Here is a 70,680-nt window from a genome sequence, read left to right on the forward strand (position 1 = left end):
ATATCTTTTAAGGTTGTGTCGTGTGTATGGATTTCATATGGTATTTATCACTCAATTTATAGGAAAAATAAAATAAAAAGAGCGTGCATGGCCAACATTGTCAAATATTCCCTAACTTTTTCTGCTGACAGAAAATTACATGTTAATAATATAAACATTATATTATCTATAATTCACCCATGGATCAAACCTACTAAACTACCCCATTAAAAATAGATATAAATCAACGCTGATTCAAGTATTCAACATACCAAAATATTATTAGAAAAAAGTACCATAAGACTGAACAAAATTTGGTTCGATAGTTCACTACTTAAATTAAGATGAGTGTTATTTGAACAACCATTTAATTGACAACTTTTAGGACAACCATAATTTACAAAGAAAAAGTAGAAAAAGTTGGTATTTGCACAAAAACCAAAGCAATAGAGAGATAAAGTAAAAAGTAATGTAAGTATGAGAGAAAAAGTTGTCACAAAAGTTGTCATAAAATGGATGTTCAAATATCATTTCTCTTAAATTAATTGTTTCAGCTACACTCACTGATCTTAAACATAAGGAATAAGGAAAAAAAGTCATTCATTTTGCTGTCAAGTGATGAATTTGGAGTTTAATAGACATAATTGGAAGAAAGGTAAATTTCTTGAATATAGGAAATAGCTAACATTTCTAAATCAATTATTGATGATTATTTGATTATTGATTAATTCAAACATTTAAATGAACCAAACAAAATTCTTCAAACAAGTGCAATTGTTGAATAGCATTATGTACTTTAACACTCGCACACAATCATTCGACGACATCAGAAATCTTCAAAAATTGAATCCCGAGTATTACACGGGCTACAGATTAGTAAAAGAGAGATCGTCAAAAACAGATTAGTTAATCGCTTATGCGCTCTGTTAAGCAAAGAAATGAGAGAAAATTCACTCAAAAACAAACAAAAATTGGCATATGCATAAGTCAACCATGGAACCTCAATAATGGTTTCCTCTTATCCGCACAAAAATTTCTCTGGATTTATTTTCAGCATTTCTCTTGAAAATTTGAAGTATGCATGTATCTGATCCAGAAAACACTGTCATATTGTTCATTTAGCATGGAACATGCTGCTCACATTTTCATAACTCGGCACATTTATAACTGTCACAAGAAAAACGATCTCACGTTAACCATCGGTTAAGATTAGGTATTAGTAAAAGTAATGAAATCCTTATGAAAGGGTAAAACAATAATCAATTACCATCTCCATATGATGCCATAGTCAAAGGTGAGGAAATAATCCTTTGAGATATTTTAGTGATATCATCCAAAGTGATTTCATCTACAGCCTTCAGGAACTCTTCCACAGGCTTCCTGAAAATGGATCACCAATTCTTCCATTAACAAATAATCACATTTCCATTCAAGACTTCAAAGGAATAATTTTTGAAACAACTAATCAATCACTTTTAAGCTGTGAACAGATGGTTTTACCTTTCTCCGTAAGTCAAAATCTGCCTTCCTATATCTTCTGAGGCAATCATCTGAAAAATGTGATTATTAGTAGTTTATACAAGGGCCATAATGAAACAAGTTAAATAAGACTACACGGTAATATTTTATGAGTTAAAGGTGAGAGCTTACTCTAGATTCCAAATTCATAAGAACTGCAGTTTTTGTGGATTTCTTGGCACGGTCAAGCTGTACCTCTGGAACTGTAATTGAAAGTGTTAGTTTAATTTAATCTGGCTGAAATAAAAAATTAATATACTACAGAAACACAAGAAGGGAGCAAAACAAAACCTTTTTCAGGCGTTGCAATTGCAATAAGTTCTTTGGCTGCTAATTCCACAGCTTTTGGTGCAAAATCAGAGCTCTATATCCACAAATTAGTAAATGTGTCAACCGTATTATCCATGTAACTGAGAAAGCCCAGAAACTGCAAAGAAATTTCCTTACAGTGCTTGCATAAATGCCGAATAGTCCTGTATTGTTGAAGATACTGTTGAATGCAGAAAAGGATTGAATCTGCTGATATTCATTCAACACGCGAAGAACTGGATTCAATTGTTCATTCAAAACAAGTCAAAGTATTAGAGAAGATATATTGAAGATTGTTTTTTATTAGAGCAAATAAAGCATCATAAATAGATGAAGCGATCCCAACTCAATTGGCACTACTATTAACAACAATCATTTGCCAACACACACACATATATATGTGTGTGTGTGTCTGAAAAAAAGCAAGAGTACAAAAACATTGGGAGCAAGACCCAACCCATAAGGGCAAAAATTACCAACAAATTCAATAACTAGGAACTAGCTCTATTATGGTAAAAGTCATTGCAAATAAACCCAGGAATGAGAAGAAAAAAGGAAATACAAATATAAAACACAATGTCAAAGATCATGGACCAAACTAAACTGTACAAAGAAGACATAGGCAAAACTTACATAGCCTTGAGTGCATCCCTTTACCGGGGCCCCCAGCTGAGAATGAACCACCTCCACCCATAAGCATCTACATGACTCAATTATTACTTGCATTCAATTACTACTTGAAATCAGAAAATCAGACACAAGATGAATACCTGTAGAACAGTCAAAACTATAGCATCTTTCTCCTTTTGCCAGCCACCAGGAACTTCAAAAGCAATAGCAACATGTGTAGCCTGCCTTGCAATATATTTTAGCAGGTAAATAACAGCATTTTTTTGTAACGGAATAAATTAAAAAAGAATGAGATACAAGATAATATAAATGGTGTTATGTAAAAATTGAAACATACCCCTTCTTCACCGTGGCGACGGAAATCACCTCCAACATAGGTAGATTTTGGTTCTTCGGAACGGGGAACACTTGGTAGGTCAGCGAGAAGAGGCTCAGCAACAGATAGAAACTCTTCATGATCTACACCAGATGCAGCAAGTACCATTCTAGGAGCTGTGTAATTTTCCTGATTTTTCACACCTAGAAAAATTAGATTCTCAAATAGATTGTGAGGAAAAAGCACAAAGAAGAAATGTAAGTTTGATTAAATGATACCAGTAATATTCATGCAGTATCAGAAAGGATAACAGATCTTACAGCAACAAATTCCTCTAAACTGGGGCCATCTAGTCTGTTCAGTGCTTCTTCAGGAGCCAAAAGAGGATAAGCCAATGCACCAGAATATCCAGTAGAGTGAATTGCTTCCAAAAGCAAACCCAGTGGATTGTTTTTCAGTTCTCCTAGCTCTGCTTTCACCTTTCGAAGCTGCAAATACAGATGGTTCAACAGGTTCAGAAGGAATGTCATAACAACTATCAACAAAAAATACTATCCTTTCAAATGGGATAGTATGCTTTTATCACAAGCTCAATAGCAACGTATGGGACTTGAACTTCACGCTGGAAAATATAGGATGCTATCACGAGGTTTAAACTTCGCATGAACTTGGGCTATAGAACCACAACAGGTAGTCTTTGCAGTTCAGTTAGCAGTTTCCCTAAGGTTCATCATATCAATTGTTATCAATGTTTTCCAACGGAGTGAGTATCAGGGTTGCTGAGCTAGGGCCTAGTTGGTAGGTTAGTAATTGATTAATAGGGGAGTTGAGGCCAAAGATTGGCAGTACATGATTTGATATTTGGTTTATATGGCCTTGAGCTCTTACACCAGAATGGCTAGCTTTTCTGTTATTGTGGTGCCTAGGTTTGTACCAGCTTCTCAGTACACGAAACGGAAACTTTAAATAGACATAATGCTCAAAGCTTAAAGTCACCAAGATGTAACTTAGCATGAGTTGGTGCCGCTGGAACTTAGAACTTAACAAGATGTAACTAAAGAAAATAAGGAATAGCTTTGTCTCCCATTCATTTACTTATTTACTTATACATAAGAAAGGAACATCCTATATAAAAAAAACTTCTAGTGTTTCATTTCCTAATGTTTTTACTGGCAACAAAGCCTTATATAAGTTGATGGAGCCTATATTATTATTTGCTGCAGAAAATGATGCATGAGCTTTAGAACATAAATGTTAAATGCCAGACCACGAGAAAAGAGAATAACATATTATAAATACCTCTTCATTGACCTCCCAGTCCAAGAAGGCCGGGTTCCTTACACAGTCAACCAGTAATTCAATCATTTGTGGAACATAGGTCTTTAAAGCATCAAATGTGTAACCCATTTGTTCTCGAGAGGCCGAGGCTCCTATATTACCACCAATTGCTTCTATTTCCCTTACAATACGAAAGTGACTACGGTTAACCGTGCTCTTGAAAGCCATTCTCTCTAGCAAGTGTGAAGCCCCGCTTGTCAATGGCGTCTCATAGATAGAACCACAATCGAGATATAACCCAATTGAGGCTGCAGGGTTCTAATAAAAAACCAGAATAAAAGACAAATCAATAATATGCTACCCAAACAAGTCAAAACTCATTCAATCTTAACAGTAGCATTTTCCACTGAACATATATCAACACAAAGAATGCTAGAAACACACACATACCGACGAAGTCTCTGATGCTATTTTGAGTCCATTGGAAAGAGTTGTGATCTTAGTCTTGCTTGGTTCAATATAATCTGGTAGGGTATCAGGAAGAACAAAAGAACTAATTGGTGTATCAAGAGGGGGAAGTGAACTAGAGCGCTCCCCGGTAAGCCAGCTAAACAAACCACCAGAGGAAACCTTTGCAGCAATAGCACTCGAAGTTGCAAATCTAGTTGCTCCCAAGTTGCCAAGAACACCACCCTAAATAACACACATTCATTCATTACACAACATGATACAAACATCCCATGAAACATTGACACAAACACGGAAGTAAAAATATTTGAACGTAACCACATTAGTTAGTGTTGGACACGGAGATGTGACAGACACCAAACACATGACATGCTTTTTTTCAATCTGAAGTACAGGTACAACATATCAAGCAGTAGCATTCACCACACCATGAATCAAACATTGCACAACATCATAAAAGCATCCCATGAAGCATTGACACATACACCGGATATGACACTGATAATGATTTTGAGTGAATTGATTATGTAAAATTGATTCTGACTAAAACTGAGTTAAATGTAGATTTGTGTTTGGATACATTCACGGAAAAGCGAGTTGAACTATACATTTGTGTGTAAAAATCAATTCTAGAAACAAAAGCTACAAATCCTAGCTTCAAGTAGAATAAATTCCGGATGCAAAATCAATTCTATCCGAAAGCAACCAAAATGCCAGAATTAATTCTACACCTACAGAATCAATTTTAGCCCCCTCTATAAGTAAAACTATACATACATTAAGTGAAATATTTGAATGCAACCACATGCATCTATGTCGTGACGGACACCAAAACACACCTTTAATCTGAAGTAGCAACATTCACCACAACATGAATATAACAAAAAAGCTTAAAAGGAATAAATAGAAAAACAATCCATAACATTAACAAAAAAAAAAATCAATAAAATTTCAAAGTCCTAAACCACCCACCAAACTATTTCCCAGCAAATCACTAAAAAAACAAAATTTTCCTGGCAAAATCATATTTTGTCATCTGGGTCAGTTCCAAAAAATAAAAAGAATAAAATTTACGGTTCTAAACATGATTAATAATAATAATAACAGGTCCAATACAATATACTAAGTCCAAACCTACCCATCAAACTAATCCCCAACAAAACCAATAAAAGTACAATTTTTTCACATAAGAATCAAATGAATAAAAATGGTTGGGATTTGAAAAAGGACCTTGAGATGGCGTTTGAGTGAAGAAGCTGTAGCTCTATACATGACGAATGGAGAAGAAGAAGAAGAAGAAAATGAAACCCTAAATCAGAATCAAAGATTTGTGTGTGTACTGTCTGCCGAGAAACCTATGGTGATTCTATGAAGCAGGGTTAACATAAGAAAGAGAGAAGCACTTTTCTTTTAGAAATGGTCAATTTATTTCTTTTTTATTTTATTGAAAAAACAAACCAGAAACTTGGGCCGGTTTAACCCGAACAAGGCCCACATTTAAGTTGGCTGAAAATAATCAAAATATTCATTTATTAAACTAGATTTTTTTGGATGAAAAAAAAGAAAGATGAGATGAGTGTAACATTTTCTTTTTATTTGTCTTCATCCGATTGTTAGGGTAAGAGATCTTGATAATGCGGACTCAATCGTAAGTAAAGTAAAGTTTGATAAATAATTAGTTAATCATTTTTAAATCAAATTTTCTCGAATAATTTGTCTATAATTGAAAATCATTTACCTTTTAACCAACCACTTGATTTTCTTTTTGTTACAAGGCGAAAGAACAAGGAAAAAAAATCAACAGAATGTTACAAGGTGAAAGAACAAAGAAAAAAAATCAACATACATCAAACTACAGTCTCAAATCAATAAGAAGGTTTCAACAGTGTCGATTGCAAGAGTTCCTCCAAGCACCGATGGTGGAGAACTGTGCACCAAAAGATCTCGATCGGAAGAAGCAACGAGCTTAACCATGAAGTCTTCACAATAGTTGCCTTTGTGAAGGATATAAAAGATCATAAACTGATTGTTATCATGCAACACATCCTTATTGTTGTGGATAACACAACATGAGTTTGAGTCTGGACCAACAATTTGATTTGAGTGCAAAATCTCTAACATAAATATGACAAATGTTTATTTAAAAAATATAATGCGTGTGTCATAGTCTTTGACTTCAATTAAACATCTTAAAATATCACACGGCTTAGACCCTTTAAATTAACTATAAGACTAATCTTTAAATCGACATCAATACATTTAATATGTTTCACATGAGATTAGTCTACCTCTCAAATAGACAACTCCTGGAGTCGAACTCAATGTTTTTAGTCATGTTACCAATTTCCAAGACCATGTTGGTTTCACCATTTCAAAATTTAATAAATGAACCAACTAAATTTATTTAATTTCTCACGATTCTTCCATTTACATGGATCCTTTACAGCATCGTAGATATGCAGATTATAAGAGAGATTCTGGAAAAAGAGAAATTGGATAATATATCTTCAATAAAACCATACAAGTTATGTCAAGAAAAAGGAAAATCATACCAGTATGTATCTAACGATATGTAACCTATACACAAGTTACTTCACACCAAAAAGAAGAAACACTACGTGCATATTAATTATAATGAATCATATTTTACATAACACATTTACAAATTTATATAGGTATCTCCACAACACAAACACCCTAGTGTGACAATTTACTTGCTTCTTCTCATCACATTAGGAAATATAGTGTTGATAACGTCCTTCAGATTCCTGCAACCAACAACTTTGATATTTTCTAGACCTTCAGTTCCCAAAACTTTTTCAGCTGCCTTTGGTATTATACACATTCTGTAACCCAATTTTGCTACTGTGTGTACCCTTTTTTCCATTCTAGTAACCTGTATCATCACATAAATAGAAATATGATATGATCATGACATAAAGGACACCAGGCATGAAATCTAACAAGAAAATGAGTTATCTGAAATATAAAGCTTTCATATCTGGGTACATTAAGCACTTCAATATTGTATTTGGAGTTGGTACATAGTTATACTACTGGATACTCTAAATTGGCCTTAAATAATGAATATCACAATTGAAACATTAAAATTAAGAAGAACATGCTTACCATTCGAAGCTCGCCACCAAGACCAATTTCACCAATGAATGCAATGTCATTTGGAATCGGGAGCTCCAAACAACTGGAAAAAGGGAAAAGACAACAGGGTTAGTAATAAATTTAAGCATATCCACCTTTAAAAAAATTTGAGTCTATAAATTCATGCAGTAACCAACTTTAAAGTTGTTATAATTAGGGTAAAAATTCAGAGAAAACAATAGGAATTATTTTCTTGTATTTGACATTGTGAAAATCTTAATCAAAGAGATCAAGGTACGCTTGTTTATATACATGCCAATTTTGCACCAACAGTGGTGTTTATCCTACACCCAATGATAACCAACTTGAGGCAGTTACAAATCAGTTTAAGCTGGTGTGGCAGTTTCTCTAACTAACTTGTGTGTATTGCAAGACACACTACTCGTGCTGCAGATGTTACACCCCTTCTAAGTTCTAACTAACTCTTATGCCGGCAAAGGACAGCTCAGCAGTAATAAAGCTAGTATACTCACACTTATCATGCATAAATTTTGTCCTCATTGACCTATCAGTCATTTAGCTTACTTTGATATATATAGGTCAGATGAAGGGCCTTTCAACCGACTAACAGACAGATTTCAAAAAGATCATCAGATCAAGCCTAAAATAGTATTCAACAATTAACGTACCAAACTTAGGTCTTGAGTTTTTATAACAGGCTAAGCCTATTTCGTGAAAGCTTAATGAGACCCAGCCTACTTCCAATCCCCTTCCCAATCCTCAGAAGACATTCATCGAATCAGGTCATCAATATTTTACATTATTTGAAAAGAAATTTTAACACAAACCTGCTGCAAATGGCAGCTGCTATTGCAAGATCTCCTGCAGTCTCGGTCACTGTCAATCCACTAACAACATTTAAAAACACAGCCTGTTCAACAAAGGCACAAGAAAGTAGAATATAATCAGTACAAATATCAACATGAAAAAAATACTTGCTGGTTTAATTATAAGCACCAAACATTTGATGGACTTCATAACTATTTTAACAATAATTTGATAAGATAAAAAAGTTTTTTAAAGTGAGAAGTTAGTTAGTTCACATGAAGTTTTTCCGGTAATTTTCAAAAGGCATTTATCAATGAGAGGAGCCAGATGTGAATATTGTTAGTTCGTTGCCATTAGAATTCACTGAAATTATCCACATTACTGCATTTCTAAATTCTCAAAAGGATAGATGGGGGGAGGGCACACAAATCATGCCTTCTCCCCACAGAATAGGGTGAAATAGGCACTTGGATCATTGAATTTTCATGTTATTCTTTTGTGCTATTTGAGATAGTTGAACGGAATAAGAGAAAAGAGAGAAATGTTATTTGAACAACCAAAACTTGACAACGTATTTGACAACCATATAAAAATACACCATTTATAACTATTGATTTGACTTGAGGAAAGAGAAAAAACTAATAAAAAACAAAATCATATCTACACAATATATAAATACGTTGTTGGACAACTAAATGATTGTCCAAATAATTTTTCTCAATAAAAGATGTGCAAACTTGTTGATATTGTTGTTATTTGACATTAATTTTCCTTAGTTATATTTCCAACTTTATCTATCTATTCGGGGTATTTAATTCTCTAAATATTTCAATATTGATAGAATCTACGTATAACGGTAAAATGAAACACGAAATTCATTCACAAACTCTGAGTAGAAAGACAAAAATAACAAACCAAAAAGGATAAATCAAATTTATAAAACATCTTACATGTTCTTGGAGACGAAGTCCTGCTTGCTTGATAAGAACCTATAGTTCAAGGGACAGAAAGATGATCAATGAACAACTTCACATAATAATTTTAGCTGATATGAAATATGGTATGAAAGCAGGGATAAGAATGTTAATGAAATATTTGACAATAACTCACAGATATGATCATATCCGCTCTATTTGCTTGGATACCATTAAATTGCCTTGATCCTGTTGAACCAGAGAGACAAAGCGCCTACGAGGTACAGTTCAAAATTAGCCTAAATAATTCTTCTGAAGGATGACATAGTAGAAAAAGTCAGACAGCTGCTGATAATATTGCATTAGTGTGCTAAAAAATCATCTCTTAAATGTTTTCTTTTAATTTATATTTTTTCATCAAAAAAACAGTGTAGTTCGGCGAATCGTGATGCTTACTGGTTGATCTAAAGTACAGACACTAAATAGTGTATTATTGGCAATCACTAAGCCCAGTGCGCTCTAAGAAATCATTATTTTCTTAGAATGCCTTGCAACTTGCAAACTATCATGATCAATATAGTATCGATAACAAGGGTGATAGTAGTGATGTCTCTCGTAAAAGAACATTCCAGTATAGTAGGAAACCCATACTAGGCTTGACATTTTCAAATACTGAAATAAAACAAAAGTAGAGAAGAAAAGTTACCTGAATTTCAATAAGAAATGTTCGGGATCCATCCATTATTACAGCTACAGCGAGTCCAGCTAAAACATCTGAATCTAGGTCTTGCTCACTAAGAAACATTTCACTGGCATTCGAAACAGCCTGAAGTCCTGAATGTGACATCTCAAAAACTCCAAGCTGACCACATAAATCAAAGAAAACGCAAATCGAACATTAAATTTCCCTAGATCACAATAGTAGATCCACGGTATAGTTATTGTGGCATACCTCATCAGTGGATCCAAATCGATTTTTCACAGCTCGAAGCATACGATGGGAAGTGTACTTCTCGCCCTGAGCATTAATGTTAGCAGTTAGCACAGAGAAAATGTAGTGAACTCAAAAAGTCAATTATAAGTGAAAAATAAATATGCAACGTGTTACAAACAAAACTTCCAGATTTTAATTTAAAAGACATTGTAAAACTAATTTTGAAAATGGAATGGGAAGAACAATGTGCTGCAATCAATCTAAGTATTTTAATGTAAAAAATGAAATTATAGTCAACTATCTCTTTAATGCGTGTTTTGATCAATGAGAAGAAAGAACCATTTTTTAATCTAATGTCATTATTGTTCCACTTCATCCCATCTTCTTTACGTACAATATTGTGACTTTTTGTTATTCTGCAAACACGGTTATCAATACTCGTGTATGATAACACTAAGCTGCAAAAGCACAATCAAAAACCAATGTTTATTATGAAAATGAATTGTGGGTAATGCTAGTAGTACTATTAAGCTACCAGGAAAGCAGGTAGAATTTGCAAATGTCAGAATGAGATCATCAATTCTCTTTCAAAAATTATATGCTGTGAAATGCTAATGCTATAATGCATTCAAGATATAGAATCAATATTTATTTAGAAATGTAACTGGTCTAAGAGCACTTATATTATATATAAAGGGGTAAATGAACCCAAAACAACATGCTAAGTTGCAGACAGTAGAAAATGTAACGAAAAGCACAAGTCAGCTTTACCAACTAGAAAGAAAGATGTAAGAAGGTACGAACTTCCATATACAAAACAACATCAACGATATGCTCCAAGACACGAGGTCCTGCTATGTCTCCAGATTTTGTCACATGTCCAATCTGTGATAAAGAAAAAATAAATTGCAGTCAAGAATGTGAAGGCCATTTTAAAGAAATACACATAGATAATCCATAAATTAAATGCATAAAAGTAATTATTTATTAATTAATACATGCCAGCTTTGCTGTATTATCTAACTTCGTACAGACAATAGAAAAGTGTTCCAACATTTTTAATAACAGTAAATTTAAACAATATAAATAGGTATATCCACACAATTGACAAACATAAATATGCTCACCAATAGAACCGGGATGTTTGTTGTCTTTGCAAATCGAAGTAAAGCCGAAGTACATTCCTTCACCTGTTTCACACTGATTACATGTCATAAACCATGGAACCAACAATTATTTTCACCATAAAAAAGGTATAGCATAAGAATTTTTGACAGATTTGGTAGAGGAAGCAACTAAACTATCTTATTCATGACTTCAACTATGACCAATGACTTGTGACATGAGATAGTAAACTAAATTAACAAATTAAATAATTTAAAGCAACAGAAGACTGCTACATTGTGAATGCTTTTAAGTTAAAAGTTTTAACTTAGATTAAAAAATTCATCTGGCTATGATCACTATTAGGATAATGCGAATCAATATGGAAATTAAACATGAAAGATTTCCTCTCCCACCTGCATAATCCCTCCAGGACTCCCCATTATTCCTTTCAAATAAACAGTTTGTACAGAATCAACAACTAGTGCCCGAGGGGAGATATACTGAACTTTCTTCAATATGTCCTGACACCATAAAAGAAAAATTTAGACTTCAGTAAGATTTTCTACTCAATCTAGTTAAGAATTTAACTCAAACGAACTTCTTGATAGTAATAATAAATATAAATCAATAAAATTCATGTGAAGAAGTAATAATGTAGGAAAATGCCAGAACCTCGATATCATTACTTGAATATAAATAAATATCTGATCCGATTGTTAGGCGGTCTGCTCTGTTACCAATTTGCTCAACACTCTGTCACATGAAAGAGATAAAACAAATTGACATAAATGCACATAAAATAACAGGCCCACATAATTATTGTTGATACATATTTTAAATTAACTATTACACATGAGACAAATTGTCATTCATACTGATATTCCTTGATAAATATTATATAAAAAATACAAAATTAAAATAAATCATCCACCCCAACGGGTACCCGTGCGGATGCACGGGTATCTTACTAGTATTAATAACATTAGAAGACTCAATAAAAGCAAACCTCTTCACCAGAGACATACACAACTGGAGATGCTCCAACATCTTCGTCGCCTTCGGCAAGCATGGCAGCAACCTTCCAACGCAAATGTTTACAAATAAAGCAAGTATTAATAGGGATGACCATGTCCACAAGAGAAAGTTAATCATCTAACTTTTATACACAGTTTTACCATACAAAATAAGTAAATAATTCATACCTGCAACAACAGAGTACTCTTCCCAACACCAGGATCCCCGCCAACTAAAGTCAATGAACCTTCAAACCCAAAATTATAAATAAAGTTACCATTAACACTCAATACGCTTTGTAGTGCGTGTATTAGTGAACTGCAATTAAGAAAGACGTGATAATGTGTACATGGAAGCATTTATTTATATGAGCATTAAAACGAGTTTAAATTTTGATATATCGTCAGTGTAAAAAGTTTTACATGGTCAACAAATCACAACCAAATCATGTGTGGGACTTAAAAAGTAGTCATGATTGAAGTCAATGTCTTTCAGGATATGACAATTACGATTGATCGACAATGTATAAATTTTTATACTGACAGTGTATATGAATTAAATCTTTAAAATATTAGGATCATGGGAAAAAAAGCACAAGAAATAATGTACCCATCACTAAAAGCACCAGAAATAATATACAAATCAAACACGTTCGAGCAAAAAAATTTGTATAAACAATAGAAGAACCACATTTGATGGAAATAGATAAGAGTGGTATGTGGTTCTTCTATTGTTTATAATCAAGAGACTGTTGTTAGACTTAGGCCCCTACACTGCATCATGAATCTGATCATTTTGGGTTGCAAAATCAATCATACACAGAGAAACAAAAAGCAAAAAAACCAACCTCAATGAATTTGGTTTCTGGCATATTAATATAGATAAGAAAATGGATTAAACCTGGTACAAGACCACCACCAAGCACTCTAGAAACTTCATTTCCAAAAGGACCAGACCTGAAATCAAAGCCATATACACAGTATAAAAATAAAGGCACGTATCTACTTAGACTAGAAGTTCGGAAGATGCTATAAAACACCAATACAGAGAATAATACATCCTTCAAATATTAATCCAGATGGTAATATTCTATTTAACATGCTAATGAAGAAGATATGTTCACCGGAAAAATTCTAATTTTGTCAGTAGGCTCAGCATGAAAAACCAATACATATACACATGATGAAAAAATCAACTAAGAATGGGATGAACTCAAGAAATAAAGAATGGAACATTAGAATGATTACACATGTTCTGAAATAGATAAAAGTAGATATTTGTTTCAAAGATGTAACCAAGGTTGTGAAACTTGAGAATCTACGTAGACTAGTGGAATCGCGGTAAACCCAACTCGTAAAATCATTTTTAAAACATCTACCATAGTATCTTTTGTTTGTCTTAACCCTCTGGGGTTCTCAAGGGAAGGGGACCCTGGTAATCCGGAATTCGATGGAAGGTAAGTAAAATCTGCCCAAGGATTTGCCAGTCAAGATTTAAACTTAGGTTTGCCCGAACAATTCGTCTATTACTGGAGCTCATTAACCACTTGAGCTCAATCACTTGATTATGTGTACCATATTATCTAAATACAATTTAACACTAGATGAATAGTAAATATTAAACATTCTAACTTTGTATTACAGCAAATCCAAATAAAAAATGTCAAAACCGAAAATCTGACTCTAAAGAAGACTCTGACAAAACAAGATTGATCACGTAATTCCATCAATTGTTCCTACATCTCTGAAAGCACACTGGCTGCTATAGTTTTCTATTAGAGAAACGATATTTGAACAACCATTTTTTGACAACTTTTGCAACAACTTTATCTCTCTCACTCACATTGTCCTTCTACTTTCTCTCTCCAATGTTTTGATTTTTGTACCACCGCCTAAATTTCTTTGTATTATTTGGTTGTCTAATAGGGTGTCACAAGAAAAAGTTGTTCAAATATCAATGCCCTTTCTATTATTGAGTTACATAGTTGTATAAAACTATGATTACATACAACATTACAGATTACAAGATTATGCCTGAACCGTCCAGAAAAGGGCTTCTCCCCCCTCCACACCTCCCAACCCTCTTTGTCATAACCTAACAAACGAACGAGTAAGGCTCAAAGGGAAGACACTTTGGTGACTGGCTACCGCTGTAGCACCGACAAATGTGATTACATTCAATTATGTCCCTTTTCAAACTATTACCAATATCGACGTGTCTGTGTCATGTCTGGTGTTCATGTATGTGATTCATAGCAGGCTACTTATCAGCAAATATGAGTCATGTTCAACAAAAAATTCAATATTCTATAAGCAATCATGTAAATAAACTACCAAACTAAACCAGGAGAAGAGATATAGTATAAACAAATACAAAAAACCAAACTTACAAACGAATTCTCCAATGCAAATGATCAACTCCCCTATTAACCTCAGACAATCTCAAAGGACGCAACTCGCCACTCTTCTCGGGAAGCCAAGACCCCAACCCATCTTCCAAAACTGAAAACCCACTAACCTTTTCACTACTTTTCACTTCATGAAACTCTTTCATAGTACCAGAAACACTACACGATCTACAAACACCCCACCATTGTCCAGTACTATACCCACAATCGCTACAAACCCAGTAAACTTTTTCCTTACCCTTTTTCTTCTTTCTTCCAAATACAACCTCGTTTTCATTACCCTCAATTGGGTTTACTCTGCTAGTGGCGTTTTGTTTGAGAAAGTTTTCAGCTTTGTTGTTGTTGGTAGAAGATGAAGCGTTTTGGTGTAGTGGGTTGGTGTGAAAAGTTGCGTTTGTTGTTGTTGATGGGTGATGGAGTGACAATGATTGTGCTGAAGGGAAACGAGAGACAGAAAACGAAAACATTTGTGTTAAGTTATATGTTTTTTTGTTTGTATGAATGATGACTATGAAGAAAAAGCACAGGAGTAAGAGGTTATAGTTTATGAAACATTGAATAAAAAATAGTAAAACACTAAATTGATCTCGATATTTGTAACTCGTTTTCAAAGTTCATGGTTATATTCATATCTCAAAATAGTTTATTTCTTGTCGACTGTTTTTAAATTGACCCCTTCGTTAGTACTCATGATCTAACACAATTTATTGTGCTAACGTGACAGTTAATTAACCTATGAAGCACAGACACTCCTTGGATTAGGCGTGTTCCGGTGTCGGATATGCGTCGTGTCCGACATCAACAAGACACTGATACTTGTAATTACACTGAATTTTATGATTTTTTCAAATTATTATCTGTGTCGGCGTGTCAGTGTCTGTGTCGTGTCCGATGTCCGTATCCGTATCGTGCTTCATAAAAGTTAAATCAATTGTTTTGATCATTAAGTCAAAACAGTCCATAACTTTATCTACTTAGTCAATTTAGTTCTTATAGTTTTCAAATTCTATCAAAATCGTACGAATGAACATCAACTTAGAGTTCGGACAACATTGATTCGCCTAAAAAGTAAAAAAAAACTTCATTTTATTCTTGATCAAATTCCGCCCTCCATCATTTTTTTTTAAAAGGAACACATTTATGTTTGGGAGATTTAGGGATTTTGGGTTCTTCTTCAGAGAAATTTAGGATTTAGGAAATAATAAGGATAAGAAAATAAAATTAAGAATTTAAGATTAGTGAGAAAAAGAAAGAATTTTGGAGAAAAAGATTGGATAACAATGGAGAGAATGTAGAAAAGTAAGATGGGGAAGAAGAGGGGAAAATTTGACCGATGACTAGTAAAGATCAATCATAAGCATCCGATGTCATTGTCCACGTGGCAGTTAACATGTCACATCAACATAACATATAATGGATACCGACGAAGGGATAAATGTTTGACAAATGCAAAGACTATTTTGAGATATTAATATAGTATAAGAATAGTTTGAGAGTGGTTCACAAAAACAAAGACTAATTTGGCGGTTTCCTCGATACAAAATGTTTCAAACATGTTTTTGTGGGGAAAATAGGGAGAAAAGGGAGAGCAATTTTGATCGAGTTGGGAGAGATTTATTTTTGGTGGATGATTAAAAAAGGGACATTGTATAAATATAGGGGTTTTAAGGGATCGAACCTCTGACTCCCCACTTATTCACCTTAAAAAAGTGTATTCCTAACAACAAGACTACTTGACAAAAAAAAAAAAACCAGTAAAATACTTGCGAAACCGGTTCGCGATCGAGTTTTTTTTATTGGTATGTTAATCTTCCAATTTTTAAGAAAAAGATAGTAATTTGAAGTTTGATCGATAATTAAGTAAAGTTTGAAAAAAAATTATTTCATCCGGTCGACATATTCATTTTTGGCTGAGAAATAATAAAAACAAAACTTCTAAAAAAGAGGTGATTGATGATACTTTAGAAGAGAAACATTCAAAATTATATGAACTTTCAAGAATAAGTCATCAAATTAGTCCCTCACTTTGTAAGATATTCTCAAAAAGGTCTTTGCGGATTATGACTATTTTAAAAGGTCTACGACTCTATTAAATTGTTAAATTGGTCGCCAAAATTAACCATTCTCTATCAATTAAGTCCATATATTTTAACAACTTACTATTATTTTGTTCTCTATTTTAACCACTTACTATGAGTTTAGTCCTATCATGTTCTCAGAAGGACTAATATGATGGAACAGGGAAAGATACTTGACGGAGTTGTGCTAGTTATGCCATTGGATACATGACGAATGTTAGCAACATTCACTTTTAATACTCTCTTTAAAACTCACTCTTTTATTAGATGAAATCAATGTCCTATCACTTTGTGTGAGTTTAATTTTCAAAGTGTAGTCACACAATGATTTAAACCAATAAAAAAATGAATATTAGAAAGAGTGTTCAAAATAGAGTGTTGTTGACACTATTCTTAGATACATATTAGGACTAAACGTTTAAAGAAGTCATAATGATTTTAGTCTAATTTTATATATTTTATGATTGAGAAAGATGCGAGGAGATTCTCTCAAGTGTAAAGTGTGTGCAGTGAAATCAACACCACACAATTATTTTTGCAATAAGTAGTTTTATTAAAAATAAAGACAATGAAAGGTGTGGATCTTCACAGGATAGGCTCCAGTGAATTTTTCACAGGAGAGGATCTGTACCCGAGAAAGATGAAGGAGAATTAATAAAAAGATGAGACAGAAAGTAATTTGCATTGATTCTCAATCCCATTGACAGACACACCTTGAACTTTAAAAAATTATACAAACCACCTTTGGTTTTTGAATTTTGAACCCCTGAAAAATTTGATTTTGTACCATTATCCCAAGAGGCTTTCTCACCCTTTCAAATTCACATCACACTATCTCTCTATCGTCTCCCATCTTCCCTTCCACCTCCTTGTAAAACTCCACGGGTAGCCTTCCAGGAAACCATCCAAGAAAACAACACGTAATGAATATCTATTTTTTATTTTGAATTTGTTATATGATTCAAATTGTATTAAATTGGTTGATTGATCCTGCAATTAGGACTATGAGTAGTACATTGTGTTGTTATATAATTGTTAGTATTTTTTAGGCTTAATATATGATTTGGTTCCTTAACTTATTTTTGAATTTTATTTTGGTCCCTTAACTTTAAATTGTCTCAATTTGGTCCCATAACTTTACCTCCGCTTACCTAAGTGATCCCTTCTGTTAAAAAAACTAACAGAAGGGACCACTTAGGTAAACGGAGGTAAAGTTATGGGACCAAATTGAGACGGTTTAAAGTTAAGGGACCAAAATAAAATTCAAAAATAAGTTGAGGGACCAAAGCATGTATTAAGCCTATTTTTTATATGTCAACAATTGGGGATTTTGTCTTTAGAATTGTTAGGAATAATCAACTATAGTTAGTTGATGGTAAACTAGAGTTTAATAAGAATTGAAGACTTTTGATATGTAAGTGAAGATCTAATTATTAAGAATAATGATATAGTTAGTTAGAGTACTAGTTTAGTTACTATATAAGTCACAGGGTTGACTCATTTTGGATATCTCTTATCATTGTAATATTCACTTTTATCATCAATAGAAATATTCTCTTAGTTTTCTCTCATTCCTTCGTGGATATCATGTTTCCTAATATGGTATCAGAGCTAACCTGGTATCCACCTTGAAGGATATTTTTCCGCTGCATTTTCTTGAGAAAATACAATTTTCTCTTTTTCACTTTGTTTCTCGCTATAATCTTCATTTTCCTAGCTTTCTCATACTTTCTCACTGATTCCAATTCGGTTTCATCTTCGTGATTTCTTTCTTCGTTCAATTCCGTTTCTCTCATCACGTAATTCACGAATTTGTTGCATCGATTGTTCATGTTGTTCATTCCTTCTAGATTTTGTAATTTCCTTTTCTGATCGTATTTGTACCTCTTCTTCTTTATTCGAATCTCCAATATATGAGATTCTTGTTAGTCTACTGTTGCGATTCTTGCTTTGGTTCTGTTTGATTCTTGCGTTTTGGTTTTGGATCATGTTCGATCTTGATCATGTCATTTTTCCCCAATTGTTAGGGTTTCATGTTTCTTGTTCGAATCCTGTTCACAATTCGAATTACTTTTGTTTTCGACAATTCCAATTTGAGTTACTTAAGCAACCAGAAGGTTTTGAAGAATCGTCGATTTCGGCTCGGAGTCGTCGTTTTTCGCATTGATTCTCTGTCATATTGAGAACTTTGTTTTCATAAACAAGTTGTGTTGTAACTGCAGTATGTTACTATTGTGCTCACAAGGTGTTTGTGGAAAGTTTTCATTGAAGCAATTTGGTGTTGGGCTCCGTTCGACGACGGTGATGATTGAGGACTTTGCTTCTGCATCATTGTGTTCACATATTGATGTTCATGTCCTGGATCGTTGAAGTTGCATGACATTGCTGGTTTCTACGTGTATTTTCTTATGAACCTCTTCATCACTACTGCTTCTTTGTGTTATTGCTTTGGTATCGAAGAATGGGATTTTGTCTACTACCGTGACAATTGAAGACTATTCTTTGGATTTGTTTTAGCTTCATTATTGGAGGCATTGGTTTTGGCCTATGGTTTGAATGCAACAACATGGGTTGCATTTGGTTCTTTTTGTCTCGGCTCGGCATTGGAGGGCATCTCTTTTTATATCTCTTGGAACCTTGGTCTTGTTGCTTCATGGTACCTTTGGTGTGAAGTTTATTCAACATATGACCTCCTTCCATTGTAGATTTTGGCCCTTCCTTGCACTTCTTTTTCTTTTGGATATCATCATTGATTTTTGGATATCCTTGTTCTCTTTTTCTTGTGCTTCTGCCAAGTGGTTTGCTTGGTGGTTAAGCGTTGTGCCTTAATTGGCTTTGTTGATGATTGCTTCTGCCTTTGTTAGGTGGTTAAGCTTGTTGCCTTATGGCTTGTTGTTTTTAGCTTCTGTCTATGATGGTTAAGCATGATGCTTCTGTCATAGATGGTTAAGCAGTTATGGTCGAGCGAGCTTCTGTCTATGATGGTTAAGCATGATGCTTCTGTCATAGATGGTTAAGCATTTTGCCCTTTGTTGGCCTTATTGATGTTAGCTTCTGTTAAGTGGTTAAGCCTTGAGTTATGGCTTCTGCTTAATGGTTAAGCATTTCTCTGTATGTTTTTCTGAGCTTCTGGTGGGTAAGATGGAGTGATTTGGTTGTGTTCTACAACTGCTTTGGATATGTCAACGCTACATTGTTTCTTTTGGGTTGTGATCTTCTGCACAAGTGTTCTTTTTGAAGACAGTGGCATGGAATTGGTTTATTGCACAAGCATTTCCTTCAAGACAGTGTAGCATTTGTAATTTTCTTTGTTTGCTGTTAGCTTTGTAATTCAAATTCAAGCTAAGAGTTCTCTTACCTTGAGTTTGAGGGAGGCTATTAAGAATAATGATATAGTTAGTTAGAGTACTAGTTTAGTTACTATATAAGTCACAAGGTTGACTCATTTTGGATATCTCTTATCATTGTAATATTCACTTTTATCATCAATAGAAATATTCTCTTAGTTTTCTCTCATTCCTTCGTGGATATCATGTTTCCTAACACTAATTACTCGAAACCATTTATACGTCTACAAACAAAGATTTTTGTTTTCGTGTGATGATGTTAGCTCTTATACCCTTATCTTAACAGAGGTTCTGATACCTTTTTGATAATGTTAGCTTTTATTAGTTGACTTGGTTGCCTGAGTCAATTTCAACCCTTCATTCCTCTATGTTTGCACACCAATCAACATTACTCAACTTTGCACCATTTACAGAGTTAGCCTATATGTAACTGATGGTTGCTTTTCCTTTTGAAAATTTCAAAGTAATATTTTCTGTAAGAGATATCTGCAAATAGGATGTGGATCGATCGATGAAGTCAACACTGCTTGTTCTCATTTAGAAATGTGCTAGAAAATTATAAAATAACTTGAATATGAGCATCGTTCCTAATTACTTTTTATTAGTTTTATTATTATTAGAGATTATCTACGTGTGAGTGTGTGACAGGTTGATTACTTAATATTAAGCAACACATTTTGTCAAAAAGAAGTTACATCTGAAATCAACTAGAAAATAAATAATTATAATTACACCATTGAATTAGTAAATTATGCATGAATATGTATGGCTTACTTGTAAATTACACTATTTAATTAGTAAAATATGCATGAATTATAAATTATTGTGAAAGTCACTCGATAGTTGCTGATTATATTAATCATCCAATGGTTTGTTGTTTAAGAATTTGCCAATGTTTTTCCTCAAAAGAAAAAGAAAAGAAAAGAATTTGTCACTGCTTGAGTACAAAACAAAGAATTTGTCATTGGAGATGTTCATAAAATCTACTCTCGATCTCCATCCCATGTAAAAGACGATAATCATAAATTTAAAATAATAATAAATAACTAATTTACAAAATTATTTTTATTACACATTGAATATTATTAACTATTATCACATTTATAGAGCGAATAATATTGACTTGGAGTAGTTAAAAAGTATAATTTTGAGGCAAAATTATATAATAAAATAAAAAATATGACACTTATTTTGAGATATTTTCTTTTTTCAGTTAACTAACCCGCGTAATTATGATAAGCGCATCGAGGTAGGTCTTCCTGTCTTAGATCATTTGAGTCTGCTACATAATTAATTCTCGAGTTGACAACATGATATCCATATTGTAAATGGGCGACTCCTAAAAGTCGAATCGAAATTCTTTACTTGAAGAGAGTCATGTTATCAACCATCCCAAAACCAAATTGTTTCGGCATATTAATATCGATTCATTAAGGGTCTGTTTGTTTCAACTGATAGAGTGAGGAAAGATTCTGAGTGGAGAGAAAGAAAGTGGAAAGGAGAGGTTTCCATAGTTTGGAACACCATAGAAAGGTATAGGAAAGAAGCATCTTTGATGGGGCCCAAACATAAATTGTTTCCGCGCTGGGTTGGACAGAAAGTGGAGAAGAAACCCATTTATAACATGAAAAGTCACAAATACCCTTACTTTATTACTTTTATAATTTTCATTCTTTTTTTTTTAATTTCCGGCGTTTGTTTTTAAGTGAGTGGCGTTTTTGTGTGTCAGGTTTTAATAACTTTTTTCTTACTATTCCTATTTTCTTATTTTTGGCATTATTTTTTCTTTGGTACATTTTTTTGGTATAACATATATATTAATATAAGTAAATACATATCAATTTAATATGTGGATAGTTATGTAATTTACTAAATCTAACATTTTTTATTTTAATTTTTTTATCTTTCTTTCCTTTCTCTTTCTCTTATACCAAACAACTAATAAAATCATCTCACTTTCTACTCTCATTCCTTCCGTTCACAATCTTTTTTTTCACTTTCTTTCCTCCTACTTTCTTTGATCAACCAAACATAGCCTAAGTGTTTCCTCTATGTTGGGATAATTACCTCCATTTCTTAGACTAGGTAAATCATTGAGTTTAATATATATATAGGGAATGTGACTCAGCAGTATAAATTCTTCAATGTATAGCATTAGCACTCATCATTCATTAATTGTATATTCCTAATGAAGCAAAAATTGATAGGAATGTTACTGCCTTTGCATTTTCTTTCAGTATTGTTTGGTGTCCTTACTACTTTGGTTTTGGTACAAGCTCAGGATCAATCAGGTTTGTCAAATGAATTTGTATACAGCTGCTTTATATATGTCACATATTTGTTACAAATAATTATTCTAGTTGAAGTTATCTTAATATGTTCCTACATATATCAGGATTCATTAGCATAGATTGCGGTCTACCTCAAAAATCGAGCTATTCTGAGACGAGCACAGGCATAAGTTACATTTCAGATGCCAAATTCATAGACAGTGGTGTAAGTAAGAGGATACTACCTACAAGCAATACTGTTCTACAGCAACTGGAATATGTGAGGAGCTTTCCCAGTGGAGTGAAAAATTGTTACAAAATAGATGTAACCAATGGTACCAAATATTTAATCAGAGCTTCTTTCTATTATGGAAACTACGATGATTTAAATGAGCCACCACAATTTGATCTTCATTTTGGACCTAATGTTTGGGATACAGTAAAGTTCACAAATTTATCACGCATGACAATCAAGGAGATCATATACACTCCATCACTAGATTACATACAACCATGTCTTGTTAACACAGGCAAAGGGACTCCGTTCATTTCAGCCATAGAATTGAGGACTTTGGATAATAAAGCTTATGTCACATACGCAGCTAAATCATCAGTATTATCATACTTCTTTCGATTTGATTTAGGTTCCATCACAAACTTAGAATACAGGTAAGATGGAGTCTGCTAGTAGCAGCACATTGATTAGCTAACTTTGATATTTATGTAAATAATTAACTGATATTTTTTTTGTTCATGTACAAACAACAGGTACAAAGATGATGTTTTAGATCGCATCTGGTATGCTTTTGAATGGAATGAGATGAAACGAATAAGCACCAAAGATGATATATTAATTCAGAATATTTATAAACCACCAGCAGTTGTGATGAGCACTGCTGTTACACCAGTAAATGCCAGTGCTCCTATACAATTTAGTTTCGATGCAGTTAATGTAAATGACCAATACTACATATATTTGCACATTACTGAATTTGAAAATCTGGCAGCAAATGAAAGTAGATCATTCAATATCACAGTGAATGGAATCCTTATGTACGGACCTGAGATACCTGTATACCGGTCAGTAGATAGCATATTCAGTACAATACCTTTGACTGGAGCGACAAAGTATATATTTACCCTTTCCAAGACAGATAATTCAACCCTTCCACCCATCCTGAATGCCGTTGAGGTTTATAAAGTAAAAAATTTCTCACAATCAGAAACTCAACAGGATGATGGTAAGCGACTTTAGTGTAGTTTAAAAGCATACTACCTCCTAAATAGAGGATCCTCTTGATATGTTTTCAACTGCATTAATTATTTCTTTACCAACATACCCTTAATTATCTTACATCTTTTTCTGCAATCTGTATAAAATTACTACGATGAAAAGATAAACTGATTCTCTCTCCTGGAGGCTAAACTTCTAAAACAATATTAAAAATCAACAAATTTGTAAATATTACTATCAACTTGCTTAATTCCCGTGATTTACTCAACGAGCTCCTATATTTAGGGATGAATATAGTATATGACTCTTAGTGTCACTTCTGGTGTAAAGTAATGTGCAAATTGGCTTGAAGTCTTTTTGAACAATTTTTTTGAATACGAAATACTAGTTGATACTATGAGAAACATCAAGAAGGCCTATGGGGTGGCTAGAAATTGGCAGGGAGATCCATGTGGTCCAGTAAACTATATGTGGGAAGGCCTAAACTGCAGTCTTGATGGCAATAACATCCCAAGAATCACATCTTTGTAAGTTTACAATCCCTTAAATAAATCATATGCATAAATTCAAAAACTTCAAGTATCCTCTAATGTTATATATATTTGGAAATACAACCAGGAATTTGTCTTCAAGTGGATTGACAGGAGAGATATCATCTTCCATATCAAAGCTCACTATGTTACAGTACTTGTGAGTTCCTAATCTCATTTGGTTAAATGATAAAACCAAATCTAAATTATTTTCTTTCAGGGATTTATTAGAGATTCAAAATTGTAACTCAGCATTTAAATTGCTTTCTTTCAGGGATTTATCAAACAATAGCTTAAATGGTTCTTTACCTGATTTTCTGATGCAACTGCGTTCACTAAAAGTCTTGTAAGTCCTATGTTGATCCATCAAATGTAAATTGATTTATTATTAGTATAAAAAATAAAATAAAAAGTGTCATGTATTTTTCCTTTCATGGCAGAAACCTGGGGAAGAACAACCTTACGGGGTTAGTTCCAAGTGGACTTCTTGAGAGATCAAAAACAGGTTCATTATCACTGAGGTATCCTCATACTCAAAGCTATATTAATTCACATTATATTCAAGAAAACGACAGATTTTCTTCCTGTTATGTTAATAATAAGTTCGGCAAAGATAATTGAGTTTTCTTCCTCCTAATATCAACATTGTTTCACTCATGATATGACAATTAAGATACAAGCACCTTTGATTTTTTCAGCGTGGATGATGATAACCTTGATCCTTGTATGACGGAATCTTGCAAAAAGAAGAACATTGCTGTACCACTTGTTGCATCGTTTTCAGCATTAGCTGTAATCCTTTTGATTTCTCTAGGATTTTGGCTATTCAGAAAACAAAAAAGACAAAAAGGTACTTCTCAGAGGAGTAGTGTATTAATCCATTGGTTTGAATGCATACCTTATAGGTTGTATTAATCACACCTAATACACAAAAAGTGTTTATTTATGATGCCATATTGCGTCCACATCCACAATTTAAATCCACTGTTGCTATACTAATTCTTCATGTTTCATGTCTTATAAACGAATTCTATATTTTGTCATTAAAACGAAGTATTTATTTATGAAATCATATTTTTCTCATAACATGAATTAGAGTCGACTCTCCATAAAACTTTAGCTATATTGTGTTTTATTCTTGTGTCATCTAGTGTAAATCTGATATTGCTTTTCTGCCACATTTTTCACACATCCTTGCATATTTTCATTCAATTTTATTTATCACAGCTGTAGTTACGCCTTCAAATTCTAAGAAAAGGAGTTCAATGAAATCAAAACATCAAAAATTCAGTTACACTGAAATTGTCAATATTACCGATAACTTCAAAACTATTATTGGAGAAGGAGGATTTGGAAAAGTTTACTTTGGCACTCTACAAGACCAAACTCAAGTCGCTGTTAAGCGGCTTTCACCATCATCGATGCAAGGTTATAATGAATTTCAATCAGAGGTTAGACACAACATTGAAGTTAAAAAACAACATATTTAATTTTTATTTAAGTAATAAATAGATTGCTGCATTATTTTCACAGTTAACTTTGGTAGAGATAAAATTTAAAATGCAGGCACAACTTCTAATGATTGTTCATCATAGAAATTTGGTCTCTCTCCTTGGATACTGTGATGAAACTGAAATCAAAGCATTGATTTATGAATACATGGCCAAAGGAAATCTCCAACAACATTTGTTAGGTAATTTCTATTTTATCAGTGGTGTCAACATCCATAATAGATTTACTACTTCCACTTTATGTACATTTTAAAGGTTAACATGCAAAGAATATTTTTTCATCAATTAAATTGATTAAACATTAGCAGAGGTAGAATATATGCAATAGTTTATATTATTATGATTACAGGGATTGCTTTAAAATTTTTTGGGGAAGGAGGAATCATTATTAATAAGGATACACCAACAAACATTTTACAAGTGTCTTATATGAGATTTGAAGTCTGTCCTTTGACAATACAAAGTCAAGCTCTTACGTACCGCTAAGTTGACATCTTATGGACAAGGATTATGAATAATGCAGGGTGTAGGGCAAGAGTAATTGATTTTTCCTATGCTTTAATTTTAAATGCTTAGAATTTTAAGACTTATGTTTGTTCCCATGCAGTGGAAAATTCGAATATCTTAAATTGGAATGAGAGGCTTAACATTGCAGTTGACGCAGCACAAGGTAATGTATTGTTTATGACAGAATTTGTCTTGCATTGTGCACACTTACATTGCCCTTAGTGTGAATTTTCAGGATTGGATTATCTGCATAATGGATGCAAACCACCGATCATGCATAGAGATTTGAAGCCTTCAAACATACTACTTGATGAGAACCTGAATGCAAAGATTGCTGATTTTGGTCTAAGTAAAGCTTTTGGTAACGATGATGATTCTCATATATCCACACGCCCTGCTGGTACATTTGGCTACGTTGATCCGTAAGTGTAATATAAAAAAATCAAATTCGATTCACCAGATTTTAATATTTTTTGTAGCAATTACTTCACACAAATATCCATTTCAAGTAAAGGATTTCATGACTTTGAAACAAATTGTAAAGTTACATGATAGATAGTGTAGTTTTTTGTTTTGTTTTTACACATACTACTATTTCATTTGGTTTATAATTTGTATAATAATGAAAAGTAAAGAAGAAATACACAAGTTTAAGTATCACTTATACATCTTATTTGTTTCCTTTCTTAATAGATTTCAGATACCAGGAAACACAAATAAGAAAAATGATATCTATAGCTTTGGTATAATTCTATTTGTGTTGATCACCGGGAAGAAAGCACTAGTGAGAGAATCTGGAGAAAGCATTCACATACTTCAATGGGTTATTCCTATTGTTAAAAGAGGAGATATTCAAAACATTGTTGATAAGAAGTTGCAGGGTGAATTCAACATCAGTTCTGCATGGAAAGTTGTTGAGATAGCCATGTCATGCATTTCACAAACTGTATCTGAAAGGCCAGACATAAGCCAAATATTGGCAGAGCTAAAGGAATGTCTCTCTTTGGACATGGTTCAGAGTAATAATGGAAGTATGAGAGCTAGAGATGAATTGGTTTCTATTGCGCTACATGTTTCAGAAACCACTATTTTAGCTAGATAAGCACCATTTATAATGATATTTTTTCCTATATTGAATGTCACTCCAAATGTCCTAGAACATTAGTCCTTGTTGTATAATATACAATAACTTGTATCATGGAAGTTTTCTCGGAATAAAAAATTGTGTGTCTAATACTATAATTTGAGTGATGCTTATTTACAAGCACTAGTTTTGTCCTAAACTATCAGGAAGAATAATGAGCTTGTAAAGATAATTAAATTGTTAGTTGTTACTCTAAAAACCAAAATTTGATCAGTGCACATATTTTACTAATTGTATGCTAACTTATTATGTCACAAGGCTGACTGATATCCTAATTCCTGAAAAAATTTCTTTAGTAGTTACCAAATTTTGAATTAAGAGTTTTTGGAAACAAGAGAATCAATACATGAAAAGATAAAAGGTGTAGCCAGTACTGCAGAGAGGCAGAGTGGCTGCAGTGACAAGTGCCAAATAATTGTCTATCAGTAATAAACTGTCACAAGTACCAAATAATTTCCTATTTGGTATCCTCTTAGTTCCATTTATGCATATGTTGTATTTCAAAAGAGCTATAACATGTCTGTGTTTTACATTTTTAACAGCGTTTATGTTGAAACGCTATTAAATTTGCGCTATTAAAAACCAAAATTGTAGTAGTGAAACCACGTATTACAATCTACAACAAGGTTCTAGAAGATGTGGTTGTTTCCTTGGAATATTTTCATCTATTACAAACTTGCTAGTTAAATAGGGTCTGTTGGCCAAATGAAAAGGAATCCAATCATTCAACATTCAATTTTCTCTAAATTCTTTGCAATTTTGTACTTGACTCACAACTCACATCAATATAAATCATTCTTATATTGAGTTCCCTACTCTGAGTTGGGACCTGAATATCCAAATCCAATCTCAATTGGTATCACCTTCGATCCTGATCACAATACGATATAATTGAGATTTTGTGATATTTTTGTCATGAAAAATGTTACTAATTATATTTAGCATCATTTGACAACTTTTAAACAAAACCTATGTTACTAAAGAGTTTCAGTAACAATTGTTTGTATTATTAGTATCAATTAAAAAATGTTACTTGTTTTTGTTTTTATTATCTTTATTAGTAACAATTAAAAGATGCCGCCTATTTATAATTTTTGCAGACATGTGCATATTTATAGTTTTTGGCATTTTGCTTAGACTTCATCAAGATTTTTTTAAAAACTCTAATTTGAACTAACCAAAAATTGAAGATCAACTTATTTAGATGAAACTTGAGGAAGAGCACGTTCCAAAGTCATATGCTTCCCCTGCTTATTAAAGAAAAAAAAGAGAGTCTATGACTCCCTATCCTCTAGATGGAAAAACGAGAAAAGAATTAACCAAAACCAAACTTTAAAGTAAGATGTGATTTTTTTAAAGAAAAACAAAGGTGATTAATGATACTTCAATACTTCAGTTGAAGAGAAACATATATGAATTTTATAAAAAGAGGCAATCCTACATCTTCTTTTGTTTGGTCTTATGCCTCTCTTTAGGTATATGATGGACTTTTTTATTTTGTAGTTACGTTGACTATTTTCTATTTTCATTTTATAATTTTTTTGACAGAAATATTGTTGTGATAATATTGATACATATTATCAATATCAAAAACTTGTTGTAAATAGATGGAATCATATTAAGTTGACATGTTTGCTTGTACGAGTGGGTATGCGTAGGAGAAAATAAGAGAAACATGCATGTGTGGATTTGACTGAGGTTTCTCTACTTGTAGGATTTGGGCCTTTGTGTGGGACATACATTCCTCAAAACCCTTTTCAGCAAAGTGTCCAAACATGAGAAAACATGTTCCAAACAATCAATATGCTTTAATAACCTTTGCGTTTGACACTTTTGACTTCCTAACTCTAAAAATTGTGGATCTTCTACAAAAAATTCAAAGGGTCATGCAAAACAATGTTGTGTCTCTTTGAGATCTAAGGATGTTGTTTTCAAGAGGATTAATTTTAGAAAGGGTTAGCGGCGTAGCTTATTGTCTGCTTACCTTTCATTAATTCTTGTGTAATTTTTTTTATCAAGTAGTATAGTGTCTGACGCTCACACATTGTAAAAACATCATATTACTGAAAATATATGCAAAGAAGATGTGGATCGGCGAAAGTCAACACTGTCTTGTTCTCATTGCTAAAAATATTTAATAACTTAATATGAGAACCGTTCCTAATAATTTTTTATTTATTATTAGATATCATCTACGTGTGTGTGACAGGTTGAGTACTTAATATTAAGCAACACATTTTGTCAAAAAAGAAGTTACATCTGAAATCAACTAGAAATTAAATAATTAAAATTACATCCATTGAATTAGTAAATAATGCATGAGTAGTTATGACTTACAAGAAAATTACACTATTAAATTAGTAAAATATGCATGGATTATATATTATTGTGAAAGTCACACTATAGTTGCAGATTATATTAATCATCCAATAGTTTGGTTAGGAATTTGTCATTGTTACCAATTCTTCCAACACCAATCTGGTTCACATAATATCTATTCATTATGTAATAAAATACATGTTGGCATAATTACCTTTATTTTTTAGAATAGGAAAATCTGCTGATTGATTCTTCCTTGTAATAGCACTAGCACTCATCAATCATCATTCCTTAGTTGTATTCTTAATGAAGCAAACAGTGATAGGAATGCTACTGCATTTCCTTTTGGTCTTGTTTGGTGTCCTTGCTATTTTGGTTCTCATACAAGCTCAGGATCAATCAGGTTTGGTTATGATTTTTCATATAGTTACTTTATGTCACATATTTGTTACTACTAGTAATTATTATTGTAGTTGAAGTTATCTTAATTTGTTCCTCTATTTATATGTCTCAGGATTCATTAGCATAGATTGTGGTCTATCTGAACTTTCAAGCTATTCTGAAACGGACACAGGCATAAATTACATTTCAGATGCCAAATTCATAGATTCAGGTGTAAGTAAGAGGATACCTCCTACAGAGATTATTGTTAAACAACAACTAGAACATGTGAGGAGTTTTCCTAGTGGAGTGAGAAATTGTTACAGAATAAATGTAACAAGTGATACTAAATATTTAATCAGAGCGTCTTTCTATTATGGAAACTATGATGATTTAAACGAGCCACCACAATTTGATCTTCATTTTGGCGCTAATGTTTGGGATACAGTAAAGTTCACAAATTTATCACTCATCGCAACCAGTGAGATCATTTACACTCCATCACAAGATTACATACAACCATGTCTTGTTAACACAGGCAACGGGACTCCATTCATTTCATCTATAGAATTGAGGACTTTGAACAATACTGCTTATGTCACAAACTCAACTAAAACAGTATTATCAAACTTCCTTCGATTTGATATAGGTTCCATCACAAACATTGAATACAGGTAAGATGGAGTTTGCTTAGTAGCAGCACATTAATTAGCTAACTTTAATATTTACATAAGTAAATGATATTTCTTTTGGTCATGTGCAAACAACAGGTACAAAGATGATGTTTTTGATCGCGTCTGGTTTCCTTATGAAGTTGATTGGGCACGATTAAACACCTCACTTAATAATAATGATCTAGTTCAGAATGATTATGAACCACCGAGAATAGTTATGAGCACTGCGGCTACACCAGTAAATGCCAGTGCACCAATGCAATTTCATTGGAGTGTAGATAATGAAAATGACCAATACTATGCATATTTTCACTTTAATGAGGTTGAGAAGCTGGCAGAAAATGAAACTAGATCATTCAATATCACAGTGAATGGAGACTTTTTGTTCGGACCTGAGATACCTGTACATCAGGCAGTTCATACCATAGTTAGTACAAAACCTTTGACTGGAGCCGCAAGGTATCTATTTTCCCTTTTAAAGACGGAAAATTCAACCCTTCCACCAATCCTCAATGCCTATGAGGTTTATAAAGTAATGGACTTCCCACAATCAGAAACTGAACAAGATGATGGTAAGCAATCCCTTTAGTTTATTTGAAAAACATACTACCTTCTCTCCATAAATATTGAATCCTCTTGATCTATTTTCAACTGCATTAATTATTATTTTTTACTAACATCTAATTATCTTAGAACTTTTTCTGCTATCTGCAATGAATATTATGATGAAAACATAAACTAATTCTCAATGGTATATATATATTTTTTTGACAAAAACTCTCAATGGTATCTATAATTAGGGATGGAAAATTTGTGTGTAAAGTAAATTATGTGAAAATTGTCTTGAAATCCTTCTCAACTGTTTTTTTTTCTTTCTCTTTCTCTAATACCAAATACTAGTTGATACTATTACAAACATTAAGAAGGCCTATGGAGTGGCTAGAAATTGGCAAGGAGATCCATGTGGTCCTGTGAATTATATGTGGGAAGGCCTAAATTGTAGTATTGATGATGCCAATAACCCCCCAAGAATCACATCTTTGTAAGTTTACAATCACTTCAATAAACCATAATAAATTCAAAAACTTCAATAACCTCTAATGTTATATATATTTGGAAATGCAACCAGGAATTTGTCTTCAAGTGGATTGACAGGGGAGATAGCATCTTTCATATCAAAGCTCGCTATGTTAGAGTACTTGTGAGTTCCTAATCTCATTTAATAAGTAGACAACAAACTAGAATATGTTTCAATGAAGGATTTTGGAATTAAGGGAAGACCATATTTTTCTTTTCTAAAACGTTTTTAAAAATAAATCAAGTGTGATTGAAATGTTATATGATCATCTATCTGTCATGTTATTACTTCAAGCATTTAAAATAATAAATATATACCAAAATATATCTTAAACCTCATTTGGCTAAATGATGAAACCGAATCCATTCAGTTTGGAAATTACTCCCTCTTTATTGGAGATTCAAAATTGTAACTCTGAATTTACATTGTTTTCTTTCAGGGATTTATCAAACAATAGCTTAAACGGTCCTATACCTGATTTTCTGATTCAACTGCGGTCACTAAAAGTCTTGTAAGTCCCACGTCGATGGATTAAAATTTAATTTCATTGATTATTAATGTAAAAGATAAAAAATGTCATATTTATTTGTCCTTTGAAGGCAGAAACGTGGGGAAAAACAATCTTACTGGGTTAGTTCCAAGTGGACTCCTTGAGAGATCAAAAACAGGTTCACTATCACTGAGGTACGCCTCCTACTCAAAGTTATATCAATTCATATTATATTCAAGAAAAAAGAAAAAATTTCAATATAGTTTTATTTTCTTCTTGTAACGTTAATAATAATATATTCAGCAAAGATAATTGAGTTTTCTTCCTCCTCCTATCAACATTGTTTCATAATGATATGATAATTAATATATATGCACCTTTGGATTTTTTCAGTGTGGATGATGATAACCTTGGTCTTTGTACGATGAATTGCAAAAAGAAGAACATTGCTGTACCACTTGTTGCATCATTTTCAGCATTAGTTGTAATCGTCTTGATTTCTCTTGGACTTTGGATATTGAGAAGACAGAAAGGTACTTCTTAGAGTACATAAGATTGAGTTTACATTCTCAAATATGGCCTTGTTTATACTATGAATAGTGTAGTAATCCATTGGTTTGCATGTATGCCTTATAGGTTGTAAACCTTTGATGGCAGATGTGGCCATTGCGGTCGCTGCAATGCGAATTGTGGTGCGAAATAATTTTATTCTTGCACAAAATTCTATAATTCTTTGCTTAAAAAAGATTTCCTCTTCCCCTTATTGCCTATAAACCCAGAGAGGAACATTAGTTTACTGAGAGCAAAATGAGACATTGCTCTGTTGTGGTCTGCTGTGGCCAAAACGACGTTCCATTGCCATACTAATTCGTCATCTTTCATGTCTTCTAAATGAGTTTAGAGTATCTCTTGTACTTCCTTTATATGAATTTTATATTTTGTTGCTAAAAATATTATTTATTTATGAAATCATTATTTTCTCACAACATATATTAGAGTCAACTCTCCATAAAACTTTAGCTATATACTTGTGCCATCTAGTGTAAAACTTTTATTGCTTTTCTGCCACAGTAATTTTTTTCCCACAGCATATTTTCATTCATACTTATTTGCTAACAACATATGTTCATGCATACTTATTTATGACAGTTGTAGTTACGTCTTCAAACTCTAAGGAAAGGGGTTCAATGAAATCCAAACATCAGAGATTCAGTTATACTGAAATTCTCAACATTACTGATAACTTCAAAACTACTATTGGAGAAGGAGGATTTGGAAAAGTTTACTTTGGCATTCTACAAGATCAAACTCAAGTTGCTGTTAAGAGGCTTTCACCATCATCAATGCAAGGTTATAAGGAATTTCAATCAGAGGTTAGACATTGTATTCAAACATATTCAATTTTTATTTTAGTTAAGTAATAAGGAGAATCCTGCATTATTTTCACAGTTAACTTTGGTAGAGATAAAATTGAACATGCAGGCACAACTTCTAATGATTGTTCATCATAGAAATTTGGTATCTCTCATTGGATATTGTGATGAAGGTGAAATCAAAGCATTGATTTATGAATATATGGCCAATGGAAATCTCCAACAACACTTATTTGGTAATTTTATATTTTATCAGCAATGTCAATATCCATAACAGATTTACTACTTCCAGTTTATCTTCATTTTCATCAACTAAATTGACTAAACATTAGCAGAGGAAGAGCACAATAGTTTAAATTGACTATAATTATTTTTAAAAAATTTGGGGAAGAATATATTATTATCAATAAGGGTACACTAATGACCATATTACTAGTGTCTCGTATAATATTTGAACCTTGTCCCTTGAGATTACAACGTCAAGCTCTTACCATCAAGTTGACCTTATTAAGGACGACAAAGATTATGCATTAGGCAGGGAGAAGGGAACGATAAATTAATTTTTCTTATGCTTTCATTTTAAATGCTAGTTCAGAATTTCATGACTAATGTCTATTTGCATGCAGTGGAAAACTCAACTATCTTAAATTGGAATGAGAGGCTTAAGATTGCAGTTGATGCAGCACATGGTAATGTATTGTTTATGGAAACATATTTCTTGCATTTTGCAGCCTTATATTGCCCTTTGTGTGAATTTTCAGGATTGGATTATCTGCATAATGGATGTAAACCACCTATTATGCATAGAGATTTGAAGCCTTCTAACATACTACTAGATGAGAACTTGCATGCAAAGATTGCTGATTTTGGTCTAAGTAGAGCTTTTGGTAACGACGATGACTCTCATGTATCCACACGCCCTGCTGGTACAATTGGTTACGCTGATCCAGAGTAAGTGTAGTATAAAAACCTGATTTTAATATTTTTGTAGCATTTACATTGCATAAATATCTTTTCCAACAATCAAGATCTGCTTTTCTCTTTAATTCAATTTATTGATTGCAGTCTCTTTGTGTAATTAGCAATTTTTTCTTCATTTTCTTTCAATTTTATATGCTATTTTTGTCACCATGTATATTTGTTCTTTCTTTATTTGGGACATAAACTGTGTACCTGCATTATTACAGATTGGTGTAGTGTCCAATAATTTTCTCATGTAGATTCTTAAATATTAATTGTTGTGACTACTCTTACCTATGCTTACAGTGCTTAGCTTATTACTAGAACATCATAATCTATTTTGTGAAAGGGGAATGATAGAAAAAGCTTTGCAATAATTAATTCTAATTTCTGAGATTATTATAATTGTTTATTTATGGCAATTTTGTGTATACCCTTCAAAAGACATTCTAGTTCAAGAGAACATATTTACTGTGTAAATGATTAAATCAGCACATATTTGTGGAGCATATCCTCCCTCTTTTGACTAAACTTAAGGAAAAAATTTGCTGTTCAATTGTATTCAAATTTCTCTTGATCTAGAACTCTCTTTTGTGTTTGTTTTATGCATTTAAGATTGGGAATGCAACTCTTTTTGGGATTTAAATACTTTGATTTTTTATTTTTAATTTAAACAGTGTTTGGGTTGTGGCATTCAAAAAAGTTGAAATTTCTTTGAACTTTTTACACGGTATTGTTTTATATTACTTGATAGATAGTGTGCAGAATAGTTAGATTGCTATATTCATTTAATTTTACTGTAGTTTTTTTTTTTACATATACTACTATTTCATTTGGCTTATAATTTGTATAATTATGAAATGAAAATAAGAAATGCATAAGTTTAAGGACCACTTAAGCAACTTATTTATTCTTTACTTAATAGATATCAGAGAACAGGAAACACAAATAAGAAAAATGATATCTACAGCTTTGGGATAATTCTATTTGAGTTGATCACTGGAAAGAAAGCAATGGTGAGAGCATCTGGAGAAAACATTCACATACTTCAATGGGTTATTTCCTTAGTTAAAGGAGGAGATATTCGAAACATTGTTGATACGAGATTGCAGGGTGAATTCAGCATCAGTTCTGCATGGAAAGTTGTTGAGATAGCTATGTCATGCGTTTCACAAACTACAGCTGAAAGGCCAGGCATTAGCCAAATATCCACAGAGCTAAAGGAGTGTCTATCTTTGGACATGGTTCAGAGAAATAATGGAAGCACGAGTGCTAGAGATGAATTGGTTTCTGTAGCTACTGTATCAGTATCCACTTTTTTAGCTAGATAACCACCGTCTATAATGATATTTTTGTCCTATATATATATATATTCAGTGTTACTCCAAATGTTTAGCTAAAACATAATACGTACGAGTGAATTCTAAAGACATTAGAAATTGGACCTTGTAGGCAACCTCTCTGGTGTGAGGAAAAATTTGGAGAGTTAAAAAAAATACTAAGGAGACAGTTTAAGATTTATTGTCTGCGCAATAATATACTTTCACAAGTACCAAATACATTCTTCCCTAGACTTTGTTATTTTCTTAGTCGTTATTCCCTTAGTTTCATTTATGCATTTGCTTTGTTTTCAATTGTGAACAACTTGTTGCAATGCAGCAAGGTTATAGAAGATGTGATTTTAGAATATTCTCATATGTAACAAACTTGCTTGTTAAATAGAATTGGCCAAATGAAAAGGAATCCAATCACTCAACGTTCAATTTTCTTTAAATTCTCTGCAATTTTGTACTTGACTCACAAGTCACATGAACAAATTCATTCTTATATCGAGTTCCCTGCTCTGAGTTGGGATTATTCTTGGTTACATCCCTGAATATCCAAATCATATCTCAATTGGTATCATGTTCCGATCCTAAATGTAGGGATTTTAAAAACATTTACTTAAATGTAGGGACTATTTATCAAAAGAGCGTAAAATATAGGGACTAAAAACATATTTAACCCTAAATTTTTTATGATTATCAACCTCCTCGTGAAAAAGGTTCTCCTTTTCCAAGTTGAGAAGGACAAAAAGCCCCCCATGTAGCTACTTTGAGTGGTATAAGATCAAAATCCCACCCTTCATGGTAAGAAAAATCAGCCTACCTTATTTTTTTTTTGGGTAGACAGACGAAATGGCAAAGCCATTATAAACTCAAACTCACACACACAAGTGGAGGTAGCGGGGTTTGAATCCCGGTCATGACATCCGACCTAACAATTTCGACATTTTGCCAGTTGAGCTAGGACTTATGGATAACCTACCTTATTCCTTTGTTAGTTATATATACTGTATGATTAACTTACTATAGAATAGAACTTCATACATTTACGTTGAAATCTCGCAGTCCACGTGTGGCATCCACGTCAACATTGACTTGGTCAAAATTGATCTAGAGGGCCAAAACTGCAAAATGGGCAGTACTTAGGGGCTGAATTGTATTTTATTTTGTTAAGGGGGCCAAAATCACAACTTTTTGATACTTAGGGGGCCAAAACTGCTTTTAAGCCAATAAAATATGAAAAAAATTATTCCTCTAATATCTGAAATGATTTCTTATATCTTTTCTAGACACTCAAACAACCTTCGTCTTCACTTCCAGGCTTCACCCTCTCCCCCTAGCCTATATGGTGCATCTCATCAACTATGATTAAACGATTATGAGATAAGTCAAATAATCGACTAAACCAATCACAAAGAGGACCTCCACCCATCCAATTGTCCGTCCAAAAAAAAGGTAACCCCCATCACAAATAACCCTTTTCATATTATCAACAAACCAGCTGCCGACAGCCATTCCCTCCCCTCCTTTTAGCGCCCACTCTCCTCCCCATATCTTGCCTCCAAAACTCTATACCACATACAACACCCCTCCATCTACACGCATCCTCCAACAATTAACTGGATCAACACTTATTTATTGAAAATATATGCAATGAGGATGCGGACGTAGTCAACAGTGTGTTCTCATCAATCCATTCTTACCACATTTTAATTTTTTTGTTGTTCTCATTTTGTTTTGTCCAAATTAAAATGGGCATGCTTGCAAGCTTAGACCTTTATGTTTTTAAGCTAGTCTAAGTTAACATTCACAATATTACATGTTACAACTGGGGCCAAGTTGTGTCAAGCGAGCGAGAAGATGAACTTAATCTTTTTTTGAGAGGTGAAGCTTCCAAATCCAAGATCAAGATTGAAGATTGGCATTATGAGTGATAGTGGCATCCCCTTTGTTATTTAAGATCCACTTGTAGCCACACTTAGTGTAATTAACATTACTGTTGTCAGACAAAATAATAACATCCTAAGTATTATGTGTAACGAGTATGCTTAATATCTTGAAAGTGAGCATCGCAACCATATCACGAATGATGTGGCGTGACTTGTAGTAGTAATAGTTATTAGAGAAAGGATAATGCTCAATTTTACGAATGATTGGTAGAAGAATGACACCAAAAATATCTGATCCGTTGATTTCAACACAACAACCCCACGTGACTTCTTTCAAAGTAGCAAAATACATTTTTGTTGTTGTTATTTTAAGTGATATTCTTGTCTATGTTGTGTGGCATTCTTCGTACAGAATAGCATTGCTCTTATAGAAAACTTGGTTTCATGGTTTGTTGAAATTTGGCTTTAAAATTGTGATTTGAGAAGCAGAGAAAAACGTGACACGATTTCCTCATCGTAAACTTGTTGGGCACGTTTTCAGGATAAGGTTGGTCGTACCTTGGGTCGTACGCACCAAACGTGACACGATTTTGACAGCTGAAGACCGTTATATAAGGGTTCTTGTGCAGATTTTGAAGGAGAGCTTGAAGAGAGAGAAACTTGGATTACAAAGGAGATAACTTTAGGGTTGAGTGTCTTTGTAGTGAGGATCTCTTGGGTTGGGAAACATTGTAAACACCTTGGGTAGTGAGATTTCACCATTGGAAAGATCAAAAAGCTTCCTTTTGTGTTTTCTCTTAGGATTCAATGAGAGTGTGGGTGACACAAAATGGGTAGAAATTAGGTCTTGTTCTTGCGTAAGCTTATAAGCTAATTTCTTGTAACTCTTTCATCATAGTGGATTGGAGGGCTGCTCTCTCCCCCAGATTAGGTCATATTGGATCGAACTGGGTCAACAATCTTGGTGTGTTTGTTCATTTCTTTCATTGCTTATCTTTATTGCTTTGATTATGTTTGTGGTGTTGCTCTACACTTAGATTTATGTCTGTTTTTGTTGTTGTTGCTTGGAGACACTTTATCTAGTATCTATTGATTACCACTTCCTTTGTTCCACACATCTTTGTTATTCATTGATGTGATTTTGTCCGAATTTACATTACGGCTGAATAGGTTCTTTTACGAAATTCCTATCTCCACAAGATTCTTTTTTCCTTATGTCATACCCACCCTCTCTTAAATAAATACTTCCAAGTCATTTGCTAAAAAAAAAAAAAAAAAAAACTTCCAAGTCATACCCTCCCTTTCTTAAATAAATAAATACTAAATAGAAAATGGATATTTTTAGTGATAAGATTCTTTTATTTGTTTTTGAAGGAGATAAGATTCTTTTATTGTTTGACGCGTTAAATAAACGATTCTTTTTTTGCATTTTCTTTTTAGTATATTTATTTATGATGTCTGAAAATCAGTTTCTTGTTATTGATAAATTCTTTTATTGTTTGATGTCTGAAAATCAGTTTCTTGTTATTTCTTTTTTGATGAGAATCAAGTATTATCAGACATCAAAAAAATTAAAGTATGATATATGTGCAATTATAAAGACTAATCTTTGAGTCGTTGTAATGGAGTCAAAGTTCGGTCATAAAACATTTAATACCGTTGCATTTTTATGATTGAATTTAAATTGAAGACCTTCTACGGTGTAAGAGCTCGCTTACAATTTCATTTTTCTTTTTTGAGAGATAATTTCATTCAAGAAATGCTAGGTCACACTTATTAATAGTCTCTTTTAACACACCCAATAAAAATTAACAATGTGTTCCACTTTTTAATTTCAATTCACCTGAAACTTTGTAAACCTGTTTCCATACATTCTGATTTTTTTAAAATAATTTTATTTAATAGTTGGAGAGAGAAAGAGAAGAAGAACTCTATCCACCATCCAACATAACCACACGACAACCAATTGAACAGCACACGCAGCAAAAGGGAAGTAATTAAAATATGGCACTAGCTAATTGCAACAACAATTTACAATCTCCTTTAACTGTAATCGTTCTTTCTTGATTCCCACACCCGTTTAGAGCACAAGCAGTGGCGGAGGTCTTTATGGCCCATCCGAAAAAATTAAAAAATCAATAATTATAGGTTTACTTTACAAGATTTTATGCAATTTTGTGTCGGTTTTATGTTTTGGTTGATCCAAATTCCTGCAAAGTGGTGTAGTGGCCCATCCGAAAATTTAAATAATTCAATTATAGATCTATTTTGCGAGATTTTATACAATTTTATGTCGGTTTTAGATTTCGGTTTATCCAAATTCCCGCAAATTGGTGTAGTGGCTCACCCGAAAAATTTAAATAATTCAATTATAGGTCTAATTTGCAAGACTTTAAACAATTTTTCAATAGTTAATTTTAGTGGCCCACCCTAACATTTTTTTCTGGCTCCGCCACTGAGCACAAGGTTGACTGTAAAATAAAATTATTAAAAAAAAGATCAGAATAGGTTAATTGAAATTAAAAAGTAGGACACATGGTCAATTTTTATTGGGTGTGTTAAAAGAGAATATTAGTCTGTGTGACCCTAGCATTTTTCGTTTCATTTTTTCTTGATTCCTGCCGATGTCTTTACAACATATAGCATCACTCTAAAATTACTAGTTGTTTATCTCGTAATTGATAATTGGAGTAAACGCTTCATCGTACGTATGAGATCATTGATATGGACATAATTCGTTTTTTTCTCTTCATCGTAGATATGGACATAATTCGTTTAGGTATACTTATTATTATCATCATCATTGATTATCTACGTGTGAGGCTGTAACAGTTGAGTACTTTAATTTTTTGGTACAAGAGTACTTTAATATTAAGCACGTCTTTTATATAATAACCGTTACATTTGACATCAGCTATAGAATATAAATATGTAGAAATTAAGCCATTGAATTAGTATTTTTTTTTTGGTACAAATATATATATTTTTTTTGAAAACTCGGTATCCAATCCATGAATCGACTAATCCGAGGGGACCAATCCCACCGCTCACTTGCGGGGGCTCCGTTTAAAGCCAGAGCAAGTTCTTCATGGACTTAGCCCACCGAAATTGACACCAGAGGGAATCGAACCTGAGACCTCTGAAGGAGCAAACTCCAAGATCCCAAACCAACCGCTGGGCCAACCCAAATGGATGTTTTTGATACAAATATTGAATTAGTAAATTATTCATGAATTAAGGTATGACTTGTTTTTTTTAAGGGTATGGTGTGACTTACTTGAAAACTGCATCATTGAATTAGTAAAATATGCACGAATTGTTTGGTTATGATATATTAGTGTGAAAGTCACTCGATAGTTGCTGATTACATTAATAATCCAATAACTGGTTATTTAAGAATTTGTCATTAAACTACGAAAAAAATGTCATTAAAATAAGGCCTTCTTTTCTACAAGTCGGTCCTAATTTTTCTTTTTAGATTTTCTCTTTCATTTCTTTCAAGGTTTTTCTTTCTAGGATTTCACATAGATCAAGTGTTTTGTTTGGTGATTTTATTGTCTCAGTGCAGTGTTGCTTTGTTCGTCACACTGGTGCAGCATTGGTTGATGCCCTTTCTTAATGCAATGTTCCTTTGGTCTAGATTGAAAAATCAACTTCAATAAATTACAGATTCGATCAAATAACTAGGTCTTCTAGTGTTGTAGATTTGGATGCATTAGTATTACAATCAATTTGATTTTGCCACATTATTTGAAGGCATTTTACTGTTCCATGTTATTTACTTGGATGATGTGATTTTGTTCATAGAATCACTATTTTTGTTTTTAACGATGTTAAATTTGTGTTTTATTATAGTCTACTCTACCAATTTATATTATTAATGTGTGTTTGTTCACAAATTCATCTTTTCTGTTTTAGCGATGTTGAATTTGTGTTTGATTGTAATATACTCTACCAATTTGAATGAATATGATCACTTTTCGGAACCATACATATATACATAAAATTACACATGAGTATATGGCGAGGGGGCAACAAGCTGCGCCACTAAGCCTTTTTGGATGGCAAAACTAATCCTTGTAAACACAACATTCATGGACCTAGGTGACATAATATTGCTATTCATGACCTTTGAACTTTATATAGAAGGTCAACAGCCTCTGGTGCTATGAAGCCAAAAGTGTTAACACAAATGGTGTAAAAACATGTTAATTGTGAGAACACGCTTATCATGTTTGGCCACTTTGCTTGACACAACTTTGAGGGTTGTCTATCCGATTGTAAAAGCCGCGATCCTTAAACCCACAAGTGGTGAAACCCCAGTCAAATCCACATACATATGTTTTCCTCCTATCTCCTTGTAGACCATAATATATGTTGGCCTAAGTGTTGATCTTCCAAATCTAGTGGGTCAGAGAAGAAGTTCACAGGCGGCTCCTTCTTCACAGATATCCCCGCCTCTTGAATATATAAAAAAGGACATCCCTAAGAAAGTCATGCATGTATTTGAATCTGATAAGCTCCTTACAATGAACCGATATCTGAGGATTGCGGGGTACTCTATTAATGACATATGATGACCTAACCCATCAATAAGGACGATGTTATCACTAGTAAAACTGCTACAGTCAAAATCTAGAATCGTACCACGAAGACCATCCAAAGCATTGTCAAAATCAGAGTTCATACCACTTATCCCACTATCTCTCAAAGTATGATCTTGAAGCGCCCAAGATTGGACCCTGGAAGCCACAAAAGTGTACGAGGAAGCCTCTATTGCCGAGTACAAATGCAACACCAACCCTAATAGGCAAAGAAGTCAACATACATTGAAAGTCTCCAAAGAAAGGATCTCCACCAACCACAATGTTTTCAACTGCCCCTCACAACTCTTTATTAAACAACAAAGACACCTCCTCCATGTGAATCAGTTGGCAAGTGCTTAGGTTGAATAGAATTTGGGCGATACATATGCATGATCGAAGTAGAAGAAGCTCGCTCTGAGGATCTTGCAACTATTGAAGACAATGCATTAACTCAACAACCCTGGAAGCTCTCTTCATGGTCAACCCCTCGATAAAACCTTTATCTCGACTAATAGACCCTCGAGAAATTTCACCCACAACGACGGCCTCCTAATGTTTGAAGAGAACAACCCTTATGATGTTTATTACCATCACACGAATGCCAAAAGATCTATGTCTTACGATTATTCAATTCAAGGCCTAATCCTAGCTCGGACCCTCAAATAATGTTCAGTTTTTTAGTCAGCTCCTGAATCCCCTACAATAGACCCATCATCAAGATACCAAACATAAAGAAAAAGCTTGCAATTATCTCTGATCTGAGGAACAAGAGGGTGTAACACAAGACCAAAAATAAAGAAATTAAAGTATAAAATTTCATTTTTAAAACAAAATAAAAAAGAATCAATCCATAAGGTTATAAACAAAAATGTTCAAAGAATTAAAAAAAAAAGCAAAAATAAATTGTATATATACACCTAGTACAACTAAATATATTTTAATTAATAAAAAGAACCACTAAATATTATTTCATAAGAATGCGAACGCGTAACCTTTTCTTTTTTAAATGAGTAATGATAGATACAATGAATGCTTTTTCACGAAAACTTCCCGAGAGAGGTGGCAACTTGATGTCCATTAGATTTCCTGTTAAATTATATAAATTATAACGGATAAAAATGAACTTTATTTATAAGTTATAAGTTCGTAGTGAAAAGACAGTTGTCAAACAGTCTTTTTTATTACCAGACGAGTTTATAATCTATAAGCTAACTTCTTAGCCTTGTCAAATAGTCTTTTTTTCCATCACCAGTTTTGGGACTTAATTAAAAAATGAATAAATTTGTGTAACAATTTTAGGAAAATATGTCGCAAGAGCTCTGCTAGGTTCATCTCTGTTAGGGTTAGGGCCGTATAATGTCATATTCATCCCCTTGTTGATCGATGCCTCTTCTTCCTTTTGGTTGCTTTCGTTTTGCTCCTTGTTTTGTAGTTTGGTATCATTACTAGCCGAGCTTTGTTTCTCCCGCTTACACGCACAATTCATATTCTGTCATTGCTTTGTCGTCTCTTTCCTCTGCGGCAATCGGTTCTCCTTCTAAAAGGGGTTTAATGCCCCGGATCTCGACCACCGTCTCAACTTTAGTTAAGAAATTTTTTATTTTGGTAACTCAATAACTTCCCGGTTTGAGAGATAATAATTGTATTGGATTTTTTTTTTATATTTTTTTTTATGGTTTTTATGTTTTGCTTCTTTGTTCGTGTTCTTTTGTTATTTTTAATTTGCTTCAATATTTTACTCCATCTATTTGATGAAATATCCGAGAGTTCTCACTTTGTTGGTACCATATTTTGAGTAAGGGGTTTTTTTGTGTTTATCACCTAATTCAACATTCTCTCAACTTTACAAAAGACTTGTCAACATATGGTTGAATTGACCAAGTTTAACTAATTATAAATATGTCCAACATCTATATTTTGTAAAAATAATACAAAAACAATGATGCAGGATATACTAGCAGCTATAATAAAATTGAAACGAAATGCGACACTCTAGCAGTATATAAAGTCTTGCTTGTATGGGATTATCACTCATCATTATTTGTATTTCTAATAATGAAGCAAACAGTGATGAGAATGTTACTACATTTTTTTTCTGTATTATTTGCTGTCCTTACTATTTTGGTTTTGATACAAGCTCAGGATCAATCAGGTTTGGATAATTTGTATATAGATGCTTCATGTCACCTAATAATTATTGTTGTAGGCTTGTAGCTGATGTTATCTTAATATAATGTTCCTCTTTTTATATCAGGATTCATTAGCTTAGACTGCGGTCTACCTAAAGATGTCAACTATTCTTCGTTGGAGACAGGCATAAATTACATTTCAGAGGCCAAATTCATAGATTCAGGTGTAAGTAAGAGGATACCTCCTACAGAGATTATTGTTAAACAACAACTAGAACATGTGAGGAGTTTTCCTAATGGAGTGAGAAATTGTTACAGAATAAATGTAACAAGTGATACTAAATATTTAATCAGAGCTACTTTCTATTATGGTAACTATGATGATTTAAATGATCCCCCAGAATTTGATCTTCATTTTGGACCTAATGTCTGGGATACAGTGAACTTCCCCAATGCATCACTCGTCACATTTATGGAGATCATTTACACTCCATCACTAGATTACATACAACCATGTCTTGTTAACACAGGCAAAGGGACTCCATTCATTTCAGTTATTGAATTGAGGACTTTGAACAATAAAGCTTATGTCACATATTCATCTAAATCAATTGTATTATCACTCTTCAGGCGATTCAATTTAGGTTCCATCAGTGACAAAAGTTACAGGTAGGTAAGAATACATTGCAGTGGATTATGTTATGTTTGACAATAAAACAATAACATTAGTTAATACACGTAGATAAATTTTGTATTTTATAAAAAATTATTACATGTGTAATTTTGTTAAGTGTGACACCGGAAGTGAACGGATCAATAAAAAGATTTGAAATTGCATGGTGCCAGCTAGGAACATATTAATTAGCTTACTTCAATATGTATGTAATATCAAAGTCAATTTATTGACAATTTTTTTTGTCATGTACACAAACAACAGGTACAAAGATGATGTTTATGACCGCATCTGGAATCCTTTTAAATCTGGTTTTAAACTATTAAACAGCAGTAACAATGATCTATTACTTCAGAATAACTATGCACTACCAGCAATTGTGATGAGCACAGCTGTTACATCATTAAATCCCAGTGCCCCTTTAAATTTTTCATGGACAGCAAATAATGTAAATGATCAATACTACCTTTACATGCACTTTAATGAGGTTGAAGAGCTGGCAGCAAATGAAACTAGAGAGTTTAATATCACAGTGAATGATAGGTTTTGGTATGGACCTGTGACATCATATATTACTATATTTAGTAGAGAACCTTTTCCTAGAGCCAAAACGTATGAAATTTCCCTCTTTAAGACAGATAATTCAACCCTTCCACCCATAGCTAATGCTATTGAGGTTTATAAAGTAAAAGACTTCTCACAGTCAGAAACTCATCAGGATGATGGTAAGCTAGCTCAAAACATATACCGTACTCTATCCCTAAATATAATATCCTCTTTATATATTTCCTAATGATTTGATTATTTCTTTACCTAAATATAAGTCTAAATATCATACATACTTTTCTACAAAATTGACTTGAAATCCTTTTGAACTGTTCTTTTTATTTTCATACGAAATACTAGTTGATACTATCATGAATATCAAGAACACTTATGGGGTGTCTAGAAATTGGCAAGGAGATCCATGTGTCCCTGTGAATTACATGTGGGAAGGCGTAAACTGTACTATTGATGCCAATAGCATCCCAAGAATCACATCTTTGTAAGTTTACAATCCCTTAAATAAATCATATCCATAAATTCAAGAACTTCAATTATCATTTGATGTTAAATATATCCCTGAAATTATTTTGAAATGAAACCAGGAATTTGTCTTCAAGTGGGTTGACAGGGGAGATATCATCTTCCATATTAAAGTTCACCATATTACAGTACTTGTGAGTTCCTAATCTCATTTGATTAAATAAACAGAAGGCTTGGGTCTGTTTGGACAAGGGGTTTTAGAATTGAGAAAATTATAAAACATTTTTTAAAAAATAAATCGAAAGTGTTTCAAATGTTATATAATCATATATCACGTTCTTATTTCAATTATTTAAAATATTAAATATATATCAAAATATAAACCAGGCAATACGCCTGCGCGCTGGGAAAATAAATCTCATTTGGTTAAATGATGAAATCAAATCTATTCAATTTGGAAATTATTCTCTCTTTATTGGGGATTCAAAATTGTAACTCCGTATTTTTTTTTCTTTCTTTCAGGGATTTATCAAACAATAGCTTAAACGGCCCTTTACCTGATTTTCTGACACAACTGCGGTCTCTAAAAGTCTTGTATGTCCCATGTTGATGCGTTAAATGTAATTTCATCGATTTTTATTATAAAGATAAAAAAGATGTCATATATTTTGTTCTGTGTTAGCAGAAATGTGGGGAAGAACAAACTTGTAGGGTTAGTCCCAAGTGAACTCCTCGATAGATATAAATCAGGTTCACTATCACTGAGGTATGCCTCGTACTAAAAGCTCAATTAATTCCCTACTCCTGAAAAAGATAGACTTGTAATAAAGTATTCTTTTCCTCCTCCTAATATGAACATGGTTTCAGCAATGATATAATAGCTAATATCTTAGAACCTTTATCTTCTTTCAGTGTGGATGATAATCCTGATCTTTGTAAGACGGAATCTTGCAAAAAGAAGAACATTGTAGTACCACTTGTTGCATCTTTTTCAGCATTAGCTGTAATTCTTTTGATTTCTCTTGGAATTTGGTTGTTTAGAAGACAAACAGGTACTTATCAGTTGACATAGGAATGAGTTCATATTTTGAAATAAGGCCTTGTTTATACTATGAATAGTGTATTAATCCATTAGTTGGCAAGTATATCTTATAAGTCGCTATATGGTTTGAAATTGTGGGTGGTTGCGGATGTGGCTATCGCGGTCGCTGTGTTGCACATTGCTCATAATATATATTAGATTCACCGCTCTAGAAAACTTTAGCTATATAGTGTTTTATAGTTGTGTCATCTCGTGTAAAACATTTATTGCTGTCCTGCCACATTTTTTCCCCACATCCTTGCATATTTTCATTGTATTTTATTTATCACAGATGAAGTTACATCTCCAAATTCTGAAAGGGGTTCAATGAAATCAAAACACCAAAAATTCACTTATACTGAAATTCTCAATATTACTGATAACTTCCAAACTATTATTGGAGAAGGAGGTTTTGGAACAGTTTATTTTGGCATTCTACAAGATCAAACTCAAGTCGCTGTTAAGATGCTTTCACCATCATCAATGCAAGGTTATAAGGAATTTCAATCAGAGGTTGGACATAGCATTCTAGTTAAAAAAAAAAAACATATTTAATTTTTATTTCAGTTAATTAATAAATAGAATCTTGCATAATTTCACATTTAACTTTGGTAGAGATCAAATATAAAATACAGGCACAACTTCTAACGATTGTTCATCATAGAAATTTGGTCCCTCTCCTTGGATATTGTGATGAAGGTCAAATCAAAGCATTGATTTACGAATACATGACCAATGGAAATCTCCAACACTTGTTAGGTAATTTATAATTTATCAGCAATGTCAACATCTATAATAGATTTACTACTAGTTTATCTATATTTTAAAGGTTAACATGTAAAGAATATTTTTACATCAACTAAATCGACAAAACATAAGCAAAGGTAGAACACAAACGGATAGCACTTGTGTACCATAATGGTAATGTCACGACCCAAAATTCACAATCGTGACCGGCGCACAAACTAGAACATCCTAGTCCGGCAAGCCCGTTGACGACACTTAACAAACTATAATTTAAACAATTTTTAAATCGAAATTCATTTAAAATGATATCCACTGAAATTTCAACAGAGTATCCTCTGTACTTTGAATATTTTCCAAGATATGAATCCTATCTATAAACTTGTATTATCAACCAGAATCTCAAAGTAACATAACTAGATGTTTGTACAACTCAACAGAACAGTTCTAGACTACCAATAGTTGCAGATACATCGACCATTCAATTTATATACATAGGAAACCTACCAAAAGAGTGACATTGATAGATCCTTAACCCTGCTAGAAGCTTTCTACACAATTGACTTTGAATCTGAAAAAAAAATAGAAAATAAAAGAGTAAGTCACAGGGACTTAGTGAGAGACAACAATCACCACCAACTAGAAGGGAAACACACAAGAGCACGATTAGTTACTTTTCTCAAATCTAATTTTTAATTTACAAGGCTAGTAACCGTATAAAAATATAACAACTCACAATCAAGTGTACCATGAAAATTCATAAAACTTTGTAAATTTATCAAACCAAACAAGACTATAATTTCAATGTTGTCAAGAGGTGAAATCAAATCCACAACTTTAAAGAAAATATAGAAATCGATTATAATGAAAAGGAATCGAGATAATCAAATCCAAATAAAATATAAAAAAAATCGAACTTAATGAAATGAAATCAAAATAATCACTTCAAAGAAAATATAAAACCATATTCAATTTCATAATACCAAAATAATCAACTTTAAATAAAGTATAGAAATCCAAGTTTAGTGAAAATAATCAAATGGGTGAATCGAGAACTAGCTCCATCTCGTTGATAGCCCTCTCCTCCTAATGGTGGCCTTTCCATGGGGCGGCTCCATCTAACGGATAGCTCTTTTCTCTCGACTCAAAACAAAGTGTAAAATAGTTTCAATTAGACAGTTTACCTCTCATTGATAGCCCTCTCCTCCTAATGGCGGCCTTTCCATAGGGGTGGCTCCATCTAATGGGGTAACTCTACCTAATTGAAATCACATACTAGGTACACCTAGGTCGTCGTCATTATAATCATAATTTTCAAAACACCATTCTTAAAACACAATGCTAAAACCATATTTCACAACATAACAAAACTTATTTCAAAATATGTATCATCAAAACTCAATCGAAAATCCACAACTTATAATCATAAGTAAAATCCAAATCCAAATAGAGCGCATATTAATATCGAAAGTTTCCAAAAACATATTTTTCAAACCGTATTTCCCATATCTCCAAAACACATGTCATAATATATGCAACCAAATCTCAATATAACCATTGGCCCAACCAATCATAGATAAATTCAAACAGAGACCATAATAACATCGATGACTTTAAACATGAGCATCATTGAGAAGAAAAAGTTCAAAGGGTGTGTTCCCCATTTTTATAAACACTTTAACATAGAAAATTATCAAAGTATCAATAATATTAATAGGGAAAATATGCGATAATGATCGTTATCAACTCACAGATATGACGAAAGAACTCAATTCCTAGTGATGCCTTTCTGAATGACCACCGGAGAAATTTCCACCGAATCTGAACATCAATAATATTTTCTCATGAATTAGAAACTCATTCCACCACTTCTCTAACTAGAGTTAACCATGAAATCCCTATATTATCCATTCTAACCTACAAAATAATTTCTAACGAATCTTCATGTGTAAATAAACACTAATTGAATTGTAAGTTGATAAATATACCTCAAAGAGTCTCAATGAGCAACTCTCACAATATGGGTATTCTCCTTCTACTTCAAAGCACAAACCCTAACCCCCAAAATTCTACCGATAGAGCTTGAATATGAAGTTGCTTTACTTAGATGACCAATTATTCTTAAGGATGATTGATTTGGGAAAGGAAGGAAAAAGAAATGGAAGAAGAGGAATGAGGGACAGAGAGCTAACGGAAGTGAGAGGAGAATGGAAAGGGAAAGTTATGTGTGTTATGTTTTTTTTTTTTTTTTTTTTTTTTTCTCCCACGTGAGTGTGTAGAAAGTTCTATGTATATTATATTATTATTATTACTTATTTATTTTTGTTTTTTCCCATTTACTAAAACGGTGTGTTTCAGGTAAATACCATTGCCTAATTAGAATGTGCCACGTGGCACACCCTTTAAAAATATATATCAAATAAAACATTTATAAAGTAACATTGGTAGGTGACACACTTTAATTGGCGCATGATATATGCCATTGGTACCTTAGTGGTACCATATAAACTTTTTAGTGCACAATAGTTTATATTATTGTAATAAGAAGTATTATTTTTAAAACATATTGGGAAATGAGAAATAATAAATAATAAGGGTAGACTAATGACAATTTGTCATCGTGAGCTTAGTTCAGTTGGCATGGACGATGCATAAAATATGTAAGGTCGGGGTTTAAAGCCCAACAACCACCACAAAAAAAAAAACATGACTAATGACAATTTTACAACTATTTCATTTGACATTTGAATTTTGTCTCTTGAGACTACAAAATCAAACTCTTCCCACTAACTTGACACACCTTATCTAGGACAAGGGGTTATGAACAAGGCAGAGAGAAGGGCAAGTGTAATGAATATTTCCTATGCTTTCGTTTAAAATGCTTGTTCAGTATTTCAAAGCTAATGTATGTTTGCATGCAGTAGAAAATTCAAATACCTTAAGTTGGAATCAGAGGCTTAACATTGCTGTTGACACAGCCCATGGTAATGTATTGTTTTCGGCGTCATATTTCTTGCATTTTGTACCCGTACATTGCCCTTAATGTGAATTTTCAGGATTGGATTATCTGCATAATGGATGTAAACCACCTATCATGCATAGAGATTTGAAGCCTTCCAACATACTACTTGATAAGAACTTTCATGCAAAGATTGCTGATTTTGGTCTAAGCAGAGCTTTTATTAACGATAATGATTCTCATATATCCACACGCCCTGCTGGTACATTTGGTCATGTTGATCCAGAGTAAGTGTAATATAAAATGTCAATTTAGTTATGTAGATTAACCAGTTTTTAATATTTTTGTAGCATTTGCATTGCATAAATATCCATTTCAAGCAATGGATTACATAACTTTGAAACAAGTGGTAAAGTTACATGATAGTGTGCAAAAACATATATTGCTATGTTCATTTAATTTTCATGTTGTTTTCCCCATATGTATAATAATGAAAAGAAAAGACGACCGACATACATAAGTTTAAGGATGACTTATGCATTTTATTCGTTTGTTTTGTTAATAGATATCAGAGAACAGGAAACACAAATAAAAAAAATGATATCTACAGCTTTGGGATAATTCTATTTGAGTTGATCACTGGCCAAAAAGCACTTGCACAAAGAGCATCCGGAGAAAAAATTCACATACTTCAATGGGCTATTCCTATAATCGAAAGCGGGAATATTCAAAACATAGTTGATATGAGATTGCAGGGTGAATTCAGCATTGATTCTGCGTGGAAAGTTGTAGAGATAGCCATGTCATGCATTTGTCAAACTGAAACTGAAAGGCCAGACATAAGCCAAATATTGGCAGAGCTAAAGATATGTCTCTCTTTGGACATGGTTCAGTGTGGAAGCACAAGATCTAGAGATGAATTGGTTTCTTTAGCTATTGAATCAGAAACCGCTATTTTAGCTAGATAACCATCATTTATGATAATATTTAGGCTCAAAATGCAAATATGTCTCGTTTTGGTTTTAGTCCCTGCAAATTTTTTTTGTTGTTTTTGGTCCCTGCAAATATGTCTCATTTTGGTTTTGGTCCCTGGCTCCACTTTTGTGATAATTTGCACACGTGTCACATGATGACTTAACCATTTATTAGAGAAATAGTCCCTGCAAAATCTTTTGATTTTGAAAAAGGTCCTTGCAAAATATTTTGCAGGGACCAAAAACAACAAAATTTTTTTGCAGGGACTAAAACCAAAACGAGGCATATTTGCAGGGACCAAAACCATATTTTAGCCTAATATTTATGTCCTATATTCAGTGTCAATCCAAATGCAGTAGTACATTAGTCCTTGTTGTGTTATACAAAACAATTTGTATTTTGAAGTTTCAATGAATAAAAAATTAGTGTGCCAACTACTATAGTATTATTGATGTTTAATTAGAAGCACTATTTTTCTCCTAAACTATCATGAAGAATAATGTGCATAGAAAAACAAATTAATTGTTAGTTGTTACTCCAGAGATGTAGAGTGGCTGCCATGAAATATGAATGAATTCTAAAGGCATTAAACAATTGGACCTGTAGGCAACAACCTCTCCGGTCACTACTGGGAGGAACAATCTGGAAGAGGTGATAAAAAATACTAAGGAGAGACAGTTTACGATTTATTGGCTGTCACAAGCATCGAATAAATTCCCAGCTTTATTTTGAAGGGGAAGAGATGAGAGGGCTTTTAAAAAAACAGAAGGAGCAAATAGAAGAAATATAGGACTTTGAGAGGGGAGGGTTTTGGCGGTTGATTTTTCTTTACAATACAAAATCTTAATTTCCAGCTTGATTTAAAGAAGGAGGTTGGTAGTTTCCTTTTATCTCAGCATGATATTATATTATCAACCATTTGTAAAACTACATTTTTAAATTTTGAAGAAAACTGAGATAAGCAAATAGATTGTCCATAATCTAACTAAGAAGTAAGAAGGCTACATTTACATACCTTATTGCATTGAGTATGTTTTAAGTAGTTTTTGTTGACGCAAACACATTTTAAGTAACGAAATGCTAAAAACACATTTATGTATAAAAGTGAAATAATAGAACTCTTGACGTGAACAATTATATGCATTTGTTTTAAAACAAAGCTAATGTAAAAAAATTGTTTTCTATATTTCCATTAACTAGCTGTATCTAGCTAGCATTTCATTGTATCTTTATTACAACTGCGAGGTTTAGGATTCGAATCGGATTGGCAATGTTCATTTAATAATAGTACTTTGTCATTTGAATCAAGTCTTACGAACGTCTTACACCTTATTAACAAGTTAAAATGAAGATATATTTGAAAAAATAAAAATAGAAACTAATTTTATAAAGTAAACTAGTTCTAACTTATCATGAATTATTTATGCGTGATTAGAATCAAACAAAGATTTTGCTTATGCTAATTGATTTCATTTCCTGGGTCAACAATTGTATTATGCAAATATATGTGATAAAAAATAAAATGAAAACAATTAAAAAAAAACAAAAGAAAGAAACAACAATCTTAAGAAGCACCAAGGAGTATCCTAAACCATGGAGGTCTCAATGGGATGAAGAAGCAGAGTTTCAGGACCGTCTCAAACGTTTTAGGAGGGTTTGATCTAATTTTGAGCCTTGTTCTAATTTTGGGAACTCAAAATTAATGAAAAACTTATGTCAATCGGTGAGGAGAAAACAAGGTTTTGGAAGACAAGTCGAAAGTTTGGTAGGATACAAGAGAAAGGGTGAGCCTATTCTAAAATCACGTGTGAAAGGGATGATTTTGGATGATGGTATTTGAAGTTTTTATTTCAATTTAAGAGTGTTATGGTCATTTTGGCTAAACTAAATCCAGAAGACCCATGTTCTTGGTTAGAGATAATCCACAATGCATGGAAAGGAGTTCATCATGAAGAATGTCCTTAGAATATGAAATGAAGCCAAAAAGGCGAGCAATCCAAACACTAGTTGAATTGCGGATTACACCTCTAAATCTAGCTCGAGTGGGGCAGCCAAAGCAACCACCATCAACAAACCTATCTTTAATGAAGCCGTTATGTGTATCGTTGAAACGAGTGAAAAGTTTCAGACAAGGAGCAGGCAGCCAAGGACAAGCGATATAGAAGGGTAGTCTCATTTACAAAGTAAGTAGCATTACAGTTGCTCGAAGTCCCCCATATGCCTGCCACAGAGGTTGATTTGAGAACCATAGATACCTATTTTGAGCCAAGTTCTTTTGTCTTGAGCAAAGAAAAATCTGGAGAGGTGAAGCCAAAGATTAAGCCAAAGGTTTTTCGTGTGATAACTGATAACAATCTCAGACTCAATGGAGGAAGGTTTCCTCAATCCTCATCAACTCCACAACGAGTGCAAAGGGTAGAGGGCTTCAAATTTCTATGATGCAACATGGATAAAATGGGGACCGAGTTATGGCATGCAAGCCAGAAGAGGAACTTACCCTTTTTAGGGAGGTGGAGCTTCCAAATCCAATGACAAAACTGAAATGCAATGAATTGCTTATTTAATAAAAAAAAGTAAAAATTTTAAAGTAATCTTTAACTTTTTTACAATGGACATAAATTAGTACCTGTATTATTTTGAGTTACTACTAATTTTTCTTTGGTATAACAATGTCATGATTTATTTGTGTTTTTTTTTGTTGGTCAAACTAAAATGAGTACGGTTGTTTGACGTGTTGAATAATAAGGCTCTTTAGGTAGAAGTTTCGTGATAATCCTAAGCAGATGTCTTTTCCGTCATGTCAGTCTAGAATTAAGGTTTGAAAATCTTATAAAATAGAATTAAGGTTGAAATAGTTGTTGTTTATCTCGTTAATGACAATTGGAGGGAGCAGACCTGGTTAAGGCTTGGAGGGCCACTAGAGTAAACGTCTTTATGCACATTTCATTTTTATTTTTTGGTTACATATGCAGATTTAGTTTAGGTATATACTTTTTGTTTTGGTCAAGATATTTAGGTCTACTTTATCCAAACAAAAAATGTGCTAGAAAATATAAAAAATGAACATGAGCACCGTTCCTTATTATTATTATTATTAGAGACCATTTACGTGTGACTGTGAGGGTGTGACAGGTTGAGTACTTTGATTTTATTTTTGGGACAGAGAGCACTTTGATATTAAGCAACGTCTTTTAAATATAACCGTTACATCAGAAATCAGCTGGAATATAAATATATTAGAAGTTACACCATTGAATTAGTAAATTATTCATGAATTAAGATATGACTTTGAATTAGTAAATTATTCATGAATTAAGATATGACTTACTTGCAAATTACATCATTGAATTTGTAAAATATGGTTGAATTGTTTAGTTATGATATATTATTGTGCGAGTCATTTGATTCTTGTAAACTTTACTTACTTTACGGTCGAACTCCAAACAACTTCTAGTTCCTTATAATAATAAATTGGACCTCCATAACTCCTATCTCAACAAACAAAAATACCAAAATTGTTAGGTCAGACACCGTGATCGAGTTCGAACATGAACCGCTCCATTTGTTTGTGAGTTTCGGTAGTTATTTACCATTTCGTTTATCTACACAATAATAATAAACTATTCTAAACCATATTTTGAAAAAAAATAGTAATTTTTTAACTCATTAGTATTTTGAAGAAATAATTCAAAAACCGGGATATATTATAATAAAGTTGAAGAGGAATGCGACACTCTAGTACGTAGTATATAAATTCTTGCTTGTATAGGATTAACACTCATCATTGTTTGTATTTAAAATAATGAAGCAAACAATGATGAGAATGTTACTGCATTTTCTTTTGGTATTGTTTGGTGTCCTTACTACTTTTGTTTTGATACAAGCTCAGGATCAATCAGGTTTGTTTATGAATTTGTCTATAGCTGCTTTCTGTCACATATTTGTTACTAGTAATATATTATTGTAGTTGATGTTACCTTAATTTGTTCTTCAATTTATATGTATCAGGATTCATTAGCATAGATTGTGGCCTACCTAAAGATATCAACTATTCTTCGTTGGACACAGGCATAAATTATATTTCAGATGCCAAATTCATAGATGCAGGTGTAAGTAAGAAAATAGCAGAGACTGATATTAAACAGGAACTACAATATGTGAGGAGCTTTCCAAGTGGAGTGAGAAATTGTTACAGAATAAATGTAACAAGTGGTATTAAATATTTAATCAGATCTTCTTTCTATTACGGAAACTATGATGATTTAAATGAGCCACCAGAATTTGATCTTCATTTTGGACCTAATGTTTGGGATACAGTGAAGTTAACTAATATATCACACATCACAGACAGTGAGATCATATACACTCCATTATTAGATTACATACAACCATGTCTTGTTAACACAGGAAAAGGGACTCCATTCATTTCAGTTATAGAATTGAGGACTTTGAACAATGAAGTTTATGTCACAAACTCAGCTAAATCAGTAGTATCACCCTTGAGACGATCTGATGTAGGTTCCATCGCAAACGAATACAGGTAAGATCTGCTATTGAATTTATATGATCTGATCATATAATTTTTTTTAGGAGGGATTTTCATAATATTCTAAACATTTTTGAAAAAAATCCAAAAACATGAAGGGTACATATGATCTGACTTAAATATTTGAAAGACAAAAAATTGATGAGAAATTTTAGACGAACTAAAATCAGAATTTGAAAATTTTATAGGGATCGAAAAATTATTTAACATAATACTTAAAATATAAATAAGTAAGATCAAGGTTAATTACTGATAATTGTCTTGGTAATGTACATACAATAGGTACAAAGATGATGTTTATGACCGGATCTGGTTTCCTTCTAATTCTAGTTTTAAACGATTACACATCTCACCTGGCACTGCTAGTCTATTACTTGGGAATAATTATGAACTACCAGCAATTGTGATGAACACTGCTGTTACATCAGAAACTCCCAGTGCCCCTTTAAATTTTTCATGGGAAGCAGATAATGTAAATGACCAATTCTATCTCTACATGCACTTTAAAGAGGTTGAAGAGCTGGCAGCAAATGAAACCAGATCATTTAATATCACAGTGAATGACAAGTTTTGGTATGGAAATGTGACGCCAAAATCACTATATACTACTGCATTTAGTACAAAACCTTTGACTGGAGCCACAAGGTATCTATTTTCCCTTTCTAAGACAGAGAATTCAACCCTTCCACCAATCCTCAATGCCTATGAGGTTTATAAAGTAAAACTTTTCTCGCAATTGGAAACTCATCAGGATGATGGTAAGCTGGCTTAGCACATATACTACCGTACTCTATTATCGCTAAATATAAGATCTTCTTCTTGTGTAACAAGTGTGAGTTAGAAGTCTTGCATTGTTAAGAAAAGTGGAGGTTGAACACTTTATAAATGAGACGATCTATAAACTCATTATCTTAAGATTTTGGATATACGTGTGCTGTCTCTCTCACTTTGTATGCTTGCTCTTGTCTAATGTGGGTGATACTCCAGCCTCCCCTCATATACCTAACACTTCATATATTTTCTACGTACTCTAAATATCTAACATAATTTTCTGCATTCTCTAATAAATATTTTAATGTAAACATAAACAAATTATCTCTCTCCAAAGATCACACATGTTTTTAGTCGCTCTAATTTTTTTTCGACTTTTAATCTTCTAAATACTACAAGAAATTTGCCATTTAACAACAGCAGAAACCTTAGGTAAAGGTCCAAAAACTCATTGGTATAGGTCATAAAACCTACACCCACGGACGCCTGTTGCTGTCTACAATATTTTGCTATACCAACGGCAAAAAGCCGTCCTAATAGCTTCTACCAACGGATAATTAGCCCGTTGGAAAAGATTTCGGGGCTATAGCAACAACATTATACACCTATTTAATAGCTTTAGCCAACACATATATCCGTTGGTATATGACTAGACTGTCCGTTGCTATATGACAAATTTCTTGTAGTGAAAAGTTTTGCATCAACACTTTTGGTCCCTACTTTTAAGTTAACTCATGCGTAGATTTCATATTTTTTAATAAATTTTGCAGAAATGTGTATAATATTATAACAATCTCTTCAAATCCTTTTTAACTGTTGTTTTGAATACAAAATACTAGTTGATACTATCACAAACATCAAGAATACTTATGGGGTGACTAGAAATTGGCAAGGAGATCCATGTGGTCCTGTGAATTATATGTGGGAAGGCCTAAATTGTAGTATTGATGGCTATAGCATCCCAAGAATCACATCTCTGTAAGTTTACAATCCCTTAATAAATAAACCATATGCATAACTTCAAAAACTTTTATCCTCTAAAATTATATTTGGAAATGCAACCAGGAATTTGGCTTCAAGTGGATTGACAGGGGAGATACCATCTTCCATCTCAAAGCTCACTATGTTAGAGTACTTGTGAGTTTCTAATCTCATTTGATTAAATAAAAAAACTATAAAATGTAAATGCGTTTCCAATGTTATATAATCATATTTCATGCTATTACTTTAGTTATTTTAAATATATATATATATATATATATATATATATATATATATATATATATATATATCAAAATATAGACCGGGCATATATGCCTGCGCACTGGGAGAATAAATCTCATTTGGTTCCAAACATAAATAGCTTATCAAGTATAAGAGCTTATGATGTAAGCTCTAATGTTATAAGCCCTCATGCTATAAGCATCTATATAAGCTGTTTATCCAAACGGGGCCTAAATGATGAAGCCAAATCTATTCAATTTGGAAATTATTCTCACTTTATTGGGGGTTCACAATTGTAACTCTTTAATTAAATTTTTTCTTTCAGGGATTTATCAAACAATAGCTTAAACGGCCCATTACCTGATTTTCTGATGCAACTGCGGTCTCTGAAAGTCTTGTATGTCCCATGTTGTCGCATTAAATTTTATTTCATTGATTTATTATTATACAGATAAAAAAGATGTCATATATTTTTTTTCCTGTGTTAGCAGAAATGTGGGGAAGAATAAACTTGTAGGGTTAGTCCCAATTGAATTCCTTGATAGATCAAAATCAGGTTCACTATCACTGAGGTATGCCTCATACTAAAAGGTCTATTAATTCCCTACTCATGAAAAAGATAGACTTGCAATAAAGTATTTTTTTCTTCCTGTAATCTTAATAATCATGAATTAGGCAATGAAAATTGAGTTTTATTCCTCCTAACATGAACATGATTTCACCAAATATATGATAGCTAATATCTTAGCACCTTATCTTCTTTCAGTGTGGATGATAATCCTGATCTTTGCATGACGGAATCCTGCAAAAAGAAGAACGTTGTTGTACCACTTGTTGCATCTTTATCAGCATTAGCTGTAATTCTTTTGATTTCTCTTGGAATTTGGTTGTTTAGAAGAAAAACAGGTACTTATCAGTTGACAAAGGAATGAGTTCATATTTCAAATAAGGTCTTGTTTATATTTTGGATAGTGTATTAATCCATCAGTTTGCATGTATATCTTACAAGTTGCTATATGGTTCGAAATTGTGGTTGTGGTTGCGGATGTGGCTATTGTGGTCGCTTTGTTGCGCATTGCTCATAACATATATTAAATTCAACTCTCCATAAAAACTTTAGCTATATGGTGTTTTAAACTTGTGTCATCTTGTGTAAAACTTTAATTGCAATCCTGCAACAGTTTTTTCCCACATCCTTTCATACTTTCATTGAATTTTATTTATCACAGATGAAGATACGTCTCCAAATTCTAATAATAAGGGTTCAATGAAATCAAAACACCAAAAATTCAGTTATACCGAAATTCTTAAAATTACGGATAACTTCAAAACTATCATTGGAGAAGGAGGATTTGGAAAAGTTTACTTTGGCATTCTAAAAGATCAAACTCAAGTCGCTGTTAAGAGGCTTTCACCATCATCAAAGCAAGGTTATAAGGAATTTCAATCAGAGGTTAGACATTGCATTCAAGTTAGAAAACAACATATCTAATTTTTTTTTTCAAGTAATAAATAGAATCCTACATAATTTTCACAGTTAACTTTGGTGGAGATAAAATTTATGGTTAATTAAGTTTTTAGTCCCTATAAATATTCGCAGTTTTGTTTTTAGTCCCTACAAAATAAAATCACACTTTTTAGTCCCTGTGACATTTTCCTTAAGCATTTTAGAAACCAAAAATATTGATGGAAATTTTTTACAGGGACTAAAAATGCTGATGGAAAATTTTATAGGAACTAAAAAGTGTGATTTTATTTTGTAGGGACTAAAAACAAAATTATGAATATTTATAGGGACCATTTACTTAATTAACCCTAAAATTTAAAATGCAGGCACAACTTCTAATGGTTGTTCATCATAGAAATTTGGTCCCCCTACTTGGATATTGTGATGAAGGTCAAACCAAAGCATTGATTTACAAATACATGGCCAATGGAAATCTCCAACAATTATTAGGTAATTATATTTATCAGCAATGTCTATATCCATAATAGATTTACTACTTTCAGTTATTCTATATTTTTAAGGTTAACATGCGAAGAATATTTTCACATCAACTTAATCGACAAAACATAAGCAGAGGTAGAATAAAAACCCATATACACTTTTTAGTGCACAATAGTTTATACTATTGTAATAAGAAGGATTATTTTAAGAAATAATTGGGAAAGGAGAAATAATTATTAATAAGGGTAACCCATTTGGGGTTGGCCTAGTGGTTGGCTTGGGATCTTGGAGTTTGCTCCTTCAGAGGTCTCAGGTTCGATTCCCTCTGGTGCCAATTTCGGTGGGCTAAGTCCATACAGAGCTTGCTCTGGCTTTAAACGGGGCCCCCGCAAGTGGGCGGTGGGATTGGTCCCCTCGGATTAGTCGATTCTTGGATCGGATACCGAGTTTTCAAAAAAAATAAAATAATAATATTATTAATAAGGGTAGACTAATGACAATTTTATAACTGTCCCATATGAGATTTGAATTCTGACCACAAAATCAAGCTCTTACCACTGAGTTGACACACATTATTGACGTCAAAAGGTCATGAACAAGGAAGGTAGATGGGGTGTAATGAATTTCTATGTTTTCGTTTTAAATGATATTTCAAGACTAATGTATGTTTGCTTGCAGTAAAAAATTCAAATATCCTAAGTTGGAATGAGAGGCTTAACATTGCAGTTGACACAGCCCATGGTAATGTATTGTTTTTGGCGTCGTATTTCTTGCATTTTGTATCCGTGCATTTCCCTTAATGTTAATTTTCAGGATTGGATTATCTGCATAATGGATGTAAACCACCTATTATGCATAGAGATTTGAAGCCTTCCAACATACTACTAGATGAGAATTTTCATGCAAAGATTGCTGATTTTGGTTTAAGTAGAGCTTTTGGTAACGACGATGATTCTCATATATCCACACGCCCTGGTGGTACATTTGGTTACGTTGATCCAGAGTAAGTGTGATATATAAATTCTATTTAGATTAGCCAGATTTTAATATTTTTGTAGCATTTTCTTGTGACAAATATCCATTTCAAGCAATGGGTTACTTAACTTTGAAACAAGTGGTAAAGTTACATGATAGACAGTGTGCAAAAACGATTGCTATGTTCATTTTTTTCCCCCTACATATAGTACTATTCCGTTCTGGTTTATAACATGTATAATAATGAAAAGAAAGGACGACATACATAGGTTTAAGGATAACTTATACGTCTTATTTGTTTGTTTTCTTAATAGATATCAGAGAACAGGAAACACAAATAAAAAAAATGATATCTACAGCTTTGGGATAATTCTATTTGAGCTGATCACCGGCCGAAAAGCACTAGTAAAAGCATCCGGAGAAAAAATTCACATACTTCAATGGGCTATTCCTATAATTGAAAGTGGAAATATTCAAAACATTGTTGATATGAGATTGCAGGGTGAATTCAGCATTGATTCTGCATGGAAAGTTGTTGAGGTAGCCATGGCATGCATTTCTCAAACTGCAACTGAAAGGCCAGACATAAGCCAAATATTAGCAGAGCTAAAGGAATGTCTATCTTTGAGCATGGTTCAGAGAAAGCGTGGAAGCACAAGATCTAGAGATGAATTGGTTTCTTTCGCTACTGTATCAGAAACCACTATTTTAGCTAGATAACCACCCATTATAATTATATTTTTGTCCTATATTAAGTGTTACGCTAAATGTCCTAGTATGTTAGTTCTTGTTGTGTTAAATATAATGTATAGTATGGAAGTTTTCTAGGAATCAAAAAATTAGTGTACCAACTACTATAGTATGAGTGATGGATGCTTAATTAGAAGTACTAATGTGCATGGAAAGTTAAATAAATTGTTAATTGTTACTCTAAAAACCAAAATTTGATCGATTCACTAATTGTTGAAAAGATTTATTTGATAATTACAAAAGATGCCCCAACCAATGTGTTATCTTATGAGTAAAATCATGTTAGTGTTTAATTTTATATTAAGAGTTTTTGAAGAAAAAATAACCAATACAAGAAAAGATAAATGTCATAATCAGTACTGCAAAAAGGTCCATTTCAGCTAAAACATAATACGTACGAGTGAATTCTAAAGACATAATACCTCTCTGGTGCGAGGAACAATTTGGAGGTAAAAAATACTAAGGAGACAGTTTAAGAAATATTGTCTGCACAATAATATATTGTCACAAGTGCCAAATACATTTTCCTGGTTGGTATTCTCTTAGTTACATTTATGCATTTGCTGTATTTTCAATTGTGAACCACTTCTTGCTATTAATGAATATTTATGAACGTTGATAATATACGAGTACTATTTTCATGTTTTGGGCCCTCATATGTTGGTCCCTATACTGTAACCCACCTATATGGGCTTTGGCCCGCCTTGTCGAGCTTAGTTATGAAGACTACACAATCGTTGCCTTCGCGAAGGGTCTAAAAGAGCCTAATTTGGACTTTTTACGCAACAAATCCTTAATATTCTAGATCAACAAAACATGATTATGGAACCTGTTGATGGGAACTTCAATGAGATTAACATAAAGAGAAGAGTCCGAGTAGCAAACCTGAATTGAGAAGACCCATGTTCTTGGATAGATATAAGCCACAATGTATGGCAAGGATCTCAGCATGAAGAATTTCCTTGGAATCTGAAATGAAGCCAGAAAAGCCAACAATCCAAACACCAGCTGAATTGCGGGTTACATCTCCGAATCCAGCCTGGGTGGGAAGCCAATGCAACTACCATCAACATTGATGATTGTGAAACAGAAGTTGTGGGAATTCCATTTAACAAACCTATCTTCAATGGAGCGGTAATCAGTGTTGTTGAAATAAGTGAGAAAATTTTCAGACAAGAAGCGGGCAGCCAAGGACAAGCGATATGGAGGGATAGTCTCATTGGCAAAGCAAGTTTTATTACAACTTTTCCAGGTGCACCAGATGTCGGTCACAATGGTTGATTTGAGAACCAGAGATACCTTTTTTGAGCCAAGTGCATCTGTCAGTGCAAAGAAAAAATCAGGAGAGGTGAAACCAAAGATTAAAACAAAGGTTTTTCGAGTGATAATAATATAGGATTCAATGGAGAAATGTATCCTCGTCATTTCCGCAACGAGTGCAAAGGGTGGAGGGATTCAAATTTATATGATGCAGCAAGGATAAAGTGCGTGCGAAATGCGACAAGCAAGCTAAAAGAGGAACTTAGTATTTTTTTTCGAGGTGGAACTTCCAAGAATAATATAGTAGCATTCTCTTTGTTATTTAAGAGCCACGTGTAGCCATACTTTGAGAAATGATATTTGTACAACCAAATTTTGACAACTTTGGATACAACCTTTTCTCTCATACTCACATGTGTTTTTATTCTCTCTCTTCTTCTTTCTCTCTCTATTCTTTTTATCCAATAAGAAGAGAGGAAAAGTGGTTGTCTCAAAAGTTGTTTAAAATGAGTTGTACAAATATCACTCCTCCCACACTTTATAGTGCAATTACCATTGATGTTGTCGGACCAGATAATAGCATCCTCGGAATTAAGATAACATAAATGCTTAACATCACGAAAGTGAGCATCACGATCAGATAATGATTCTCATATATCCACATGCCCTGCTGGTACATTTGGTTACGTTGATCCAGAGTAAGTGTAAAATAAAAAGTCAATTTAGATTAACCAGATTTTAATATTTTTGTAGCATTTACATATCATAAATATCGATTTCAAGCAATTGATTTCGTAACTTTGAAACAAGTGGTAAGTTACATGATAAACATGTTCATTTAATTTTAGTGTAGTTTTTCTTCTCTTTCTACATATACTACTATTTCATTTTGGTTTATAACGCGTATAATAATGAATAAAAAAAGTCGACATACATATGTTTAAGGGTGACTTATGCATCTTATTTGTTTGTTTTCTTAATAGATATCTGAGAACATGAAGCACAAATAAGAAAAATGATATCTACAGCTTTGGGATAATTCTATTTGAGTTGATCACTGGTCGAAAAGCACTAGTACTAAGAGCATCCGGAGAAAACATTCACATACTTCAAAATGGGCTATTCCTATAATCGAAGGCGGAAATATTCAAAACATTGTTGATATGAGATTGCAGGGTGAATTCAGCATCGATTCTGCGTGGAAAGTTGTAGAGATAGCCATGTCATGCATTTCACAAACTGCAACCGAAAGGCCAGACATAAGCCAAATATTTGCAGAGCTAAAGAAATGTGTACCTTTGGAGATGGTTCAGACAAATAATGGAAGCACAAGATCAAGAGATGACTTGGTTTCTGTAGCTACCGTATCAGAAACCACTATTTTAGCTAGATAACCACCACTTATGATTATATTTTTGTCATATATTCAGTGCTACTCCAAATATCCTAGTACATTAGTCCTTGTTGTATTATATATAATGTGTATTATGAGAGTTTTCTAGGAATTAAAAAATTAGTGTGCCAACTACTATAGTACGAGTGATGCTTAATAATTTGCATGGAAAGATAAATATATATTTTTAGTTGTTTTAATCTAAAATCGAAAAATTTGATAGATGTAAATATTTTACTAAGGGTTAAATGTTGTTTATCCCCTATGGTTTGGGCAATTTTTGGTTTACCCTTGTAAAAAGAAACTTTGGATTCAAACTTCGTAATTTGATGATTCTTTGATATTGGACCTTCCTGAGATTTGACCCTACAAAATACTACATAAAACTCGCACACAACTGGGAGGTCTAAGATTCAAATCCGATTAAGAATATCAACATTGTCAGTTGGATTAAGTCTTATGAACGTCTCACATCTTATTAACAAGTTAAAGGGAACACATATTTTAAAAAATAAAAATAGAAAATATTTTTATAAGTAAGATAGTTCTAACTTATCATGAATTATTTGCGCGTCTTCAGAATCAAACAAAGATTACTTTTTTGTGTGATAACCAATGTGAATGGACTTCGTTGCCTGGGTCAACAATTGTATTACTGGAAATATATGCAAAGAGGATGCGACGAAGTCAATACAATTCGTCCTACCACTTTTCTTTTGAATTTTTCGGTCGTTGTTCTCATCAATTCGTCCTACCACATTTCGTTTTTTTTTTTTGTTACACGACCAAAAAATCCAAAAGAAAGAAACTGTAATCTTAAAGAGGGTTCACGCAGCAAGAGTTCTTAAGGTAGAGAAGTGTGCACAAAAAGGTCTAGATGGAAAGAAGCACCAAGTTTTAGGACCGGATCAAATATTTTGGGGGTTCTATTCATATTTTTAGTCTTGTTCTAATTTTGGTCCTCAAAATTACTGAGAAAACAACTTTTGAAAGAATATTTGCTTTTTCTACCACTTCATTGTCAGCCCTGATTTCTTGCAGAGTACCAAGGTTCGAAATACTAATAAAAAATAGGTCAAAGACTTAAAGCATCTTATTAGTTTTTGGTGTTAATCGGACCAAACATTAACCGCAATGAGTAACAAAAGTTTATCTCAAGAGACTTAACATTGTTTTGCATTCCTAGAGTTAGGATAAAACCCGAAGTACCATGATATAGTTACACATGCTAGAGACTGAGTGAGTCATATTAATTATTAGTGAAAAATTGAGTGAGACACATTGAGATCTGTACTTGAAGAAGTCGTTTCATTGCTGATTAGGTTTTTTTCTAGAATAAAAGTGGTCGAAGCATTGATTTGGGTGAGGATTTAGAATATTACATGCTTTTTGATAGGAGAATATGGGATTGTGTGTTTGATAATGGTGGTTAAAAAAATGCTTTTGATTTGTGAGGAAAAAAGAGTGAAGGTACATTTTGATCCTTCACAATTTTGTCCTAGTCAATTTATTCTTTGATTCAAAATAGTCTCTGATATTTCTATACAGGGGTCCCTATGTTATATCCCTGGTGTAAGACAATCATGAATTACTTTGAGTTATATTTTTGTCAAAAACTAAATTGGTTTGAACGAAAATTCTGAAGAATCAAAATGAGTTTTCACGGAAAGAAAAGAAAATTGGAATTATGAGGTTCTTATGTTCTTTCAGGTGTTGAATAATATGACTCTTTTAGCTAGTACATGAATATTGATAAAATAATAAAAAATAAACTAGTACATGTGAACATGGGTGATTCTTTTTCTATTTTCTTTTTAGTATATTTAGTATCATTCTAGAATTAAGACTAAAAATCTTATAAAAAAGAGTGAATGTTGAAATATTTGTTGTTTACCTTGTTAATGACAATTGGAGGAAGCAGAGCTGATAAAGGCTTGGAGGGTGTGACAGGTTGAGTACTTTAATATCAAGCAAAGTCTTTATATATATATAAAATCTGAAATCAACTAGAATATAAATAAATACATAGAAATTACAGCATTGAATTAGTAAACTATTCATGAATTAAGGTATGATTTACTTGAAAGTTACATCATATTTTCTTTTGAAAACTGAAAATTACATCATTGAATCAGTAAAATATGCATGAATTGCTTTGAAAATCACAACACTAGCAAACAAAATAGTATGAATAAAGTCCAACCAAACACAGGTCAAACAAATTAAAAGTATATTCAACTTTTAGTTCCGTATAAAAAATGGAATAGAGATCCTCTACATTTCTTAAAATAAATTATGGGAATATACTATTATGCAAAACTGTAGCAGTATAAATTCTTGATTGCATAGGATTATGACTAATCATTAATAGTATTCCTAATGAAGCAAACAATGATGGGAATGTTACAGTATTTTCTTTTGGTATTGTTTGGTGTTCTTACTACTATTTTGGTTTTGATACAAGCTCAAGATCAATCAGGTTTGTTTATGAATTTGTCTATAGCTTCTTTCTGTCACATATTTGTAGTTGATGTTATCTTATGTTTTTCTTCTATATAATCTCAGGATTCATTAGCATAGATTGTGGCCTACCTGAACATATGACCTATTCTCAAACGACCACAGGCATAAATTATATTTCAGATGCCAAATTCATAGATACTGGTGTAACTAAGAGGATACCTCCTACAGATATTATAATCAAACAACAACTAGAATATGTGAGAAGCTTTCCAAGTGGAGTGAGAAATTGTTACAAAATAAATATAACAAGTGGTACTAAATATTTAATCAGAGCTTCTTTCTATTATGGTAACTATGATGATCTAAACAAGCCACCACAATTTGATCTTCATTTTGGAGCTAATGTTTGGGATACTGTAAACTTCACCAATCTATCGCGCATCACAACCAGTGAGATCATTTACACTCCATCACTAGATTACATACAACCATGTCTTGTTAACACAGACAAAGGGACTCCATTCATTTCAGCTATAGAATTGAGGACTTTGAACAATAAAACTTATGTCACACACTCAGCTAAATCATCAGTATTATCACTTTCCTTTCGATTTGATATAGGTTCCATCACAAATTTACAATACAGGTACAAAGACGATGTTTATGACCGTGTCTGGTTTCCTTTTCAATTGAATGAAATGAAACGATTAAGCACCAATGATGATCTATTAATTCAGAATAATTATAAACTACCAGCAGTTGTGATGAACACTGCTGTTACACCAATAAATGCCAGTGCCCCTTTACAATTTCATTGGAACGCAGATAATGTAAATGACCAATACTACGCATATTTACACTTTAATGAGGTTGAGAAGCTGGCAGCAAATGAAACTAGAGTGTTCAATATCACAGTGAATGACGAGTTTTGGTATGGACCTGAGATACCAGTATATCAGGCACCAGATGCCATATTTAGTACAAAACCTTTGACTGGAGCCACAAGGTATCAAGTTTCCCTTTTTAAGACAGAAAAGTCAACCCTTCCACCAATCCTCAATGCCTTTGAGGTATATAAACTAAAAGACTTCTCGCATTCAGAAACTCAACAGGGTGATGGTAAGCTAGCCCTTTGTTTAATTGAAAAACATACTACCTCCTTCGTCCTTAAATATAGTATCCTCTTTGATATATTTTCAACTGCATGAATTATACCTTTACTAACATACACCTAATTATCTTATATTTTTTTCTGTAATTTGTAAAGAATACCAGGTGAAGAAATAAACTAATTCTCTCTTTTGAAAGGTAACTTGTAAAACAATATTAACACTCGACAAATTTAATACTGCTACCAATTAATTGCTTAATTCCAGTAATTATTCAACATATTTAAGGACGGAGGTAGTATATTAGTGTCATTTGTGGTGTAAAGTAAGCTATGTGCAAATTGGCTTGAAATCCTTTTAACCGTTTTTTTGAATACCGAATACAAGTTGATACTATGACAAACATCAAGAATGCTTATGGGGTGACTAGGAATTGGCAGGGAGATCCATGTGGTCCCGTGAAATATATGTGGGAAGGCTTAAACTGCAGTATTGATGGTGGAAATAACCCCAAAAGAATCATATATTTGTAAGTTTATAAAACCATAAACCATATGCATAAATTCCAAAACTTTAATTATCCTCTGAAGTTTTATTTGGAAATGCAACCAGGAATTTGTCTTCAAGTGGATTGACAGGGGAGATATCATCTGCCATATCAAAGCTCACTATGTTGCAATACTTGTGAGTTCCTAATCCCATTTGATTAAATAAAAAGAAGACTAGGGTATGTTTGGATGAGGGATTTTGGAATTGAGGGAAGACCATATTTTTCTTTTCTAAATTAAAAAAATTATAAAACGTTTAAAAAATAAATCAAATGTGTTTCAAATGTTATATAGTCATCAATCATGTTATAACTTCAACTAAATGCAAAACACTTTCATGAGAGGAGAATAAATCTCATTTGGTTAAATGATGAAACCAAATCCAATCAATTTGGAAATTATTCTCTCTTTATTGGCAATTCAAAATTGTAACACTGTATTTAAATTGTTTTCTTTCAGGGATTTATCAAACAATAGCTTGAACGGTCCTTTACCTGATTTTCTGATGCAGCTGAGGTCACTAAAAATCTTGTAAGTCCCATGTTGATGCATCAAATGTAATTTCATTGATTATTAGTATAAAAGATAAAAAAGATGTCATATATTTTGTTGTGTTAGCAGAAATGTAGGGAAGAACAAACTTACAGGGTTAGTTCCAAGTGGACTCCTTGAGAGATCAAAAACAGGTTCATTATCACTGAGGTATACCTCATACTCAAAGTCAAAGCTATATTAATTCACATTATATTCAAGCAAAAGATAGACTTGTAATAAAGGTTTTTTTTTCTTCCTGTAATCTTAATAATAATATAATTGAGTTTTTTTCCTCCTAACACGAATATGGTTTTTCACCAATGATATGATAACTGATATCTTAGCACCTTTATTTTCTTTCAGTGTGGAAGACAATCCTGATCTTTGTATGACAGAATCCTGCAAAAAGAAGAACATTGTTGTACCACTTGTTGCATCGTTCTCAGCTTTAGTTGTAATCCTTTTGATTTCTCTTGGATTTTGGATATTCAGAAGACAAAAAGGTACTTTTCAGATGACATAGGATCGAGTTCATGTTCTCAAATAAGGTCTTATTTATACTATGAATAATGTATTAATCCATTGGTTTGCATGTATATCTTATAAGTTGCTATATGGTTTTAAATTGTGGCTGTGGTCGTGGATGTGGATATTATTGTCGCTGTGTTGCGCATTGCTCATAACATATTAGATTCGACTCTCCATAAAACTTTAGCTATATAGTGTTTAATATTTGCGTCATCTTGTATAAAAAATTTATTTCTATTTTGCCACATTTTTTTTTTTTCCATATCCTTACATATTTTCATCTAATTTTATTTATCACAGCTGTGGCTGCGTCTTCATATTCAAATGAAAGGGGTTCAATGAAATCCAAACACCAAAAATTCAGTTATTCTGAAATTCTCAACATTACTGATAACTTCAAAACTGTTATTGGAGAAGGAGGATTTGGAAAAGTTTACTTTGGCATTCTACAAGATCAAACTCAAGTCGCGGTTAAGAGGCTTTCACCATCATCAATGCAAGGTTATAAGGAGTTTCAATCAGAGGTTAGACATTACATTCAAGTTAA

The 70,680-nt window shown here is 32.9% G+C and overlaps 7 protein-coding genes and 1 long non-coding RNA gene across 10 annotated transcripts in view; 5 read left to right on the top strand and 3 right to left on the bottom strand.

The window, feature by feature from the left end:
- Nucleotides 1–721: 721 nt before the first annotated feature.
- On the bottom strand, nucleotides 722–5,912 carry LOC11431125 (mitochondrial-processing peptidase subunit alpha). Its single transcript, XM_003627011.4, has 13 exons — nucleotides 5,729–5,912; nucleotides 4,481–4,723; nucleotides 4,052–4,348; nucleotides 3,073–3,240; nucleotides 2,774–2,941; nucleotides 2,577–2,657; nucleotides 2,440–2,506; nucleotides 1,945–2,042; nucleotides 1,789–1,861; nucleotides 1,630–1,700; nucleotides 1,480–1,529; nucleotides 1,247–1,359; nucleotides 722–1,146 (listed from the first exon to the last, which is right to left on the bottom strand). The coding sequence occupies exons 1-13, from the start codon at nucleotides 5,768–5,770 to the stop codon at nucleotides 1,094–1,096; spliced, it is 1,524 nt and encodes a 507-aa protein (XP_003627059.1). The 5' UTR covers nucleotides 5,771–5,912; the 3' UTR covers nucleotides 722–1,093.
- Nucleotides 5,913–7,090: 1,178 nt separating this feature from the next.
- LOC11424963 (DNA repair protein RadA) lies at nucleotides 7,091–15,383 on the bottom strand. Its single transcript, XM_024771779.2, has 15 exons — nucleotides 14,784–15,383; nucleotides 13,295–13,350; nucleotides 12,583–12,641; nucleotides 12,387–12,458; nucleotides 12,053–12,133; nucleotides 11,794–11,901; nucleotides 11,401–11,463; nucleotides 11,078–11,158; nucleotides 10,292–10,357; nucleotides 10,046–10,201; nucleotides 9,536–9,613; nucleotides 9,376–9,414; nucleotides 8,446–8,528; nucleotides 7,628–7,700; nucleotides 7,091–7,394 (listed from the first exon to the last, which is right to left on the bottom strand). The coding sequence occupies exons 1-15, from the start codon at nucleotides 15,266–15,268 to the stop codon at nucleotides 7,209–7,211; spliced, it is 1,686 nt and encodes a 561-aa protein (XP_024627547.1). The 5' UTR covers nucleotides 15,269–15,383; the 3' UTR covers nucleotides 7,091–7,208.
- Nucleotides 15,384–22,394: 7,011 nt separating this feature from the next.
- On the top strand, nucleotides 22,395–27,517 carry LOC11425516 (probable LRR receptor-like serine/threonine-protein kinase At1g05700). The gene is made up of 13 exons (XM_003627014.4): nucleotides 22,395–22,517; nucleotides 22,622–23,165; nucleotides 23,265–23,737; nucleotides 24,119–24,257; nucleotides 24,349–24,420; nucleotides 24,535–24,606; nucleotides 24,701–24,781; nucleotides 24,959–25,110; nucleotides 25,488–25,711; nucleotides 25,827–25,953; nucleotides 26,379–26,441; nucleotides 26,514–26,700; nucleotides 26,972–27,517. Exons 1-13 carry the CDS (start codon nucleotides 22,415–22,417, stop codon nucleotides 27,378–27,380), a joined length of 2,646 nt encoding a protein of 881 aa, XP_003627062.3. The 5' UTR covers nucleotides 22,395–22,414; the 3' UTR covers nucleotides 27,381–27,517.
- Nucleotides 27,518–29,872: 2,355 nt separating this feature from the next.
- LOC11422007 (probable LRR receptor-like serine/threonine-protein kinase At1g05700) lies at nucleotides 29,873–36,278 on the top strand. 2 transcript variants are annotated; one of them, XM_003627015.4, is made up of 13 exons: nucleotides 29,873–30,144; nucleotides 30,256–30,796; nucleotides 30,893–31,368; nucleotides 31,697–31,838; nucleotides 31,926–31,997; nucleotides 32,314–32,385; nucleotides 32,478–32,558; nucleotides 32,758–32,897; nucleotides 33,514–33,737; nucleotides 33,847–33,973; nucleotides 34,364–34,426; nucleotides 34,499–34,688; nucleotides 35,623–36,278. In XM_003627015.4, the coding sequence occupies exons 1-13, from the start codon at nucleotides 30,048–30,050 to the stop codon at nucleotides 36,026–36,028; spliced, it is 2,631 nt and encodes an 876-aa protein (XP_003627063.2). In that variant the 5' UTR covers nucleotides 29,873–30,047; the 3' UTR covers nucleotides 36,029–36,278. The 2 variants fall into 2 exon arrangements, with proteins under 2 accessions (XP_003627063.2, XP_013444197.1); XM_013588743.3 differs by having other exon boundaries at nucleotides 34,364–34,688.
- An 8,164-nt stretch (nucleotides 36,279–44,442) lies between these two features.
- LOC120575758 (probable LRR receptor-like serine/threonine-protein kinase At1g05700) lies at nucleotides 44,443–52,194 on the top strand. Its single transcript, XM_039829605.1, has 13 exons — nucleotides 44,443–44,649; nucleotides 44,752–45,295; nucleotides 45,564–46,024; nucleotides 46,206–46,344; nucleotides 46,448–46,519; nucleotides 46,848–46,919; nucleotides 47,011–47,091; nucleotides 47,238–47,377; nucleotides 47,699–47,919; nucleotides 48,042–48,165; nucleotides 51,072–51,134; nucleotides 51,207–51,396; nucleotides 51,675–52,194. The coding sequence occupies exons 1-13, from the start codon at nucleotides 44,553–44,555 to the stop codon at nucleotides 52,075–52,077; spliced, it is 2,607 nt and encodes an 868-aa protein (XP_039685539.1). The 5' UTR covers nucleotides 44,443–44,552; the 3' UTR covers nucleotides 52,078–52,194.
- On the bottom strand, nucleotides 48,653–50,412 carry LOC112417466 (uncharacterized). The gene is made up of 3 exons (XR_003007942.2): nucleotides 50,139–50,412; nucleotides 49,902–49,971; nucleotides 48,653–48,721 (listed from the first exon to the last, which is right to left on the bottom strand). It is a non-coding gene; the product is annotated as an uncharacterized lncRNA (long non-coding RNA).
- A 3,598-nt stretch (nucleotides 52,195–55,792) lies between the features above and the next one.
- LOC11434037 (probable LRR receptor-like serine/threonine-protein kinase At1g05700) lies at nucleotides 55,793–62,463 on the top strand. Its single transcript, XM_003627021.3, has 13 exons — nucleotides 55,793–55,983; nucleotides 56,093–56,624; nucleotides 56,913–57,388; nucleotides 58,241–58,379; nucleotides 58,467–58,538; nucleotides 58,951–59,022; nucleotides 59,117–59,197; nucleotides 59,392–59,531; nucleotides 59,855–60,078; nucleotides 60,459–60,582; nucleotides 61,252–61,314; nucleotides 61,387–61,576; nucleotides 61,863–62,463. The coding sequence occupies exons 1-13, from the start codon at nucleotides 55,887–55,889 to the stop codon at nucleotides 62,266–62,268; spliced, it is 2,616 nt and encodes an 871-aa protein (XP_003627069.2). The 5' UTR covers nucleotides 55,793–55,886; the 3' UTR covers nucleotides 62,269–62,463.
- Nucleotides 62,464–67,270: 4,807 nt separating this feature from the next.
- Nucleotides 67,271–70,680, top strand: part of LOC11429446 (probable LRR receptor-like serine/threonine-protein kinase At1g05700) — a 6,092-nt gene continuing 2,682 nt past the window's right edge. Inside the window, exons 1-8 of one of the 2 annotated variants that reach the window (XM_024773193.2) lie at nucleotides 67,271–67,430; nucleotides 67,517–68,533; nucleotides 68,911–69,052; nucleotides 69,136–69,207; nucleotides 69,531–69,602; nucleotides 69,693–69,773; nucleotides 69,969–70,108; nucleotides 70,434–70,657. In XM_024773193.2, coding sequence (XP_024628961.1) covers nucleotides 67,331–67,430; nucleotides 67,517–68,533; nucleotides 68,911–69,052; nucleotides 69,136–69,207; nucleotides 69,531–69,602; nucleotides 69,693–69,773; nucleotides 69,969–70,108; nucleotides 70,434–70,657 — 1,848 coding nt within the window. In that variant the 5' untranslated portion in view covers nucleotides 67,271–67,330. The remainder of the gene's footprint in view (nucleotides 67,431–67,516; nucleotides 68,534–68,910; nucleotides 69,053–69,135; nucleotides 69,208–69,530; nucleotides 69,603–69,692; nucleotides 69,774–69,968; nucleotides 70,109–70,433; nucleotides 70,658–70,680) is intronic. The other variant, XM_003627024.4, reaches the window with a different exon arrangement.

Source organism: Medicago truncatula, chromosome 8 (genome assembly GCF_003473485.1).
Source record: "Medicago truncatula cultivar Jemalong A17 chromosome 8, MtrunA17r5.0-ANR, whole genome shotgun sequence".
NCBI lineage: Eukaryota > Viridiplantae > Streptophyta > Magnoliopsida > Fabales > Fabaceae > Medicago > Medicago truncatula.

Excerpts from the sequence above, each read along its gene's own strand:
- LOC11431125 (XM_003627011.4), bottom strand. The coding sequence starts at position 5,770 with ATGTATAGAGCTACAGCTTCTTCACTCAAACGCCATCTCAAG. Across the intron at positions 2,043-2,439 it reads AGGGATGCACTCAAGGCTAT|TTCTTCGCGTGTTGAATGAA; the intron begins GTAAGTTTTGCC and ends AATTGAATCCAG. Across the intron at positions 1,701-1,788 it reads AATTGCAACGCCTGAAAAAG|TTCCAGAGGTACAGCTTGAC; the intron begins GTTTTGTTTTGC and ends TTTCAATTACAG.
- LOC11424963 (XM_024771779.2), bottom strand. The coding sequence starts at position 15,268 with ATGTTTTCGTTTTCTGTCTCTCGTTTCCCTTCAGCACAATCATTGTCA. Across the intron at positions 12,134-12,386 it reads TGTATGTCTCTGGTGAAGAG|AGTGTTGAGCAAATTGGTAA; the intron begins GTTTGCTTTTAT and ends TTCATGTGACAG. Across the intron at positions 8,529-9,375 it reads GACTTCGTCTCCAAGAACAT|GCTGTGTTTTTAAATGTTGT; the intron begins GTAAGATGTTTT and ends TTTGTTGAACAG.
- LOC11425516 (XM_003627014.4), top strand. The coding sequence starts at position 22,415 with ATGAAGCAAAAATTGATAGGAATGTTACTGCCTTTGCATTTTCTTTCA. Across the intron at positions 24,421-24,534 it reads CTCACTATGTTACAGTACTT|GGATTTATCAAACAATAGCT; the intron begins GTGAGTTCCTAA and ends GCTTTCTTTCAG. Across the intron at positions 25,712-25,826 it reads ATAATGAATTTCAATCAGAG|GCACAACTTCTAATGATTGT; the intron begins GTTAGACACAAC and ends TTTAAAATGCAG.
- LOC11422007 (XM_013588743.3), top strand. The coding sequence starts at position 30,048 with ATGAAGCAAACAGTGATAGGAATGCTACTGCATTTCCTTTTGGTCTTG. Across the intron at positions 30,797-30,892 it reads ATCACAAACATTGAATACAG|GTACAAAGATGATGTTTTTG; the intron begins GTAAGATGGAGT and ends TGCAAACAACAG. Across the intron at positions 31,998-32,313 it reads CTCGCTATGTTAGAGTACTT|GGATTTATCAAACAATAGCT; the intron begins GTGAGTTCCTAA and ends GTTTTCTTTCAG.
- LOC120575758 (XM_039829605.1), top strand. The coding sequence starts at position 44,553 with ATGAAGCAAACAGTGATGAGAATGTTACTACATTTTTTTTCTGTATTA. Across the intron at positions 46,345-46,447 it reads ATCCCAAGAATCACATCTTT|GAATTTGTCTTCAAGTGGGT; the intron begins GTAAGTTTACAA and ends AAATGAAACCAG. Across the intron at positions 51,397-51,674 it reads TTTGGTCATGTTGATCCAGA|ATATCAGAGAACAGGAAACA; the intron begins GTAAGTGTAATA and ends TTTTGTTAATAG.
- LOC11434037 (XM_003627021.3), top strand. The coding sequence starts at position 55,887 with ATGAAGCAAACAATGATGAGAATGTTACTGCATTTTCTTTTGGTATTG. Across the intron at positions 55,984-56,092 it reads ACAAGCTCAGGATCAATCAG|GATTCATTAGCATAGATTGT; the intron begins GTTTGTTTATGA and ends TATATGTATCAG. Across the intron at positions 61,315-61,386 it reads TGCAGTTGACACAGCCCATG|GATTGGATTATCTGCATAAT; the intron begins GTAATGTATTGT and ends GTTAATTTTCAG.